The 70531-nt window shown below is 47.7% G+C and overlaps 3 protein-coding genes across 6 annotated transcripts; 1 reads left to right on the plus strand and 2 right to left on the minus strand.

The window, feature by feature from the left end:
• Positions 1 to 7094: 7094 nt before the first annotated feature.
• Positions 7095 to 45707, plus strand: LOC116740834 (serum basic protease inhibitor-like). 4 transcript variants are annotated; one of them, XM_032606819.1, is made up of 3 exons: positions 7095 to 7279; positions 10589 to 10781; positions 45277 to 45707. In XM_032606819.1, exons 1-3 carry the CDS (start codon positions 7186 to 7188, stop codon positions 45308 to 45310), a joined length of 321 nt encoding a protein of 106 aa, XP_032462710.1. In that variant the 5' UTR covers positions 7095 to 7185; the 3' UTR covers positions 45311 to 45707. The 4 variants fall into 4 exon arrangements, with proteins under 4 accessions (XP_032462710.1, XP_032462708.1, XP_032462707.1 ...); XM_032606817.1 differs by lacking the exons at positions 7095 to 7279; positions 10589 to 10781 and adding exons at positions 40358 to 40493; positions 44622 to 44814; XM_032606816.1 differs by lacking the exons at positions 7095 to 7279; positions 10589 to 10781; positions 45277 to 45707 and adding exons at positions 40358 to 40493; positions 44622 to 44814; positions 44904 to 45252.
• Positions 18575 to 22986, minus strand: LOC116740836 (pancreatic trypsin inhibitor-like). The gene is made up of 2 exons (XM_032606823.1): positions 22663 to 22986; positions 18575 to 18735 (listed from the first exon to the last, which is right to left on the minus strand). Exons 1-2 carry the CDS (start codon positions 22754 to 22756, stop codon positions 18575 to 18577), a joined length of 255 nt encoding a protein of 84 aa, XP_032462714.1. The 5' UTR covers positions 22757 to 22986.
• Positions 45708 to 59388: 13681 nt separating the features above from the next.
• LOC116740835 (pancreatic trypsin inhibitor-like) lies at positions 59389 to 64682 on the minus strand. The gene is made up of 3 exons (XM_032606822.1): positions 64349 to 64682; positions 60358 to 60549; positions 59389 to 59900 (listed from the first exon to the last, which is right to left on the minus strand). The coding sequence occupies exons 1-3, from the start codon at positions 64440 to 64442 to the stop codon at positions 59890 to 59892; spliced, it is 297 nt and encodes a 98-aa protein (XP_032462713.1). The 5' UTR covers positions 64443 to 64682; the 3' UTR covers positions 59389 to 59889.
• Between the last annotated feature and the right edge of the window lie 5849 nt (positions 64683 to 70531).

The following is a 70531-nucleotide window of genomic DNA, read 5'->3' on the forward strand; positions in this document are numbered from 1 at the left end:
TCTCACTCTTCTGCAGAGCAGTGGGCACCTCCCCATTTCCTGCCCTCAGACTGGGCCCTACCAGGTATAGGAAGCCAACCCCTTATGGTGACATCTACCTCTTAATGGCCACCCCAGTATACACAAAAAACTGGGTGACAGACACCCCAACATGAACGCTTTTGTCCTTTACTTCTTGGGCCATGTCAAACTTTGGGGCAGGAATTTTTCCTGGATTCTCAGAAGGAGAAAGGAAGGAGCTTGGGGCTCAAGGAACCCCCTTCCCTGTCGTCATGTGCGGGGAGGGGCTTCCTACTCCAGCTCAAGAAGATCAAGCTCACGTTTAGTGGGCAATGGCCATTTGTCAGGCTCTGTGCTTGTCATATTCCCCAAATTATATTCTTCCCCCTCCTTTCCACTTTGGTAACCATAAGTTTGTTTTCTATGTTGGTGAGTCCATTTCTTGTTTTGTTTTTTTTTGGTTTGTTTTGTTTCTCTGTTTGGCCACACCATGCAGCATGTGGGATCTTAGTTCCCTGACCAGGGATCGAACACAAGTTCCCCACCTTGGAAGCGCAGAGTCTTAAAAACTGGATGGTTAGGGAAATCCTGTGAATCCATTTCTATTTTCACACCACACTTCTTAAGCCAGTCCTCTGTTGATGGGCACTTGCATTGTTTACATGTCTTGGCTATTGTAAACAGGGATTCTATGAACATTGAGGTGCATGTATATTTTCAAATTAAAGTTTTCATTTTTCCAGATATATACGCAGGAGAGGAATTGCTGGATCATATAGTAGTTCTCTTTTTAGTTTTTTTTTTCTAGCATTATTTCTTTTATTTATTTTTAATTTATTTATTCATTTTTGGCTGCATTGGTTCTTTGTTGTTGTGCAAGGGCTTTCTCTAGTTGCGGTGAGCGGGGGTTACTCTTCGTTGCGGTGCGTGGGCTTCTCATGGCAGTGGCTTCTCTTGCTGTGGAGCATGGCTCTAGGCGTGCGGGCTTCAGTAGTTGTGGCATGTGGGTTCAATAGTTGTTACTCACGGACTCTAGAGCGCAGGCTCAGTAGTTGTGGCGCACGGGCTTAGTTGCTCTGCAGCATGTGGGATCTTCCCAGAACAGGGCTCGAACCCGTGTCCCCTGCATTGACAGGCAGATTCCTAACTACTGCGCCACCAGGGAAGCCCTCTTTTTAGTTTTTTTAAGGAACCTCCATACTGTTTTCCATGGGGGCTGCACCAGTTTACATTCACACCAGAGTGTACGAAGCTTCTCTTTTTCCACACTCTCTCCTGCATTTATTATTTGTAGACTTCTCAATGATAGCCATTTTGACTGCTGTGATGTGATACATCACTGTGGTTTTGATTTCCATTACTCCAATAATTAACAATGTTGACATCTTTTCATGTGCCTGAGGCCATCTGCACGTGTTCTTTGGAGAAATGTCTGTTTAGGTTTTCTGACCACTTTTTGATTGGATTTTTTGTTTTTTCAGTATTGAGTTGCATGAGTTGTTTGTATACTTTGGATATTAACCCCCTGTTGGTCTCATTTTTTGCAGATATTTTCTCTCATTCGGTAGGTTGCATTTTTATTTTGTCGATGGTTTCCTTTGCTGTGCAAGAGCTTTTAAGTTTGATGAGGTTCCATTTATTTATTTTTTGCTTTTATTTCTTTTGGCATGGGAGACTGATACATAAAAATATTGCTACGATTTATGTCCAAGAATGTTTTGCCTATGTTCTCTTCTAGTTTTATGGTGCATGTCTTATATTTAGGTCTTTAATCCATTTTGAGTTTATTTTTGCATACAGCGTGAGGGTGTATTCTAATTTAATTGATTTACACGTAGCTGTTCAGCTTTCCCAACATCATTTGCTTAAGAGACTGTCTTTTCTCCATTGTGTATTCTTGGACTGAATGAGTGGGGTTTATTACTCACTGGAGCAATGGACAATGAATGATACGGCATCTCATTAAGAGGATGTTGAAGGACTTACAGGATGTGGGTCTCCCTGAGGTTATTTGCAGGAGAGTTTCAGGAAGCTGGCTCTGCTCAGGATGGACGCTGTCAGGAAGTGGGGCAGTTCTAGGATCAGGTGTCTGCATCTTATTCTGAAGTGAACTTTCAGCTGAGAACTGAGGAGGTACAACCAACGGACTTTGCTATGAGACTGCTCACAGGGGGTGAGAGAAAGGTAGAATGAAGGACAGCACTCAGCCTTCTCGGGGAAGATAGGGGAAGCATGTCTTTAGAAGGAAGGACAATAAATTCAGTTTGGTCAACGTTGAGTCCATGGTGCTTCTAGAACACATAGGCAAAGAAGTTGAGTAGACGTTGATTCATTCATTCCCTTGTTCATGAAATGTTTATTAGGGATAAAATATGTGACGACTGAAACCTTTGATCAGACTCCATGGCTTCAGACTCTGGCTCTGCCAATTTACTAGCAGTGTGGCCTAATCAATTTGCTAGTGCTTTACATCTGTGAGTGCAGATAGATTTAGAATGGTATCCATAGAGATGGAGTCATCCTTCCATTTATATAGGAGGAACCTGAGGTTCAGAGAAGGTGGGGATTGCTAGTACCACAGAGGGTGAAAGTAGCAACGTGAATTCCCTGTCCTGATGTGCTGGTAAAATTCACTGAGTCAATGAGAATGTCTAAGTAACTCTGAGAGAGGTAGAATTAATAATGTAAAACACCCATCACCACTATTGAAAACCCACTATGTACCAAGCCCTGCACATACATCTTCATCTCTAAACATCGCAACAACCTTAATAGGTTTTTCTTCCATTTTAAAGTCATTCAAGCTGAAGCTCAGAGGTTTCAGCCCTTCTCCAAGGTCACATAACCAATACTGGCAGGTGCTGGGATTCAAACTCAACACTCTCTGTCTCCCATGATTTTCCTTGAAAGAGGCTTAAAAGCTGTGCCTTCAGAAGCCGTGACGATGCACCAGAGGAGACTCAAAATTCTTCAAATAGGAAGCTCTGCTTTTCATAATTATTTTATGCTGAGACCAAGTGGAAACCAATTTTGGTAAAGAATTTTGTTAGCATTTATGCCATGAGGGCCTTACCTGTGAGTTAGAGGAGGAGGATGGCTGAGAAAAGGCCACTGGATAGAAAAACGCAGAACTTGGTGGTGACCCTGGTAAAGGCAGCAGATATCGCTGGTTATGAACAACAGAAACTGACTCTGGCTATTGGAAGCAGAGAAGGAATTTGTGACGACGGTGTGGGGATGTAGTGGGCATCCATTCTCCCTTCCTGATTGTACCCTTAAGTGAGATCCTTTTGGACTCTTCTGTTGACACCCATAGCACTAATTGATTTAGTTCAGCCCACGGACTGAGGGGAGTGCTAAAAGATCTCAGCTTGGAAAGGATGGTAAGCAAGGAAGAACTAAGGTCTTCCCAGGCCACCTCTGAATGACCTCCATTTTTAGGTCTTTTGGGATTCATCGATCAAGGTTAAATTCCAGGGAGAGCATCTGATTGGCCACTCTTGGTCTGGGGGTAGGGCAGGCACTTTGATTGACAGGCGGCCCAATCCCACCAGTCCTGGGTGGAGGAAGAGTCATTCCTCAAGCAAAATCAGGCTACTGTATCAGGAAAAGGACAAAGAGACGCTAGGTGACAAAGCAACAAAAGAGCCCATATACTCAGAGAGAGAAGTTTCCTTGGAGAGAAGGGAGTTTGAATGGGTTCAACAGTCCAAGCGGAGAAAGCTCCATTGTATGGTGAAAGGCATCCTGTTTGCTCCTGGGAATTTCTCAGGTCTTCAATGTCACTTGTTTACAGTTACCTTAGAGTAAGCATGTTTGCAGCTGACTCATGTAACCTAACATTTTAACTTTTTCTTCTTCCCTTTCTTGATAAATATGATTTTACACTCATGAAGTTGTGTCCACAATCTTTGATGCCTCATCTATGTTAATATCAGATAGATTTGCCTGTGTGTTGTTTATGTGTTTGTGTATTTATACCATTGAAATTAGCGGGACCACATGACGTTTTTTGCAAGTTCTTCCTTGTGATTTTCAGCTGTTCTGCGTCCAGCAAGTCACTTTCCCTTAGATGAACTTCAGTTTCTTCATCTGTAAAATAAGAATAATAATACCTACTTCATAAGAGTGTCAAACAAGAACAAGCTACCTTTTACTGAACACTTATTGTGAGCCCACCCCACAGGTCACAATTTTAAATTCATTCCAGATCAGTTGAGTCTTGAGGATGGAGGTATTTGGAGCGGGGCTGGGGCGACATTAAGTAATGGTGGGGATTATGGAAACTGGAGAGAACACTCCCTTCGTGAGAAGAGAGCAGCTCTACTTAGCTTAGCTCATGGTTTTCAAACTGTGATCCCTTGAGCGGTACTGTCAGCAGCTCTGGAAACCTGTTAGAAGCAGATCTTAGGTCCCACCCCTGTCCTACTGATCAAAACTCTGGGGGTGGATCTCAAACGTGTGTTTGAACAACTGGCTGAGTGATCCTGACGCTCACTCAATTTTGAGACTCACTGCTGTTGTTGAATTGCAGGACTGTGTAGCCAGATGGTTTACTTTTCCCAACAATCTAGAAATTTACTTTTTTAAGAAATCCCCCACTGTTCAATCTTGGCAAATGTTTCAAATTGTGCTGTATGGGCTAACAATACTTATATTCTAGCCAGATTTGAACCTCTGGTTTATGCTTTTCCTTTTAATCCTTACAAAATCCTTAAAAAAAAACAGTATTCATGACACCACTATTAAGGAGGAAGACTATGTAGCTCCAAAGAGTGAGGTGCTGTTATATCACGTAGCCGGAAAGTGGCCACTCATGATTTAGATATGAAAGTACGTCTCACAGGGCACAGCATCACAAACAGATAAACATCTTCTGCCTGCCCCGGGTGCATTCCATCCATTTCACAAAGGGGCCCTAGATAGCATGGAGTCCAAGATTCTCATTTTTCAGAGGGAAAAACTGAGGATTAGAAGCAGAGATATGACTTGGTGTCCCACAGTGCTGGGATCATACATCTTTATCGAGAATACAACCCCTGTGATGTTCCCGCCTTGCAATTTCTCTGAAGATGCCCCCAGGGGCCGGGAAGGTTTGAAACTAGAGACTTCAGTCACTCATGAGCAGGGATGTGGGAGGTGGAGGGAAGACAGGCCCATCGGGGGCCCCTGGGTCTGGGGGCCTCTAACCTGGACCAGAGGGAGGAGGACCGGAGGAGAGGAGGACACTGGGAGAGAAAGACAGACACATGAGAGAGGAGGATGGAAAAAAGTGGAATCTCTGCTGTTAGGCGGGGTCTCTGCTGTTCCCTGGTCTCAGATGGACAGACTGAGGCAGGAAGAGGGGCAGGACCAGAGGGCCTCCTGAGCTAGAATCCTAGTTGTGCCGTCTGCTGGTTGTGGGTCCTGAGCAAGTCGCTTCACCTCTCTGAGCCTCTGCTTTCTCGCTGGCAAAATGGGATGAGAATCCCAGATGTTGTAGGGTCGACATGAGGCTAAATGAAATCATACATGTGAAATGTCTCAGGAGAGAGTAGACCCTCCACACACAGTGGCTTGTTTTGTGGGTACCCCGCTCCTGAAGCCCTTCTGTCCGGGGGCAGCTCGGTATTGAGAGCTCCTGCCCTTCTCAAGGGAAAGGGTGACTTTGTGCGAGGAAGACAGCCCCTCCTGTCCTCTGCAGCTCATCGCCCAGCTGTGTGCCCGTTTGACACTTGGCTGGGCTTGCTCCTGGGGCTTCTGGGCATTGAGCCAGCTCCCTTCTCCTTGACCCTGGAAGTGGAGCACAGGGTGTGTGTGTGTGTGTGTGTGTGGCAGATTGCTTGAGCATGTGTGGATGAGTGAGTTGAGGGGGCATTGGTGCTCCATGTGTGTAACTGGGAGTGAATGTATGGGAGTGAGTGAAGAGATTGGGGTGTGTAAGCCCTCACATGTGCCTAGAGTTTCAGCTTACAAAGCAGTAGAGTGCATGGTGCACAGACTCTGAAGCCGGATCCCTGGGTTCAGATACTCTCTCTACACTCTATATGTTTAGGCAAATTCTTTCTTGTTACCTCAGGTTCCTCCTCTGTAACATGAGGAAATATCAAAAATTCCTCACCACCTCTTTTAAGATTTTTGAGGATTAGATGAGTTAATATATGTCAAGTAGTTAGGATAATGTCTGACACATAGAAGCAGCTAAGTTTTATCTGCTGTAATGACATTATTATTATTATTACAAAGGACTTTGACTTCTCAGGGAGAAGAATATATGTCTATTGCCTCCACTTCTCCCACAGAAACGCATGATACTGACAGCATTGACCTCATGTGACACTTGAAAACACAGGGCTCTGGGAGATTTAAGTCTTCAGGGCACAGAGTTAGGAAAAGGCAGAGCTGGTACCCAAACTGAGGTCCTATGGTTCCAAAACCACTGGGGGAGAGACAGGAGGATGGAGGCTATTGCGGGCGATCTTCCAAGCTCCCCTGAGGTCCACTCAGGCAGGCAGCTCTCCTGTTTCTGAAACCCGGTGAGGGGAAATGGGAGGTCATGCTGTGGAGACGTGTTCAGCTCCCTGCTTCCCCTCTGCCCACACCCCTTACTCCTTTTTCTACTGAGAAAACAGGGTTGCTGCCTCAGGAGCGCTTCTGCCTGGGCCAGTGCCAGGTAAACAGCAAGTGTCCATCCAGCTGAGAAGCTGTGGCAATGGTTGCATGAAGGTGTCCTGTGTCACACCTGTCTTCTGAGTTAGGCAGTGGTAGGGGTGAGGGTGAAACACACAATTCCCATCTGTAATGAAACCCGCAGGAGTTGAAAAGGAGGACCTGAGCTAACACACTGTTGTTCACTTATCCATCCTTTGATTTGCTCTCATTCACTCATCACCTGCCATGCACTGCTCTAGGTGCTGGGATGCTCCCTGAGTCAACATATTGGACAAAATTCCACCTGTGGAATCACAATCTGTGTTTCCATGAGACCCACAGGCAGAGTCAAGTCTGAGAAGCGCTCTTACTGGGCATTTGGCCCCAGCAGGCAGAAGCAGGTTAGGTGGGGAGATTACGCAATAAACAGGACCCAGCCCAGCTCCACCCCTTCCTCACTCCCCTCCTCACTGCCTGTCCCACCCCTCAGCTGGGATATGAAAAGCTCTGTCAGCCCCCAGCTTTCCTCAGAAGCCCTCCTGCAAAGCCACGAACATGAGCCGGCTCTGCCTCTCCATCGCCCTCCTCGTCCTCCTGGGCACCCTGGTGGCCTGCACCCCGGGGGGTGAAACGAGCAACCAGGTCCAGGGTAAGTCCTGACCCACCTCTCCTCTACAGGCTGGGGGGAGGGGGAAGTGAGGGGAGTCCGTGGAAGGGGTTGGGGAGCAGGGGTGGGGTGGGTGCTGACAGCCTCTCTGGATTTCTCCTGGGAAGTTGGGCAGTTTTAACTCCAGGGACATTTCCTGACTCTCAATAGGAAAAAAAATTAAAATTAAAATTAAAAAATATATATGCCGCCTACCTCTACCAGATCAGGAATCCCATCTCTGAGACTCTCTATTCCTGGTCATTGCCATGTCCCTGAACTTCACTGTAGTGTAATAAAAAGATCAATATTTGATCCTTGCCCTGATCCTGGAACAGACCTCCAGAAACTCCTGGAATTTACTGAGGTTTTTTTTGGTAATGAGGTGAGAAAAGGAAGGCCATGGAGAGACCTGTAGGATGGGGCTGGTCTCCAAAACAACCCAGTCATGTGTTTAGAGGTTACAACTTTCAATAGCCCGCATCCCAGCATCTCTGGGGAGACGGGAGGGTATTGAGTCGGAGATCAATCACCAATGGCCGATGATTCAATCAATATGCCTATTATTGACACCTCAATAAAAAATCCATAAATATTGGGGTTCAGAGAGCTTTCGGGGTGGTGAACACATGGAGGTGCTGTGAGGGGTTGCACTCCACTAGGGCACGGGGCCTCCAAACACCTCTACTCCCCCTTTGCCCTGCGCATCTCCTCCATTTCGCTGTCCCTGCGCTTTACCCTTTATGATAACCTGGGAACGGTAAGTAAAGGGTTTTCCTGAGTTCTGTCTTCACTTCTATTGGTTAGTGAACATGGAGGTAGGGTCATGGAACCTCCGATTTTTAGCCAGTCGGTCACAAGCATGAGTGACTCCGGACCACATGGCTCGCATTTGAAGTGAGGACAGTCTTGAGCCCTCAACCTGCTGGATCTGCACTAACTCCATGGATTTAGTATCAGAAGTGAATTGCCTTCTGGGATGCCCAGTGGGTGTTTAGGGAATTGTTTGGTGTTGGTAGAGATGCCACCTATCTGGTGTCAGGGAAAAACCAGACTCAGTCTTCCCTGTGATCTGGGGGCTCCAGTGAGGCTTGGGACAGGGGAATAATGAAAGCTGGACACTGCAGCCAGAAACTCTTACCAGTTACCTGTATTTTCAGAATTCCTGGCAGAATCAGGTAGTTTATCTAATGGGTTGTGACATGACAGTATCTTGTCCTGACCCTACGACCCACATGCCGTGTGTCCTGGGGCGAGTCTTCTGCAGTTTCCTCACTGAACAGGGGAACCACGTTACATGGGTTTTTGAACAGCTTACCACTCATGAATTTAAAGAGTTTAAACACATTTCATGGCCAATTTTGTCCATTTTCCACCAAGATGTGTTAAATTGAAAAAATTTCTCTACATACCTCCTTCGGGAAATAAAAATATTTAGGTTTCAAATAATGATTATTCCTCTAGGATTAAAATTAATCAGAAAGACATGTGACCACTGAGCAGAGCAACTGCAGGGAAAGCAAGAAACACAGCGCTTGTGTGAGCTGCTCCTGGGACCAAGGCTGATACAGTCTTAGTAAAGGCTCAAGGCTCTTTCCCTTGTCCCCTTCTGACTATCATTTTATTACCCTCTCAGGATATAGAATGAGAGGTAGATTGATAATTACGTAGACCTGCCCCATCATCAAGGAGACTTTGCACTAACAGGAATTCCATTATCTCCATTCTATTCAATGACTGTGCGCTTGGCATGAGCATGAAATGGAAGATTCGTTCCCTGGCCATATATTTATTAAGTCCCTACAGGCTTGGCTTTCGGTGTGGGGAAAGAGCTGTAGACAGAATATGGAAAAATACCTTGCCTTCTCAGAGTGAGACCCACAATAGCAAAAGGGGAAATGCTCTGCTAGGTTATGAGTTTTTGAAGGTAGAGAGTGATGGGAATAAAAGAGGCTGTGCTCTTTCCATAGACTGATCAGCGAAACCCTCTGTGATAAGGGGGCGTTGGAGCAGAGGCTGCAGAAAGAACGTGCCTGCTGTGAACCAGCGGCAGCAATCACCAGGGTGGCTGGAGCTGAGCGGGTGGGAGGGGAGGAGGGCGGAAGGGATGAGACCAAAGAGGCCATGGGGACAGGTCCTGACCAGCCTGGTAGGATGAGAATCGGAATTTGACTGTGAGAGAGATGGGGAGTCACTGAGGGACTGGTCATGGGAGCAATGGGATAGGATCCTTGTGGCTGCTTTGCGGAGAGTGGCCTCTAGGGGACCAAGGGCAGAGACAGAGGCCCAGGGAGCAGGCTGCTGCAGGGGTCCAGGTGAGCAATGATGGAACCAGTACCTATGTTGTTCCCCGGGTCGATGCCAGATTCATGTTCACAACGTGAATCTCTTCCTCTGTTGAGGTTTCTATGGAGGCTTCATTATCTAGCCATGATGCATTAAATCATTAGCCACTGGTGACTGTTCAACCTCCAGCTCCTCTCCGATCCCTGAGGTTGGGCGGCGGGCTGAACTGTGGACGGGAGGCCACGAGGGAGAGGGTAGGAATGAAACTTGCAACCCTCCTGTCAGGCCGTGGTTTCCCCTGGCAACCAGAGCCCATTCTGGGGTTACTAGGGTCTTCCCAAAAGTCACCTAGTTCACATAACAAAAGACACTTTTATTGCTTTCAGCACTTAGGAAATAGCAAGGTTTGTAAGATCTCTGTGCCAGGATATTACAAAGAACAAATATATATATATATATATTACTTATTATAAGTCACAGTATCAATATAGCATCCATATTCAATTTAGAGAGTCCCTGTGCCGTAACAAAAGAGAACACACTGGTATGTTTTCTTCATGCCTTTTTCCATTACAGCATGATGTCTTCACATTTTTATTAATGGTGGAAACCTTTTACCATACACATAAGTGCAGACAATAGTATTATAAAACCCAGGTACCAGCTCCAATAATTATTGATATATGGAGAATATTTTTACCTGTGTTCTCCTTTTTTCTTTTCTTTTTTTTTTTTTTTTTGGTTAGAGTTTTTTAAAGCTAATCAAGAGCATCATACCAGTTAATCTTAAATACTTCATGAAGGAGATATAAACTTTTCCATGATTACCATATCATGGTCACGCCTAGCATCATTAATACTAATGTCTCAGAAAGCAGGTTGGCAAATGGCCTTTTCAATTTGACCAGCCCCCAGAACCCTACCATTCTCCATCGCAAACAAACCGGTGGTTTCAGCTGTGACCTTGTGGACTGACCTGTGATGCCAATCTTCCTAACTGACTCAGAGGCCCTCCCATCTCAGCAGGTTCTCAGCCTGCCTTCTGCCTGGAGCCTCAGTACACGGGTGTCTGCAGGGCCCGGAAGGTCAGGTACTTCTACAACGCCAAGTCCGGGCAGTGCGACATCTTTATATACGGTGGCTGCCGTGGGAAGAAGAACAACTTCCTGACGCCAGAGGACTGCATGAAGACCTGCGGTGGTCATGTGGGGACCCACGGGTAAGAAAGGGGGCAGGACACGGTGGGAGGGGAAGGGCTGGGGAGAGAGATGGCGCTCAGGGGGCCATCCATCCACCCACCATTCACAGCTGCACAGGGTCTTTCCTCCTCGCTGCCTCCCAGGACAAGTGGCTCAGTGTCCTGTGAAACCACACACTGAGCACATCCTCCACGGGCCAGCTTGGCAGAAGGTCACCCTAGAAGCCCCGTCATGAGAATCTGAGCTTCCTCACATGCTCCCCTTTTTCAGATGGGAACACTGAGTCAGCCACCCTACAGAGCATGTCCGAAGTTCTCCTGAGCTCCCCACCTAGGCTTGAAAAACTCACTTCCTTCTTCTTGGTCATTCTGGTCCTGGGTGGACTTTGGCTGCATATTTCTGGGAAAGTCTAGGATCTGTCAAGGTCAGCGGTGTCCAGGTCTGGGGCTTCAGAGATGTCAATCAGCAAGTTCCTTTCTCTTTGCAGAGGACCTTCGAACTGTACCACCCCGAAACTCTGAAGTCCAAGGAGGAGACACGCGGGGCTGGGCTGTGGCTGCTTCTGAAACAGCGTGGTCTCTTCTGAGTCCGTCTCAACCCCACCCTCCTCAGCAGAACCCTGCCTCTCTCCTTCCCAACATGGGTCTACTTGCCTTAGTTCTGTCTCATCCAGTAGATTCTAAGCACCATGAGAGCAAGTCTTCCCTTTATCCCTAGCACTTAGCACAGGTCCTGGCATAAAGGAGACGGTCCATAATTATTTAAGGAAGGAAGGAAGGAATGCAAGAGCACTTTCCTCATGTCAGGATTCTCTCCTCAAGCCACATCCTCACTGCGTCCTCACCTTCATCCCGCACCCCACCATCACTGCTCTCCTTGTGGGTGGCCAAGGTGGAAATTCTGGAATCCAGTTCTCAGCATCAGTGGTGGCAGAGGTCTTTTCAATAAAGAAGCCCCTTTCCCTCACAGTGATGTTGTACATTTTCCTCCTGTGGCTTCAAACAGTCTGGCTTATATTCCAATAAATTCAAATTAAACTAACTGGAGTGGATTCTGTGGTTTGCCCCTAAGAACCTTCATCACTAGGGTCCACGGAGATGCTGGTCCTTCGCAGTCTTCTGCAGAGCGGCGGGCACCTCCCCTTTTCCTGTGCTCACACTGGGCCCTGCCAGGTATAGGAAGCACACCCACTACAGCACCATCTACCTCTTAATGGCCACCCCAAGCTACACAAAAACCCGGGTGAGAGACACCTCAACATGAAAGCCTTCTTTCTTTACTTCTTGGGCCAGGTCAAATTTGGGTGTAGAGGTTGTTCTCCTGGACTCTCAGAAGGACAAAGAAAGGAGCATGAGACTCAGTTGTCCATTTGCAGTAGGAATCCCCTAGACTGAGGTCACGTGTGGGGAGGGGGCTTCTTACCTTCAGTGTGCCTGGCTCTGTGTTAACATTTTGCCTGCATTCTTCTATTAATCATCCTAAGAATCCTTCAAGGGAGGACGCGGTGACACGGAGATGTCACTTAGCTGCCGTATGAGTTTTGTAACACAGCAGGTCCCAGCTCCAAGTAGAGCGACTTTGACAGTGTTTTCACGCTCCTGCCTCTGGGAAGATGCGGGCTGGAGGCACCTTTGGAGAACCGAGAGTATCTGCTTCACTACAGCCGAGGACAGTGAGGCACGGGGACCACAGCAAGCATAGTATTCAAATAAACAAGGACGCAGATGGCGCCGATTCTGTTACTCACTTCCTTATAGTCTTGGGCAAATTTCCCAATATCTCTCCGCTTTACTTTCTTTAATTACAAAATAAGGATAATGCTTGTACTTTTTAACTAGCCAGAGACGTCTCTAGCTTGTACTTTTTTTTTTTGCGGTACGCGGGCCTCTCACTGTCGTGGCCTCTCCCGCTGCGGAGCACAGGCTCCGGACGCGCAGGCTCAGCGGCCATGGCTCACGGGTCCAGCCGCTCCGCGGCATGTGGGATCTTCCCGGACCGGGGCACGAACCCGTGTCCCCTGCATCGGCAGGCGGACTCTCAACCACTGCGCCACCAGGGAAGCCCTAGCTTGTACTTTTTAACTAGCCAGAGACACCTAGAAACACTCCCTTTCCTAGTTGAACTAGTTGGGTTTATTACTGCAGCAAGGAATAAGAATCACCTTGGAAGACAATATGATGTCTCATTAAGAGAATGTTAGATAGAACTTATAGGATGAGGGCTTGTGTTAGGTGATTTGGTTGGCGGGGGGGCGGGTGTGTTTCAGGAAGCTGGCTCTGCTCTGGGTGGATGCTCTCAGGACGTGGGGCATTTCTCTGAATGGGTATCTTAACTCTGAGAAGGGAAGACTAGGTAGAGGTTACAGCTGTACTTGGTAAAGACGCAGCAGTCACTCAATACAGGGGGATGCTTGGATATTTTGGTGGTTTGTATAATTTACCTCTTTTTGTCTGTGTTCAAACATCATTACCGAATGTCCTATTTTTGTCTTGATCCATCATGCACACAGAATGACCTTGTCCGATGTTGAAGGTTTCTGAAATATTTCTGTTGAGGAGGAGAACATAAGGTGCACTGTGATGTCAGGTCAGGTCTTAGAACTCAGAGGCTGCATTTCTCTTTCTCTATCAATCTCATAAAGTTGTGATGACAGTTAAAAAGATATGATATTTGTTAAATGCTTTGTACAAGTATTGGCAGAATAAACTTTTAGTGAATGTGTAATCAGATAACAGTAAGAGCACTACTATAAATATATGTTATTTAATAATTATTAATTTATAACAGTGAATGGGAAAATGACTTGGTATTCATGAAAAGAGATTGGCTTCAGTAACTCACTATGTTGCTGTGTGATCTTGGGCAAGTCACTTCATCTCTCTGAGCCACAGATTCTTTCTTTGTAAAAGAGGATGATGGTATGTGTCTTAAGAAATCCCCAGGTTTGGGCCCTTTTGAGGACCATGTTGATTAGGCTGCTAAAGTTCTCTGCACACCACTTACAAAAGCAAATTTTCTAGAAGCACATAGAGGTTTAGTTTCCTTGGTTCCTGACTGCTTTTTAAATGTGCTGTCGACTGTAGTAAAGGAACAAATAGCATTGATTGCTGAAATGTCGCCTTTTAGAAGTTCGCCCTCATGAAGTTCTCCCAGTGCCAGAGGACAGCCACAGTCTCTCTTCCAAATAGGTCTCCTTCTTCGTCAGAGGTAACCAAAAACCCTCTTGCTTCAGTGATTGACCTTACCCCGGTCCTGCCCTTTTCCCACCCCACCTTGCCTTTATTTTACCCCCTGATCAAAGGGGCTAAGTGTTAACTGTCATATAGCTCACTATTGTTCTTATTACAAGGACTTTGACGTTGCAGGGAGACAGAATATATGTCTGTTGCCTCCACTGCTTCCTCAGCAACCTCACGACGTGGGCAGCACGGGTCTCATGCGGTACCTGATGACACGGGGCTCTGGGAGATTTCTGGTCCCAGGTCACAGAGTGAGGAAAAGGGAGAGGTGGGATGCAAACTGAGGTCCTCCAATCCCAAAACCACTGGTGGAGAGACCAGAGTTGGGGGTGGTTTGCAGGGGATCATTGAGAAGTGCTGTTACCGGGCATTTGGGCCCAGCTGGCAGAAGCAGGAAGCCTGCTTATGTGGGGAGACAATAATTACACAATAAGGAAAAAGTCTTATACCTGTCAACGTTTCCAACCACAGACCACTAGAAACAGTCCACTTACAAACTGAGCAAGTTGGGTTTATTACTCACTGCAGCAATGGACAATGATTGATACGGCATCTCATTAAGAGGATGTTGAAGGACTTACAGGATGTGGGTCTCCCTGAGGTTATTTGCAGGAGAGTTTCAGGAAGCTGGCTCTGCTCAGGATGGACGCTGTCAGGAAGTGGGGCAGTTCTAGGATCAGGTGTCTGCATCTTATTCTGAAGTGAACTTTCAGCTGAGAACTGAGGAGGTACAACCAACGGACTTTGCTATGAGACTGCTCACAGGGGGTGAGAGAAAGGTAGAATGAAGGACAGCACTCAGCCTTCTCGGGGAAGGTAGGGGAAGCAAGTCTTTAGAAGGAAGGACAATAAATTCAGTTTGGTCAACGTTGAGTCCATGGTGCTTCTAGAACACTTAGGCAAAGAAGTTGAGTAGACGTTGATTCATTCATTCCCTTGTTCATGAAATGTTTATTAGGGATAAAATATGTGATGACTGAAACCTTTGATCAGAGTCCATGGCTTCAAACTCTGGCTCTGCCAATTTACTAGCAGTGTGGCCTATTCAATTTGCTAGCATTATACATTTGTGAGCACATATAGATCTTGAATTGTGTCCATAGAGAGGGAGTCATCCTTCCATTTACATAGAAGGAAACTGAGGCTCAGAGAAGGTGGAAGTATTGCTAGTACCTCAGAGGGTGAAAGTAGCAACGTGAGTTCCCTGTCCTGATGTGCTGGTAAAATTCACTGAGTCAATGAGAATGTCTAAGTAACTCTGAGAGAGGTAGAATTAATAATATAAAACACCCTTTACCACTTATTGACAACCTACTATGTGCCAAGCCCTGCACATACATCCTAATCTCTCAATATTGCAATAATTTTAATAAGTTTTGCTTCTGTTTTAGAGTGATACAAGCTGAAGCTCAGAGGTTTCAGCCCTTCTCCAAGGTCACATAACCAACACTGGCAGGGGCTGATATTCAAGCTTATCACTCTCTGTCTCCCATGATTTTCCTTGAAAGACGTTGGAGATCTGTGCGTTCCAAAGCCCCGGAGGTTCACCAGAAGATACTCAAAGTTCTTCAAATGGAAACCTCTGCTTTTCATTATTATTTTTTTGTGTGTGCTGAGACCAAGTGGAAACCAATTTTGGTAAAGAATTTTGTTCGCATTTATGCCATGAGGGCCTTACCTGTGAGTTAGAGGAGGAGGATGGCTGAGAAAAGGCCACTGGACAGAAAAACGCGGAACTTGGTGGTGACTCTGGTAAAGGCAGCAGATCTCGCTGGTTATGAGCAACAGAAACTGACTCTGGCTATTGGAAGCAGAGAAGGAATTTGTGACGACGGTGTGGGGATGTAGTGGGCATCCATTCTCCCTTCCTGATTGTACCCTTAAGTGAGATCCTTTTGGACTCTTCTGTTGACACCCATAGCACTAATTGATTTAGTTCAGCCCACGGACTGAGGGGAGTGCTAAAAGATCTCAGCTTGGAAAGGATGGTAAGCAAGGAAGAACTAAGGTCTTCCCAGGCCACCTCTGAATGACCTCCATTTTTAGGTCTTTTGGGATTCATCGATCAAGGTTAAATTCCAGGGAGAGCACCTGATTGGCCACTCTTGGTCTGGGGGTAAGGCAGGCACTTTGATTGACAGGCGGCCCAATCCCACCAGTCCTGGGTGGAGGAAGAGTCATTCCTCAAGCAAAATCAGGCTACTGTATCAGGAAAAGGACAAAGAGACGCTAGGTGACAAAGCAACAAAAGAGCCCATATACTCAGAGAGAGAAGTTTCCTTGGAGAGAAGGGAGTTTGAATGGGTTCAACAGTCCAAGCGGAGAAAGCTCCATTGTATGGTGAAAGGCATCCTGTTTGCTCCTGGGAATTTCTCAGGTCTTCAATGTCACTTGTTTACAGTTACCTTAAGGTGGGCATGTCTACAACTGACTCATGGAACCTCCTCTTTTAACCTTTCCTTCTTCTGTTTTCTATTTCCCCTCTTCCTTTTCTTGATAAAAATGATTTTACTCTCATGAAGTCACGTCTGCAATCTTTGATGCTTCATCTATGTTAATATCAGATACATTTGCCTGTGTGTTGTTTGTGTGTTTGTGTATTTGTAATATTGGAATAACTGGGGCCACATGACTAACAGTTTTTGTCAAGTGTCTTCTTTCTATTTTCTGCTGTTTTTGCTTCAGCAAGTCATTTCCCCTTAGCTGAATTTCAGTTGCTTCATCTGTGAAATAGGAATAATAACACTTCATAAGACTGTTAAATAAGAAAAAGCTACCCTTTACTGAACACTTACGGTAAGCCCACCCCAGAGGTCACAATTTTGAATTCCTTCCACGTCAGGTGAGTGATGTGGATGGAAGTAGGTGAAATGGGGGTGAGGAAGGGGGAACAATAAGGCATGGTGAGGATTATGGAAACTGGAGAGACTGTTCCCCTCATGAGAAGAGAGCAGCTCTACTTAGCTTAGTTCATGGTTTTCAAAGTGTGGTCCCTTGAGCGGCACCAACAGCAAACCCAGAAACCTGTTTGATGCAGAAACTCAGGTCCCGCCCCTGTCCTACTGACCAAAACTCTGCGGGTGGAGATCTCAAATCTGTGTCTGAACGCCTGGCTCAGTGATTCTGATTTTCACTCAAGTTTGAGACTCACGGCTCTTGTTAAATTGCAGGACTGTGTTGCCAAATCATTTACCTTCCCAACAGTGCCAGAAATTCACTTTTATACGAAATCTCCCACTGTTAAATCTTGGCAAATGTTTCAAAATTATAAAATGTACTCTGTGGGCTAAAAATGCTCATATTCTAGCCAGATTGCAAGCTCTGGTTTATGCTTCTCTTTTTAATCCTTAAAATAATCCTAAAAAACCCAGTACTCATGGCACCTCTTTTAAAGAGGAAGACTAAGGGACTCCCCTGGCGGTCCAGTGGTTAAGTCTCTGCGCTTCCAATGCAGGGGGTGCGGGTTTGATCCCTGATTGGGGAACTGTATCCCATGTGATGCGCGGCACGGCCCAATAAATAAATTTCAAAATATTAAAACAAGGAAGGAGGAAGACTGTGTAGCTCCAAAGAGTGAGGTGCTGTTATATCACGTAGCCAGAAATTGGCCACTCATGTCTTTTATGAAGGTACCTCTCACAGGGCACAGCATCACAAACAGATAAACATCTTCTGCCTGCCCCGGGTGCATTCCATCCATTTCACAAAGGGGCCCTAGATAGCATGGAATCCAAGATTCTCATTTTTCAGAGGGAAAAACTGAGGACTGGAAGCAGAGATATGACTGGGGTCCCACAGTGTTGGGATCCGTGGTCTTTATCCAGAATAAACCCCTGTGATGTTCCCACCTTGTGATTTCTCTGAAGATGCCCCCAAGGGTCTGAAAGGTTTGAAACTAGAGACTCAGTCACTTGAGCAGGGAGGTGGGAGGTGGAGGGTCGACAGGCCCCTTGGGGGCTTCTGGGTCTGGGGGCCTCTATCCTGGACCAGAGGGAGGAGGACACTGGGAGAGAAAGACAGACACGTGAGAGAGGAGGGGGGAGAAAAGAGGAGTCTCTGCTGTTGGGAGGAGTCTCTGCTGTTCCCTGGTCTCAGATGGACAGACTGAGGCAGGAAGAGGGGCAGGACACACTTGGACACCATCCATCTTGACAGATCCTCGACTCTCCCAGAAATGAGCAACCGCAATCCTCCCAGGACCAGAATGGCCAGCAAGAAGGAAGTGAGTTTCCAAGCCTAGGTGGGGAGCTGAGGAGCTCTGCAGACCTGCTCTGTAGGGTGGCTGACTCAGTGTTCCCATCTGAAAAAGGGGAGCATGTGAGGAAGCTCAGATTCTCATGACGGGGCTTCTAGGGGTGACCTTCTGCCAAGCTGGCCCGTGGAGGATGTGCTCAGTGTGTGGTTTCACAGGACACTGAGCCACTTGTCCCGGGAGGCAGCGAGGAGGAAAGACCCTGTGCAGCTGTGAATGGTGGGTGGCCCCCTGAGCTCCACCTCTTTCCCCAGCCCTTCCCCTCACACCCTGCCCTGCCGCCTTTCTTACTCCTGGATTCCCGCGAGACCACCGCAGGTCTTCACGCAGTCCTTGCAGCCAGGAAGTTGGTCTTCTTCCCTCGGCAGCTGCCGTGTATAAAGATGTCGCACTGCCCGGACTTGGCGTTGTAGAAGTACCTGACCTTCCGGGCCCTGCAGACACCCGTGTACTGAGGCTCCAGGCAGAAGGCAGGCTGAGAACCTGCTGAGATGGGAGGGCCTCTGAGTCAGTTAGGAGGATTGGCATCACAGGTCAGTCTACAAGGTCACAGCTGAAACCACCGGTTTGTTTGCGATAGAGAATGTTAGGGTTCTGGGGGCTGGTCAAATTGAAAAGGCCATTTGCCAACCTGCTTTCTGAGACATTAGTATTAATGATGCTAGGCGTGACCATGATATGGTAATCATGGAAAAGTTTATATCTCCTTCATGAAGTATTTAAGATTAATTGGTATGATGCTCTTGATTAGCTTCAAAAAACTCTAACCAAAAAAAAAAAGAAAAGAAAAAAGGAGAACACAGGTAAAAATATTCTCCATATATCAATAATTATTGGAGCTGGTACCTGGGTTTTATAATACTATTGTCTGCACTTATGTGTATGGTAAAAGGTTTCCACCATTAATAAAAATGTGGGGCTTCCCTGGTGGCGCAGTGGTTGAGAGTCCGCCTGCCGATGCAGGGGACACGGGTTCATGACCCGGTCCGGGAAGATCCCACATGCTGCGGAGCAGCTGGGCCCGTGAGCCATGGCCGCTGAGCCTGTGCGTCCAGAGCCTGTGCTCCGCAACGGGAGAGGCCACAGCAGTGAGAGGCCCACGTACCACAAAAAAAAAACCAAAAAAACCAACAAAAAAAAAAATGTGAAGACATCATGCTGTAATGGAAAAAGGCATGAAGAAAACATACCAGTGTGTTCTCTTTTGTTACGGCACAGGGACTCTCTAAATTGAATATGGACGCTATATTGATACTGTGACTTATAATAAGTAATATATATATATATATATATATATATTTGTTCTTTGTAATATCCTGGCACAGAGATCTTACAAACCTTGCTATTTCCTAAGTGCTGAAAGCAATAAAAGTGTCTTTTGTTATGTGAACTAGGTGACTTTTGGGAAGACCCTAGTAACCCCAGAATGGGCTCTGGTTGCCAGGGGAAACCACGGCCTGACAGGAGGGTTGCAAGTTTCATTCCTACCCTCTCCCTCGTGGCCTCCCGTCCACAGTTCAGCCCGCCGCCCAACCTCAGGGATCGGAGAGGAGCTGGAGGTTGAACAGTCACCAGTGGCTAATGATTTAATGCATCATGGCTAGATAATGAAGCCTCCATAGAAACCTCAACAGAGGAAGAGATTCACGTTGTGAACATGAATCTGGCATCGACCCGGGGAACAACATAGGTACTGGTTCCATCATTGCTCACCTGGACCCCTGCAGCAGCCTGCTCCCTGGGCCTCTGTCTCTGCCCTTGGTCCCCTAGAGGCCACTCTCCGCACTGCAGCCACAGGGATCCTATCCCATTGCTCCCATGACCAGTCCCTCAGTGACTCCCCATCTCTCTCACAGTCAAATTCCGATTCTCATCCTACCAGGCTGGTCAGGACCTGTCCCCATGGCCTCTTTGGTCTCATCCCTTCCGCCCTCCTCCCCTCCCACCCACTCAGCTCCAGCCACCCTGGTGATTGCTGCCGCTGGTTCACAGCAGGCATGTTCTTTCTGCAGCCTCTGCTCCAACGCCCCCTTATCACAGAGGGTTTCGCTGATCAGTCTATGGAAAGAGCACAGCCTCTTTTATCCCCATCACTCTCTACCTTCAAAAACTCATAACCTAGCAGAGCATTTCCCCTTTTGCTATTGTGGGTCTCACTCTGAGAAGGCAAGGTATTTTTCCATATTCTGTCTACAGCTCTTTCCCCACACCGAAAGCCAAGCCTGTAGGGACTTAATAAATATATGGCCAGGGAACGAATCTTCCATTTCATGCTCATGCCAAGCGCACAGTCATTGAATAGAATGGAGATAATGGAATTCCTGTTAGTGCAAAGTCTCCTTGATGATGGGGCAGGTCTACGTAATTATCAATCTACCTCTCATTCTATATCCTGAGAGGGTAATAAAATGATAGTCAGAAGGGGACAAGGGAAAGAGCCTTGAGCCTTTACTAAGACTGTATCAGCCTTGGTCCCAGGAGCAACTCACACAAGTGTTGTGTTTCTTGCTTTCCCTGCAGTTGCTCTGCTCAATGGTCCCACGTCTTTCTGATTAATTTTAATCCTAGAGGAGTAATTATTTGACACCTAAATATTTTTTCTTGCCCAAAGGAAGTAGATAGAGAAGTTTTTTCAGATTAACACATCTTGGCGGAAAATGGACAAAGTTGGCCATGAAATGTGAGTAAACTCTTTAAATGCATGACTGGTAAGCTGTTCAAACAACCCATGTAATATGTATCCCCTTTCAGGTGAGGAAACTGCAAATGACTTGTCCCAGGACACACAGCATGTGGGTGATAGGGTCAGGACAACGTACTATCATGTCACAACCCATTTGATATACTACCTGATTCTGCCAGGAAATCTTAAAATACAGGTAACTTGGTAAGTGTTTTCTGGGTGCAGTGTCCCACGTTCATTACTCCCCCATCCCCAAGCCTCTCCTGAGCCCCAAAATTACAGGGAAGAGGGAGTCTGGGTTTTTCCCTGACACCAAGTATGTGGTGTCTCCACCATCATTAACCAATTCCCCAATAACCAGTAGCCATCCCACAAGTCAATTTAGTTCTTTTTTTTTTTTTTTAATATGTGTGTATGTATGTATGTATTTGGCTGTGGCAAGTCTTAGTTGGAGCTCACGGGATCTTCGTGGCCATGTGTGGGATCTTAGTTGCCCGGTGTGGGATGTTTGTTGCCACGTGCAAGGTCTTGGTTGAGGCATTTGGGATCTTTGTGGAGGCATGCGGAATCTTTGTTGCAGCTTGCTGGATCTTCGTTACGCACGCGGGATCTTTGTTGCGGCAGGCAAAATCTTTAGTTGCGATATGGGGAACTTTAGGTGGGGCATGGGAACTCTTATTTCTGGCGTGTAGGATCTGATTCTATGACGAAGGATCGAACCCAGGAGCCCTGCGTTGGAAGGGGGGAGTGTTACCCAGTGGACCAGGGAAGTCCCTCAATTTACTTCTGATACTAAATTGGTGGAGTTACTGCAGATCCCACAGGTTGAGGACTCAAGACTGTCCTCACTTCAAATGCGAGCCATGTGGTCCAGAGTCACTCATGCTTGTGACCGACTGGCTAAAAATCGGAGGCTCCATGACCCCACGTCTGTGTTCAATAACTCAACGAAGCGGTGACCGAAATCAGGAAAACCCTTTACTTACCGTTCCCAGGTTATCATAAAGGGTAAAGCTCAGGGACAGCGAAATGGAGGAGATGCGCAGGGCAAAGGGGGAGTAGAGGTGTGTGGAGGCCCCGTGCCCAAGTGGAGCGCACCCCCTCACAGCACCTCCATGTGCTCACCACCCCGAAAGCTCTCTTAACCCCAATATTTATGGATTTTTATTGAGGTGTCAATAATAGGCATATTGATTGAATCATCGGTCATTGGTGATTGATCTCCATCTCAATACCCTCCCCTCTCCCCAGAGGTGCTGGGATGCGGGCTGTTGAAAGTTCTAACCTCTAAACACATGTCTGAGTGTTTTTGAAGGCCAGACTGAAGGTCTCTCGGATCGCCTTCCTTGACTCACCTTGTGACCTATGAAAGAGAGTAAATCCAAGCGTTTCAGGAGGTCTGTTCCAGGATCAGGGCAAGGATCAAATATTGATCTTTTTATCACACTACATAGAGGTTCAGGGACACGGCACTGACCAGGAATAGAGAGTGTCAGAGATGGGGGTCCCTGATCCAGTAAATTTGGTGGGATATATATATTTTTAATTTTAATTTTAATTTTTTTCCTATTGAGAGTCATGAAATGTCCCCGGAGTTAAAACTGCCCAACTTCCCAGGAGAAATCCAGAGAGGCTGTCAGCACCCACCCCAACCCTGCTCCCCAGCCCCTCCATGGACTCCCCTCATCCCTCCCCAGCCTGTGGAGGAGAAGTGAGCCGGAACTTACCTCTGGCATGGCTCTTGTGTTTACCCCCCGGGGTGCCGGCCACCAGGGTGCCCAGGAGGACGAGGAGGGCGATGGAGAGGCAGAGCCGGCTCATGTTTGTGGCCTTGCAGGAGGGCTTCTGAGGAAAGCTGGGGGCTGACAGAGCTTTTCATATCCCAGCTGAGGGGTGGGACAGGCAGTGAGGAGGGGAGTGAGGAAAGGGTGGAGCTGGGCTGGGTCCTGTTTATTGTGTAATCTCCCCACCTAACCTGCTTCTGCCTGCTGGGGCCAAATGCCCAGTAAGAGCGCTTCTCAGACTTGACTCTGCCTGTGGGTCTCGTGGAAACACAGACTGTGATTCCACAGGTGGAATTTTGTCCAATATGTTGACTCAGGGAGCGTCCCAGCACCTAGAGCAGTGCATGGCAGGTGATGGACGGTCAGTGGGTGGATAAGAGCAAATCAAAGGACAGATAAGTGATCAGAAGTATGTTCGCTCAGGTCCTTCTTTTCAGCTCCTGCAGGTGTCATCCCATCTCAGCATCAGTACCAGTCACCCGCACCCCTACCACTACCTAACTCAGAAGAAAGGTGTGACGCAGGACACCATCCTGTAGCCACTGCCACAGCTTCTCAACTGGATGGACCCGTGCTGTTTACTTGGCACTGCGGTGCAGGCTGAAGCTGAACTGGAAGAAGGCGTGTCCTCTGGGGAAGCAACCGTGTTTTCTGGGTAGAAAAAGGAGTAAGGGGTGTGGGCAGAGGGGAAGCAGGGAGCTGAACACGTCTCCACAGCATGACCTCCCACCGCCCCTCACCTGGTTTCAGAAACAGGAGAGCTGCCTGCCTGCGTGGACCTCAGGGGAGCTTGGAAGATCGCCTGCAAGAGCCCCCCTCCTGCTGTCTCTCCGCCAGTGGTTTTGGCATTCTTGGACCTCAGTTTGGGTACCAGCTCTGTCTTTTCCTAACTTTGTGCCCGGGGACTTAAACCTCCCAGAGCCCCAGTGTCATCAGGTGTCACCTGAGATCCGTGCTGCCCACATCGCAGGGTTGCTGTGGAAGCAGTGGAGGCAGCAGACATAAATTCCTTCTCCCTGCAAAGTCAAAGTCCTTGTAATGAAAATAATAGTGAGTAATGACAGCAGAAAAAACTTAGCTTCTGCTATGTGTCAGGCATTACCCTAAGCACTTGACACATATTAACTCATCTAATCCTCAAAAATCCTGAAAGAGGGCAGAGCAACTGTTGGTATTTCCTCATGTTACAGAGGAGGAACCTGAGGTAACGAGAAATAAAGCACTTTGCCTAAAGTCGTAGAGTGTAGAGAGGGGAATCTGGTTCAGTTGAACTAGTTGGGTTTATTACTCGCTGCAGCAAGGAACGGGAATCACCTTGGAAAACAATATGATGTCTCATTAAAAGAATGTTAGAAAGAGCTTATAGGATGTGGGCTTGTGTTAGGTGATTTGGGGGTGTTTCAGGAATCTGGCTCTGCTCTGGATGGATGCTGTCAGGAAGTGGGGTGGCTCTCTGAATGGGTATCTTTTTTTTTTTTTTTTTGTGGTATGTGGGACTCTCACTGCTGTGACCTCTCCCATCGTGGAGCACAGGCTCCGGACGCACAGGCTTAGCGACCATGGCTCACGGGCCCAGCCGCTCTGCGGCACGCGGGATCCTCCCGGACCGGGGCACGAACCCGCATTCCCTGCATCGGCAGGTGGACTCTCAACCACTGCGCCAACAGGGAAGCCCTGAATGGGTATCTTTATCTTAACTCTAAGAAGGGAAGACTAGATAGAAGTTAGAGCTGTACTTGGTAAAGACGTAGCAGTCACTCAGTATAGGGGGATGCTTGGATGTTTTGGTGGTTTGTACAATTTACCTCACATTGTCAGTGTTCAAACATCATTACTGAATGTCCTATTTTTGTCTTGATCCGGCAGGGACACAGAATGGCCTTGTCTGATGTTGAAGGTTTCTGAAATATTTCTGTTGAGGAGGAGACCACAAGGCGTGCTGTGATGCCAGGTCAGGTCTTGGAACTCAGAGGCTGCATTTCTCTTTCTCTATCAATCTCATAACGTTGTGGTGAGAATTAGAAAGATATATTTGTTAAATGCTTTGTGCATGTATTGGCCGAGTAAGCTTTTAATGAATATCAGATCTGATAACAGTAAGAGTAATACTATAAATATGTAAGTTATTTAATTATTATTAATAATTATTAATTTATAACAGTGTAATGGGGAAATGACTTGGTATTCATGAAAAGAGATTGGCTTCAGTAACTCACTATGTTGCTGTGTGATCTTGGGCAAGTCACTTCACCTCTCTGAGCCACAGATTCTTTCTTTGTAAAATAGGATAATGGTATCTGCCTTAAGAAATCTCCAGGTTTGGACCCTTTTGAGGACCATGTTGATTAGGCTGCTAAAGTTCTTTGCACACCATTGACCAAAGCAAATTTTCTAGAAGCACATAGAGTTTTAGTTTCCTTAGCTCCGGACTACTTTTTAAATGTGTTGTCTACTGTAGAAAAGAAAGGAACAAACAGCATTGATGAAGTGTCCCCTTCTAGAAGTCCACCCTCAGAAAGTTCCCCCAGTGCCAGAGGAGAGTCACAGTCTCCTTCCAAATAGGTCTCCTTCTTCGTCAGAGGTAACCGAAAGCCCTCTTGCTTCAGTGATTGACTTTACCCCGGTCCTGCCCTTTTCCCACCCCACGTTGCCATTATTTGACTCCCTGGTCAAAGAAGCTAAGTGTTAACTGTCATATAGCTCACTATTATTCTTATTACAAGGACTGACTTTGCAGGGCGAAGGAATATGTCTGTTGCCTCCACTGCTTCCACAGCAACCTCACGACGTGGGCAGCACGGGTCTCATATGGCACCTGATGAAACCGGGCTCTTGGAGATTTCTGGCCCCAGATCACAAAGTTAGGAAAAGGGAGATGTGAGATGCAAACTTAGGTCCTCCAATCTCAAAACCACTGGTGGAGAGACCAGAATGGGAAGAGGAATGTTGCAGGCGATCTTCCAAGTTCCCCTGAGATCCACTCAGGCAGGCAGCTCTCCTGTTGGTGAAGCCAGGTGAGCGTCGGTGAGTGGTCGTGCTGTGAAGACGTGTTCAGCTCCCTGCTTCCCCTCTGACCACGTCCCTTACATTTTTTCTACCCAGAAAATCAGGATGTGTCCCCCAGATGGAGATATTCTTCACCCAGCTCACCATTCTCATGGACCAGTGCCAGGTAAAGAGCTTGTGTCCATAGAGTTGAGATGCTCTTCAAGGGATGCAGGAAGTGGCCCTGTGTTACACCTGTCTTCTGAGGTAGGTGGGAGTGGAAGGGAGTGAAGGGCATTGATCCCCTGATGTGATGTCCCCTGCAGGAGGCTGAAAATGAGGACCTGAGCTAACACACTGCTGTTCATTTCTGTCCTTTGATTTGCTCTTATCCACCCACTGACCGGCCATCATGTGCCATGCACTGCTCTAGGTGCTGGGATGCTCCGTGAGGAAAAAATCAGACAAATATTCCACTTGTGGAATCACAATCTGTGTTTCAACAAGACCCACAGGCAGAGTCAAGTCTGAGAAGCGCTGTTACTGGGCATTTGGCCCCAGCAGGCAGAGGCAGGAAGCCTGGTTATGTGGGAAGATTTCTAGGAACAGCACTCACCCCAGATCATCTCCTCCTCACTTACCACCTTATCGCCTGTTCCCACCCCTCAGGTGGGGTGTCAGAAGCTGTGTCAGCCCCCTGCTCTCCTCAGAAGCCCTCCTGCAAGGCCACGAAGATGAGTCAGCTCCGCCTCTCTGCAGCCCTTCTCGTCCTCCTGGGCACCCTTTTGGCTGGCACCCCGGGGAGTGAAACCAGCAAACAGGCCCAGGGTAAGTCCTGGCTCACGTCTCCTTTACAGGCTGAGGGGTTGGGGGGATGAGGGGAGTCCATGGGAGGGGCTGGGGAGCAGGGGTGGGGTGGGTGCTGACAGCCTCTCTGGATTTCTCCTGGGAAGTTGGGCAGTTTTAACTCCAGGGACATTTCATGACTCTCAAAAGAAATCATTATGTTTCAGCTTTCAAAAAAAGGAACCCACCGAACCGTACCAAAACAGGGACCCCATCTTTGAGACTCTCTGTTCCTGGTCACTGCCTGTCCCTGAACCTCACTTTAATGTAAAGAAAAGATTCACATTTGATCCTTGTCCTGGTTCCTAAAACAGGCCTCCTGAAAGTCTTGGAATTTACTGTCTTCGTAGGTCAAGAGAGGAGTCAGGGATGGGACCCTAGATAGCTTCTGGATGGGACTGGACTCCGGAAGATCCCACCTGGTGATTAGAGGGTTAGAACCTTCAACCCCCAACCCCTCTGGGGAGAGGAGAGTGTACTGAGGTAGAGTTCAGTCACCAATGGCCAATGATTCAATCAAATTGCTTACCTCAAACCCTCAATTAAAACCCATAAACACTGGGTTCAGAGGGCTTCGGGGGAGGTGAACACATCAAGGGATTGTGAGGGGGGTGTTCTGAGAGGGCATGGAGGCTCGGCACCCCCAGCTCCCCCTTTACCCTACACATCTCCTCCATAGAGCTGTCCCTGAGTCTTATCTTTTATAATAACTTGGGACATTGAGTAAAAGTCTTTCCTTAGTTTTGTGAGTGGTTCTAATAAATTATTGAATATGGGAGGTGGGGTCATGGAAGCCCTGAATTTATAATTTATAGCCAGTTGGTCACGTGTATGGGTGACCCCGGGACTTGTGATTGGCACTTGAAGTAGGGGCCGTCCTCAGGGACTGAGCCCTCAACCTTTGGGGTGTGGGCTCCCTCCGCAGATTTAGTGTCAGAAGTGAATTGACTTGTGGGCCGCCCAGTGGGTGTTAGTAGGGACACCACATATTTGCAGTCAGGGAAAAACCCCGGACACACTCTTCTCTATAATGTGTGGCTGGGGTGAGATCTGGGGACAGGGGACTATTGTATGTGGGTGGGAAAGTGTACTCAGAAGTCCTTACTGGTTATCTGCTTTTCAGAATTCCTGGCAGAATCAGGTACTTTATTAAATGGGTTGTGATATGATAGTATCTTTTCCTGATCCTACCACCCGCATGTCATGTGTCCTGGGACAAGTCTTCTGCAGTTTCCTTACCTGAACAGCGGGACCATGTTACATGAGTTTTTTGAAAGGATAACCAATCTTGAGTATAAAGAGTCTCCCCATTTCATGGTCGGTGATGTCCATTTTCCACCTAAATATCTTAGTTGGAAAGATTGTCTGCTTGCATTTCTTCACCACCCTCCCCAAAAGAAACTTATGTCAAATAATTATCATTTCTTTTTTATGAAATTAATCAGAAAGTTGAGTGACACCTAACTTCTTCCCTTTCTGAGGCAACTACAGGGAGAGCAAGAAATGCAGTACTTTTGTGTTTTTGCAGGTGGGGCCCAGACTTTTTTCCAGGCTGGTACCATATTAGTCAAAACTCTAGACCCTTCCCCTTGCCCCCCAACAGACTACTATTTTATTTTCCTTTTAGGATATACAATGTTAGAGGTTGTCTCATAATTATATAGACATGCCCCATCACCAAATAGACATTTCACTAACAAGAAGGTTACTATTTCCAGTTTCTTCAATGACTATGCACTTGGCATGAGTATGAAATGGGAAATTCATTTCTTAGACAAATATTTATCAAATATTTATGCTTGGGCTTCCCTGGTGGCGCAGTGGTTGAGAGTCCGCCTGCCGATGCAGGGGACACGGGTTCGTGCCCCGGTCTGGGAAGATCCCACATGCCGCGGAGCGGCTGGGCCCGTGAGCCATGGCCGCTGAGCCTGCGCGTCCGGAGCCTGTCCTCCGCAACGGGAGAGGCCACAACAGTGAGAGGCCCGCGTAACGCATAAAAAAAAAAAAAAAAAAAATTTATGCTTTTTGTTCCTAAAATGCATCATTCTTAGTGTAGGGAAACAGCTGTAAACAAAATATAGTAAAATAATCTGACTTCTAAGAGGGAGACAGACAATAAAGAAAGGGAAAAAGTCCTATGCCAGGTTGAGATGAGTGTTTTGAAGAGAGCGATGGGGATAAAGCAGGCTGTGCTCCTTCTGTAGACTGGTCAGTGAAACCCTCTGTGATAAGGAGGCATTGAGAAGAGGCTGCAACAAAAAAAAAACGTGCCTCCTGTGTTTGAGAAGCAGCCAGGACCAGGGTGGCTGGAGCTGAGTGGCTGAAGGGGAGGGGAGAGGAAGGGGATGAGGCAGGCCATGGGGGTAAGTCGTGAGGAGCCTTGTAGGACTTTATAAGGATCCAACTTTGATTGTGAGACAGCTGGGGAGTCACTGAGGGATTGGTGTTGGGAGCAATGGGATAGGACTCAGGGTTCTATCAGGGTCTCTGTGGCTGCAGTGCAGAGAGTGGCCTCTAGGGGGCGAAGGGCAGAGACAGAGGCTCATGGGCAGGCTGCTGCTGTGGTCCAGGTGAGCCATGATGGAGTGTGTACCTATGTTGTTCCCTGGGTCCACCCCAGTTCTCTTGAATAATATGAATGACTTGCTCTCTTGAGATTTCTATGGAGGCTTCATCACAAATCATGATTCATTAAATCTTTACCCGTTTGTGATTGATTCAACCTTCAACCCCTCTCCTGCACCTGAGGTGTGGGGACAGAAAAAGGTGGAAGGGTGGGTATGAAAATTCCCATTCCCTAATGAGACAGTTGGTTCCCCTGGCAACCAGTCCCCATTTTTGGTTTAGGTTGGGGCTTTACGAAAGTCAACCCCCTCACATGATAAAAGACTCCTTTTTCATTCTCATCTCTTAGGAAATTCCAACAGTTTTAGGAGCTCTGTGCCAGGAATAGGATGAAGACAAAATTCAAATTTTTATATGTCACAATCTTCCCTCAATATTCCATTATTCCAGCCCGCATGAGTTAATCAATGTAAACACACTGGTGTGTTTTCTTCCATGCCTTTCTCCATCAGATCATGATTCCTTCACACCTTTTTCTTAAATAAATTTATTTATTTATTTTTGGCTGCATTGGGTCTTTGTTGCTGTGTGGGCTTTCTCTAGTTGCGGTGAGTGGGGGCTACTCTTCTTTGTGGTGTGCGGGCTTCTCATTGCGGTGGCTTCTCTCTTTGTGGAGCATGGGCTCTAGGCACGTGGGTTTCAGTACTTGTGGCACACGGGCTCAGTAGTTGTGGCACACGGGCTCAGTAGTTGTGGCTCGCGGGATCTAGAACGCAGGCTCAGTAGGTGGTGCACGGGCTTAGCTGCTCCACGGCCTGTGGGAACTTCCTGGACCAGGGATCGAACCCATATCCCCTGCAGTGTCAGGCAGATTCTTAACTACTGTGCCACCAGGGAAGTCCTCAACACTTTCTTTTTAATGGTGGCAACTTTCAACCACACACACAAGTATGAGAATAGTATTATAAAACCCATGGGCCCATTGCCCAGCTCCAATAACTGACCACACATGGAGAATTTTCTTAATATACATCCTCCATTTTTGTTGTTCTTTGAACCTAATCAGTGGCCTCATGCCAACTAATCTATAATATTCATTAACGGTATGTAATTATTTACAATATTACCCTGTCATTGTCATGCCTAAAAACATTAAAGATAATGTCCTGGAAAGCAGGGCATCAAATAGCCTTTTCACATTTCACATTCTGGCACCCTTACTACTCTCTACGGCAAACAAACTGGTGGTTTCAGTTGTTGACCTTGTAGAGCAAGCGGTGATGACCCTCCTCCTCTCTGACCCAGAGGCCCTCCCATCCCTGCAGCCTGTCTTCTGCCTAGAGCCTCCATACACAGATCCCTGCAAGGTCAAAATCATCAGGTACTTCCTGTACTTCAGGTACTTCCACGACACCAAGTCCTGGTTCTGCGAGACCTTTGTATATGGTGGCCGCAATGCTGAGAACAACAACTTCAAGATGGGGGAGGACTGCGTGAGGACCTGCGGTGGGACCATCGGGCCCTGGGGTAAGACAGGGGACAGGGCACGTGGGAGGGGAAGGGCTGGGGAGAGAGGTGGAGCTCAGGGGGTCCCACACCCCTCACACCCCCACAGTGACTTTTTTCCTCTCTGCCTCCCAGGAGAAGTGGCAGCAATGTCCTTTGAAACCGTGGACTGAGCAAGTCCTCCATGGCCCAGCTTGGCAGAAGGTCACCCCTAGAAGCCCCGTCTTCATAATCTGAGCCTCCTTCCCTTTTCTCAGAAGGGAACGCTGAGTCAGCCACTCTACAGAGCAGGTCTGCAGTGTTCCTGCACATCCCAGCTAGGCTTGGAAAACTCACCTCCTTCTTTTTGTTCATTCTGGTCCTGAGAGGACCTACCAACAAGTTCTAGGATGGTCTAGGACCTATCAGGGTGTACAGTGCCCAGATCTGGGGCTTCAGAGAGGTCAAGCAGCAAGTTTATTTCCTTTTGCAGAGGACCTGTAAACCGCTGCTGAATTCTGAGGAGGACCCACCCAGGGCTGGACTGTGGCTGCTTCTGAAGCAGTTCACCTCCTCCTCTTCCGTCTCATCCCCACCCTCCTCAGCAGAAATCTGCCTCTTTCCTTCCCCCATGGGTCAACTTGCTTTAGCTGTGTCTCATCAAGTTGGCTCTAAGCACCATGAGAGCAAGTCTTCTCTTCATCCCTCGCACTTCGCACACAGCCTGACACAAAAGAGACAGTCCATAAATATTTGAGGAAGGAAGGAATGAATGCAGGAGCAAAGGTCCTCACGACTGGAGTGACTGTAGAGCCTGGGATCTGAATTCACGATTCTTGTCCTAATTTTCTTCCTCACTGCATCCTCACCTTCATCCTCCACCCCACCATCTCTGCTCTCCTTATGCCTGCAAAAGTAAAATTTGTGGCATCCTGTTCTCAGCATTGGTGGTGGGAGAGGTCTTTCCTCTAAGGAAGCCCCTCTGCCACATTGATGTTGAACATCTGTGGCTTCAAACAGTCTGGCCTTATATTTTTAAAAATTCATATTCTAATTCAACTAACTGGAGTGGGTCCTGTTGTTGCAACTAAGAACCTTAACCCATAGGTTCCATGGAAATGGTGGTCCTTCTCATTCTTCTGCAGAGCAGCCGGTGCCTCCCCGTTTTCTGCCCTCAGACATACAAGGAATAAGAAGCCAGCCCCTTATCGTGGCATCTGTCTCTTAATGGCCACCCCAATATACACCAAAAAATGGTTACAGACACCTCAACAAGATTGCTTTTGTCCTTTACTTCTTGGGCCATGAGAAACTTTGGGGCAGGTTATTTTCCTGGATTCTCAGAAAAGAAAGGAAGGAACATGAGGCTCAATTGTCCACTAGTCCAAGGAAACCCCTTCTCCGTCATCTTGTGTGGGAAGGTGGCTTCCTAATCCAGCTAATGAGGAACAAGCTCACCTTTAATGAGCACATGCCATTTGTCAGGCTCTGTGCTTGTCATTTTCCCAAATCCTCCCCCCTCCTTCCCTCTTTGATAACCATAAGTTTGTTTTCTATGACTGTGAGTCCATTTCTATTTTCATACCACATTTCTTAAACCAGTCGTCTGTTAATGGGCACTTACAGTGCCCACGTCTTGGCTATAGTGAACAGGGCTTCTGTGAACATTGAGGTGGAGGTATCTTTTCAAACTAAAGTTATCTTTTCTCCAGATATATACCCACAAGTGGGCTTGCTGGATCATGCTGTAGTTCTGTTTTAAGTTTTGTAAGCAACCTCCATACTGTTTTCAATGGACAGTGCACTAATTTACATTCACACCATCAGTGTACAAGGGTTCCCTTTTGTCCGCACTCTCTCCAGCATTTATTATTTGTAGACTTCTCAATGATAGCCTTTTTGACAGGTGTGATATGATACCTCACTGTGGTTTTGATTTTCACTGCTGTACTCTAATATTTAACGATGTTGACATCTCTTTTTGTGCCTCTGGCATCTGTAGGTCTTCTTTGGAGAATTGTCTATTTAGGTCTTCTGCCCATTTTTCGATTGGATTTTCTGTTTTTTCAATATTGAGTTGCATGAATTATTTGTATACTTTGATATTAAGCCCTTGTTCCTTGCATGTTTTGCAAATATTTTCTCTCATTCAGTAGGTTGTCTTGCTGTTCCATTGATGGTTTCCTTTGTTGGGCAAGAGCTTTTAAGTTTGATGAGGTTCCATTTATTTATATTTGCTTTTATTTCTTTTGGCATGGGAGACTGATCCATAAAAATATTGCTGTGATTTATGTCCAAAAATGTTTTGCCCTTGTTCTTTTCTAGGAGTTTTATGGTGTCATGTCTTATATTTAGGTCTTTAATCCACTTTGAGTTTATTTTTGTACATGGTGTGAGGGAGTGTTCTAATTTCATTGATTTACATGTAGCTGTTCAGCTTTCCCAACACCATTTCCTGAAGACACTGTCTTTTCTCCATTGTATATTCTTGCCTCCTTTGTTGTACATAAATTGACCTTAGGGCATGTGTTTATGTCAGGGCTCTCTATTCTGTTGCATTGGTCTATATATCTGTTTTCTGGCACTATCACACTGTTTTGATTACTATAGCTTTGTAGTGTACTCTATGGTCTGCATGGGTGATGACTCAAGCTTTGTTTTTTTCCCTCAAGAGTAGTTTGGCAATTCTGGGTCTTTTGTGCGTTCTATATAAATTTTAGGGTTATTTGTGCTAGATCTGTGAAAACTGTCTTGAGTATTTTGATAGGATTTGTCCTTTTAATCCTTGTTTTCCAGTTGTTTTTGTAGTTCTTCTCTGTTCATTCCTTCTTTTGGTTTATCTGTTCATGGTTTGATGATTTTCTTTCAGTATGCTTGAGTTCCTTTGTTTTTAGTTTTTGTGACTCTACTGTATGTGTTTGATTTGTGGTAACCATGGAGTTCAAGTAGGTTGAACCATAACAATACCTCCTTGCTTTAAACTGAAAGTCATTCAAGTTCAAACACATTGTAAAACATCTACATTTTTACACTCCCATTCTCCACATTTTGTGATTGTGATGCCCTACTTTACATTTTCATGCTGATCCTTTTACCGTTTATTTCTTATCATTGCTTTTGCAATTTTTTGTTTTTTAATCTATTTACAGGTTTATCTAAATGATCTTTAATTCTTTGATATATTTGTCATTTTTATTGTGATTTTCCCTTTCCTATAGATTCTTCTAGCCTCAGTTTTTTGTTGTTTTTTTTTTTGTGGTATGCGGGCCTCTCCCTGCTGCGGCCTCTCCCGCTGCGGAGCACAGGCTCCGGACGCGCATAGCCTCAGTTTTCATACCACCTCGAGCACTGGTTTGTTCCATTGAACCAGAAGGATTCCCTCTCCCCTCTGGCTCTGCCATTCAAAACTGGTCTAGTCTCCGCTCCCAAGAAACCTGGTGGCCAATTCTGCTGCCTTTGTCCTAAAACAGTCCTACAGACACTGGGAGATGGGAATCAAGGAAGGACCCCTCTCTCCCACCAAGTGTCTTTTAGGTTCTTGGAAAACATTTGCTAAGTTTCCACCACCAGCTTCAGATACTCAAAGCTGAATGTTGGGGGAAGCCCTTGTTTGCAGCTCACTAGATTTTGTGCTCAGGCTGCTGGAGTTGTTGGCACCCTCACAAGGTGCCCTCTAATATGGTTGGAGGAAAGAATTTAGCTCAAAAAGAGGAGGATGGTCACTAGGATCAGGGCTCCCAGGTCACCCTCCCAACTTGCTTCCCCCAGTTGGGCAAGAGCTGTGGCAATCAGATAGTGTGGACATTTAAACAACTGAATGAGGGTGGCTGAAAGGAGGGGTAGGAGGTAGGTGGTGGGCAGGAATCCAAGACTCTCTGAGGTATTTCCCAAGACGTACCACAGGTCATTATTAGACCGTCCCAGCTGCAAGGCATTGTGGGAATGACTTATGCATAATCTAGTGGTCCCGAGTCAAAGGGATGTCACAACTTCCTTATTAGAGCAACTTTAACGCTGTTTTCATGCTCCTGGCTCAGGGAAGAAGTGAGCTGGAGGAACCTTAGGACAGCAGAGCCTAACTGCCTCAATACAGATGAGGAAATTGAGGCAGAGAAAACTCAAAAAAACAGAGGTAGTGTAATAAACCAGAACACAGATAGAGCTGGTTCTGTTGCCCAATACCTTGTAGTCTTGGGCAAATATCTCAATGTCTCTGACTTTTACATTCCTTAATTATACAATAAGGAAAAAGGCTTATACCTGTCGATGTTTCCAACCACAGACCACTAGAAACTGTCCCCTTCCAAGCTGAGCGAGTTGGGTTTATTACTCACTGCAGAAAGGGACAATGAATGATAAGGCATCTCATTAAGAGGAAGTTGAAGGACTTACAGGATGTGGGTTTCCCTGAGGTTATTTGCAGGAGAGTTTCAGGAAGCTGGCTTTGCTCAGGATGGACGCTGTCAGGAAGTGGGGCAGTTCTAGGATCAGGTGTCTGCATCTTATTCTGAAGTGAACTTTCAGCTGAGAACTGAGGAGGTACAACCAACGGACTTTGCTATGAGATTGCTCACGGGGGTTGAGAAAAAGGTAGAATGAAGGACAGCACTCAGCCTTCTGGGGGAAGATAGGGGAAGGAAGTCTTTAGAAGGAAGGACAATAAATTCACTTTGGTCAACGTTGAGTCTATGGTGCTGGCAGAACACATAGGCAAATAGGTTGAGTAGACGTTGATTTGTTCATTCACTTGTTCACGAAATGTTTATTAGGGATAAAATATGTGATGACTGAAACCTTTGATCAGAGTCCATGGCTTCAAACTCTGGCTCTGCCAGTTTACTAGGTGTGTGACCTAATCAATTTGCTAGTGCTTTACATCTGTGAGTGCAGATAGATTTAGAACGGTATCCACAGAGATGGAGTCATCCTTCCATTTACATAGGAGGAACCTGAGGTTCAGAGAAAGTGGGGTTGCTAGTACCTCAGAGGGTGAAAGTAGCAACGTGAGTTCCCTGTCCTGATGTGCTGGTAAAAGTCACTGAGTCGATGAGAATGTCTAAGTAACTGAGAGAGGTAAATTAATAATGTAAAACACCCATCACCACTATTGACAACCTACTATGTACCAAGCCCTGTGCATACATCTTCATCTATAAACATCAAAACAATCTTAATACTTTTTTTCTTCCATTTTAAAGACATTCAAGCTGAAGCTCAGAGGTTTCAGCCCTTCTCCAAGGTCACATAACCAATACTGGCAGGTGCTGGGATTCAAACTCAACACTCTCTGTCTCCCATGATTTTCCTTGAAAGAGGTTTAAAAGCTGTGCCTTCAAAAGCCCCGATGATTCACCAGAGGAGACTCAAAGTTCTTCAAATAGAAAGCTCTGCTTTTCATCATTTTTTTATGCTGCGACCAAGTGGAAACCAATTTTGGTAAAGAATTTTGTTCGCATTTATGCCATGAGGGCCTTACCTGTGAGTTAGAGGAGGAGGATGGCTGAGAAAAGGCCACTGGATAGAAAAATGCGGAACTTGGTGGTGACTCTGGTAAAGGCAGCAGATCTCGCTGGTTATGAGCAACAGAAACTGACTTTGGCTATTGGAAGCAGAGAAGGAATTTGTGACAACGGTGTGGCGAGGTAGTGGGCATCCATTCTCCCTTCCTGATTTTACCCGTAAGTGAGATCCTTTTGGACTCTTCTGTTGGCACCCAAAGCACTAATTGATTTAGTTCAGCTCAAGGACTTAAGGGAGTGCTAAAAGGTCCCAACTTGGAAAGGATGGTAAGCAAGGAAGAACTAAGGTCTTCCCAGGCCACCATTTTTAGGTCTTTTGCCATTTATCGATCAAGGTTAAATTCCAGGGAGAGCATCTGATTGGCCACTCTTGGTCTGGGGGTAGGGCAGGCACTTTGATTGACAGGCGGCCCAATCCCACCAGTCCTGGGTGGAGGAAGAGTCATTCCTCAAGCAAAATCAGGCTACTGTATCAGGAAAAGGACAAAGAGACGCTAGGTGACAAAGCAACAAAAGAGCCCATATACTCAGAGAGAGAAGTTTCCATGGAGAGAAGGGAGTTCGAATGGGTCCAACAGTCCAAGAGGGAAATGCTCCATTGTATGTTGAAAGGCATAATCCTTGTTCCTGGGAATTTCTCATATCTTCAATGTTCACTGGTTTACAGTCATCTTAGAGTGGGCATGTCTACAGCTGACTCATGTCTCCTGCTATTTTAACTTTTCCTTTTCCCTTTCTATTTCTTTTCTTCCTTTTTTGATAAATATAATTTTACTCTCATGAAGTCGTGTCCACAATCTTTGATGCATCATCTATGTTAATAGCAGATACATTTGCCTGTGTGTCGTTTGTGTATTTGTAACATTGAAATAACCGGGGCCACATGACTTATAGTTTTTGGCAAGTGTCTTCTTTCTGATTTTCTGCTGTTTTAAACTCCAGCAAGTCACTTTCCCTTAGCTGAATTTCAGTTGCTTCAACTGTAAAATAGGAATAATAATACTTAGTTCGGAAGATTGTTAAATAAGAACAAGCTACCTTTTACTGAACACTTACTGTGAGCCCACCCCAGGGGTCACAATTTTGAGTTCCTTCCAGGCCAGGTGATTGAAGTGGATGGAAATATTTGGAGTGGGAGTGGGGCTGGGGGGACAATAAGGCATGGTGGGGATTATGGAAACTGGACAGAACGCTCCCCTCGTGAGAAGAGAGCAGCTCTACTTAGCTTAGTTCATGGTTTTCAAAGTGTGGTCCCTTGAGCGGTACCATCAGCAGCCCCAGAAACCTGTTTGATGCAGAAACTCAGGTCCCGCCCCTGTCCTACTGAAGCAAAACTCTGCGGGTGGGGATCTCAAATCTGTGTCTGAACGCCTGGCTAAGTGATTCTGATTTTCACTCAAGTTTGAGACTCATGGCTCTTGTTAAATTGCAGGACTGTGTTGCCAAATCATTTACCTTCCCAACAGTGCCAGAAATTCACTTTTATACGAAATCTCCCACTGTTAAATCTTGGCAAATGTTTCAAAATTATAAAATGTACTCTGTGGGCTAAAAATACTTATATTCTAGCCAGATTGCAAGCTCTGGTTTATGCCTTTCTTTTTAATCCTTAAAATAATCCTAAAAATCCCAGTACTCATGGCACCTCTTTTAAAGAGGAAGACTAAGGGACTCCCCTGGCGGTCCAGTGGTTAAGTCTCTGCGCTTCCAATGCAGGGGGTGCGGGTTTGATCCCTGATTGGGGAACTGTATCCCATGTGATGCGCGGCACGGCCCAATAAATAAATTTCAAAATATTAAAACAAGGAAGGAGGAAGACTATGTAGCTCCAAAGAGTGAGGTGCTGTTATATCACGTAGCCAGAAATTGGCCACTCATGTCTTGGATATGAATGTACCTCTCACAGGGCACAGCATCACAAACAGATAAACATCTTCTGCCTGCCCCGGGTGCATTCCATCCATTTCACAAAGGGGCCCTAGATAGCATGGAGTCCAATATTCTCATTTTTCAGAGGGAAAAACTGAGGATTAGAAGCAGAGATATGACCTGGTGTCCCACAGTGCTGGGATCATACATCTTTATCCAGAATACAACCCCTGTGATGTTCCCGCTTTGTTATTTCTCTGAAGATGCCCCCAGGGGCCGGGAAGGTTTGAAACTAGAGACCTCAGTCACTCATGAGCAGGGAGGTGGGAGGTGGAGGGAGGACAGACCCATCAGGGGGCCCCTGGGTCTGGGGGCCTCTAACCTGGACCAGAGGGAGGAGGACATTGGGAGAGAAAGACAGACACATGAGAGAGGAGGGGGCAGAAAAGAGGAGTCTCTGCTGTTAGGCGGGGTCTGTGCTGTTCCCTGGTCTCAGATGGACAGACTGAGGCAGGAAGAGGGGCAGGACCAGAGGGACTCCTGAGCTAGAATACTAGTTGTGCCATCAGCTGGCTGTGGGTCCTGAGCAAGTCGCTTCACCTCTCTGAGCCTCTGCTTTCTCGCTGGCAAAATGGGATGAGAATCCCAGATGTTGTAGGGTCGACATGAGGCTAAATGAAATCATACATGTGAAATGTCTCAGGAGAGAGTAGACCCTCCACACACAGTGGCTTGTTTTGTGAGTACCCCGCTCCTGAAGCCCTTCTGTCCGGGGGCAGCTCGGTATTGAGAGCTCCTGCCCTTCTCAAGGGAAAGGGTGACTTTGTGCGAGGAAGACAGCCCCTCCTGTCCTCTGCAGCTCATCACCCAGCTGTGTGCCCGTTTGACACTTGGCTGGGCTTGCTCCTGGGGCTTCTGGCCATTGAGCCAGCTCCCTTCCACTTGACCCTGCAAGTGGAGCACAGGGTGTGTGTGTGTGTGTGTGTGTGTCTGTGTGTGTGTGTTTGTGGAAGAATGCATGTCTGTAGGTGAGTGAGGGGGTGTGCCGCTTGGTGCTCCATGTGTGTAACTGGGAGTGAATGTATGGGAGTGAGTGAAGAGATTGGGGTGTGTAAGCCCTCACATGTGCCTAGAGTTTCAGCTTACAAAGCAGTAGAGTGCATGGTGCACAGACTCTGAAGCCGGATCCCTGGGTTCAGATACTCTCTCTACACTCTATATGTTTAGGCAAATTCTTTCTTGTTACCTCAGGTTCCTCCTCTGTAACATGAGGAAATATCAAAAATTCCTCACCACCTCTTTTAAGATTTTTGAGGATTAGATGAGTTAATATATGTCAAGTAGTTAGGATAATGTCTGACACATAGAAGCAGCTAAGTTTTATCTGCTGTAATGACATTATTATTATTATTACAAAGGACTTTGACTTCTCAGGGAGAAGAATATATGTCTATTGCCTCCACTTCTCCCACAGAAACGCATGATACTGACAGCATTGACCTCATGTGACACTTGAAAACACAGGGCTCTGGGAGATTTAAGTCTTCAGGGCACAGAGTTAGGAAAAGGCAGAGCTGGTACCCAAACTGAGGTCCTATGGTTCCAAAACCACTGGGGGAGAGACAGGAGGATGGAGGCTATTGCGGGCGATCTTCCAAGCTCCCCTGAGGTCCACTCAGGCAGGCAGCTCTCCTGTTTCTGAAACCCGGTGAGGGGAAATGGGAGGTCATGCTGTGGAGACGTGTTCAGCTCCCTGCTTCCCCTCTGCCCACACCCCTTACTCCTTTTTCTACCCAGAAAAGAGGGTTGCAGCCCCAGGAGGACAGGGTCTTTCCCTAGCTTAGCTTCTGCCTGGACCAATGCCTGGTAAACAGCAACCATATACCCAGTTGAGAAGCTGTGGCAATGGTTGCATGAAGGTTTCCTGTGTCACATCTGTCTTCTGAGGTAGGTAGGGGTAGTCCTTGTGGGGGCCGGACATTGACGCCCAGATGTGATGACACCTGCAGGAGGCTGAGTAGAAGGACCTGAGCTAACGTGCAGCTGATCACTTATCTGTCCTTTGATTTGCTCTCATCCACCCACTGACCGTCCATCACCTGCCATGCACTGCTCTAGGTGCTGCGACGCTCCCTGAGTCAACATATTGGACAAAATTCCACCTGTGGAATCACAGTCTGTGTTTCCACGAGACCCACAGGCAGAGTCAAGTCTGAGAAACGCTCTTACTGGGCATTTGGCCCCAGCAGGCAGAAGCAGGTTAGGTGGGGAGATTACGCAATAAACAGGACCCAGCCCAGCTCCACCCTTTCCTCACTCCCCTCCTCACTGCCTGTCCCACCCCTCAGCTGGGATATGAAAAGCTGTCAGCCCCCAGCTTTCCTCAGAAGCCCTCCTGCAAAGCCACGAACATGAGCCGGCTCTGCCTCTCCATCGCCCTCCTCGTCCTCCTGGGCACCCTGGTGGCCTGCACCCCGGGGGGTAAACACAAGAGCCGTGCCAGAGGTAAGTCCCGGCTCACCTCTCCTCCACAGGCTGGGGAGGGATGAGGGGAGTCCATGGAGGGGCTGGGGAGCAGGGTTGGGGTGGGCGCTGACAGCCTCTCTGGATTTCTCCTGGGAAGTTGGGCAGTTTTAACTCCAGGGACATTTCATGACTCTCAACAGGAAAAAAATTAAAAGTCAAAAATTTTAAATATATATCCCGCCTACCTCTACCAGATCAGGAATGCCATCTCTGACACTCTCTATTCCTGGTCAGTGCCGTGTCCCTGAACTTCACTGTAGTGTAATAAAAGGATCAATATTTGATCCTTGCCCTGGTTCCTGGAACAGACCTCCTGAAACTCCTGGAATTTACTGTCTTTTTTATGGCAATGAGGTGAGTAAAGGAATGGGACCCGAGAGACCTTCAGGGTGGGGCTTATCTCCAGAAAAACCCAATCGTGTTTAGAGGCTAGAATTTTCATCACCCCGCATCCCAGCACCTCTGGGGAGACGGGAGGGTATTGAGATGGAGATCAATCACCAATGGCCAATGATTCAATCAATATGCCTATTATTGACATCTCAATAGAAATCCATAAATATTGGGGTTCAGAGAGCTTTCGGGGTGGTGAGCACAGAGAGGTGCTATGAGGGAGTGCACTCCACTAGGGCACGGGGCCTCCAAACACCTCTACTCCCCCTTTGCCCTGCGCATCTCCTCCATTTTTCTGTCCCTGGGCTTTACCCTTTATAATAACATGAGAACGGTAAGTAAAGGGTTTTCCTGATTTTGGTCACCACCTCTATTGGTTATTGAACATGGAGGTGGGGTCATGGAACCTCTGATTTTTAGCCAGTGGGTTACAAGTGTAACTTGGGATCACGTGGCTGGCGTTTGAAGTAAGGACAGTCTTGATCCCTCAACCTGTGGGATCTGCACTAACTCCACAGATTTAGTGTCAGAAGTGAATTGACTTGTGGGATGCCCAGTGGATGTTTGGGGAATTGGTTAATGTTGGTAGAGTCACCACATATTTTGTGTCAGGGAAAAACCCAGACTCACTCTTCCCCTGTGATTCGGGGGCTTAGGTGAGACTCAGCGATAGGGGAGTAATGAACATGGGACACTGCACCCAGAAACTCTTACCAGTTTTCTGTATTTTCAGAATTCCTGGCAGAATCACATAGTTTATCAAATGGGTTGTGACATGATAGTATCTTGTCCTGACCCTACGACTCACATGCTGTGTGTCCTGGGGCAAGTCTTCTGCAGTTTCCTCACTGAACAGGGGAACCATGTTACATGGGTTCTTTGAACAGCTTACCAGTCACGAATTTAAAGAGTTTAATCACATTTCACGGCCAATTTTATCCGTTTTCCACCAAGATGTGTTAATCTGAAAAAATTTCTCTACCCACCTCCTTTGGGCAAGAAAAAATATTTAGGTGTCAAATAATGATTATTCCTTTAGTATTAAAATTAATCAGAAAGACGTGGGACCACTGAGCTGAGCAACTGCAGGGAAAGCAAGAAACACAACACTTGTGTGAGTTGCTCCTGGGACCAAGGCTGATATAATCTTAGTAAAGGCTCAAGTCCCTTTCCCTTGTCCCGCCAACCTTTAAAAAAAATATTTATTTGGCTGTACCAGGTCTTAGTGGCAGCATGCAGGATCTTTTAGTTGCAGCATGCAGAATCTTTAGTTGTGGCATTCAAACTCTTAGTTGAAGCATGTGGGATCTAGTTCCCTGACCAGGGATTGAACCCGGACCCCGGCATTGGGAGCACAGAGTCTTAACCACTGGACTACCAAGGAAGTCCCTCCTTTGTCCCCTTTTGACTATTATTTTATTATCCTTTTAAGATACAGCATGTTAAAGGTAGATTGATAATTATGTAGACCTTCCCCATCACCAAGTAGACTTTGCACTAACAGGAATTCAGTTATATCCATTCTATTCAGTGATTGTGTACTTGGCGTGAGCATGAAATGGAAGATTTATTTCCTTGCCATATATTTATTAAGTCCCTACAAAGCATGGTTCTTGGTGTGGGGAAAGAACTGTTGACAAAATATGGCAAAATACCTTGCCTTCTAGGAGGGAGACAGACAATAGCAAAAGGGGGGAATACTCTGCTAGGTTATGAGTGTTTTGAAGGTAGAGAGTGATGGGGATACAGGAGGCTGTGCTCTTTCTGTAGACTGATCAGCGAAACCCTCTGTGATAAGGGGGCGTTGGAGCAGAGGCTGCAGAAAGAACGTGCCTGGTGTGTTTGAGCAGCAACAATTACCAGGGTGGCTGGAGCTGAGTGGGTGCGGGGGGGGCGCGACGTGGAAGGAGATGAGGCAGAGAGGCCATGGGGGCAAGTAGGACTTTATAAGAATCAGAATTTGACTCATGGAGATGGGGAGTCACTGATTGGTCGTGGGAGCAATGGGGTAGGACTCAAGTTGTAACAGGATCCCTGCGGCTGCAGTGTGCAGAATGGCCTCTGGGGGGCGAAGGGCAGCGACAGAGAGGCCCAGGGAGCAGGCTGCTGCAGGGGTCCAGGTGAGCAATGATGGAACTTGCACCTATGTTGTTCCCTGGGTCGATGCCAGTCCTTTTGAATAACATGAATGTCTTGCTGTGTTTAGGTTTCTATGGAGGCTTCACTACCTAGTCATGATGCATTAAATCATTAGCCATTGGTGACTATTCAACCTCCAGCTCCTCTCCAGTCTCTGAGGTTTGGGGTTGGGGAACTGTGGATGGAAGGCCTTGGAGGAGAGTAGGAATGAAAGTTGCAACTTTCCTGTCAGGCAGTGGTTTCCCCTGGCAGCCAGAGCCTATTCTGGGGTTACTAGGTTCTTCCCAAAAGTCACCTAAAAGACAAAAGACACCGTTATTGCTCTCAGCATTTAAGAAATACCAAGGTTTTTAGGAACTTCCCTGGTGGTCCAGTGCGTAAGACGGCTTGCTCCCAATGCAGGAGGCCCAGGTTCGATCCCTTGTTGGGGAACTAGATCCCGCATGCATGCCACACCTAAGAGTTCGCATACCACAGCTAAGAAGCCCACATGCTGCAACTAAAAGATCCTGCATGCTGCAACTAAGATCTGGTGCAGCCAAAATAAATAAATATAAAACAAAACAAACAAACAAAAAAATTCCTTAAAAAGAAAAAGAAATACCAAGGCTTTTAGGAACTCCGTGCCAGGAAAATGACAAAGAACAAATGTATATATTTCTTATTATAAATCACAATATCAATATAGTGTCAATATTCAATTTATACAGTCCCCATGAGGTAACAAAGTGAACACACTGGTATGTTTTCTTCATGCCTTTCTCCATTACAGCCTGATTCCTTCACACTTTTTTATTAATGGTGGAAACCTTTTACCATACAAGTAATGCAGAGAATAGTATTATAAAACCCAGGTACCAGCTCCAATAATTATTGATATATGGAGAATATTTTTTACCTGTGTCCTCCTTTCCTTTGGTAGAGTTTTCTTTTTCCCAACTTTATTGAGATATAATTGACATGGGTAGAGTTTTTTGTTTGTTTGTTTTTGGCTGTGTTGGGTCTGCATTGCTGCGCGTGGGCTTTCTCTAGTTGTGGTGAGCGGGGCTACTCTTCGCCGCGGTGCACGGGCTTCTCACTGCGGTGGCTTCTCTTGTTGCGGAGCACAGGCTCTAGGCGCACGGGCTTCAGTAGCTGTGGCTGGCGGACTCTAGATCTCAGGCTCAGTAGTTGTGGCGCACGGGCTTAGCTGCTCCGCCCCATGTGGGATCTTCCCAGACCAGGGCTTGAACCCATGCCCCCTGCATTGGCAGGCTGGCTCTTAACCACTGCGCCACCAGGGAAGCCCCAACATGGGTAGTTTTTTGAAGCTAATCAAGGGCATCATACCAGTTAATCTTAAATACTTCATGAAGGAGATATAAACTTTTCCATGATTACCATATCATGGTCACGCCTAGCATCATTAATACTAATGTCCCAGAAAGCAGGTTGGCAAATGGCCTTTTCAATTTGACCAGCTCCCAAAACGCTAACATTCTCTATCGCAAACTGGTGGTGTCAGTTGTTGACTTTGTAGACCAACCTGTGATGGCCGCCCTCATAAATGACCCAGAGCCCCTCCCATTCCAATAGATTCCCGGCCTGCCTTCTGCCTGGAACCTCATCACATGGGTCCCTGCAGGGCCCGGAAGATCAGGTACTTCTACAATGCCAGGTCCGGGCACTGCGACATCTTTGTATATGGCGGCTGCTTTGCAAAGAAGAACAACTTCCCAACAGCACAGGACTGCATGAAGACCTGCGGTGGTCATGTGGGGACCCACAGGTAAGAAAGGGGGCAGGACACGGTGGGAGGGGAAGGGCTGGGGAAAGAGATGGCGCTCAGGGGGCCACCCACCATTCACACCTGCACAGTGTCTTTCCTCCTCGCTGCCTCCCAGGACAAGTGGCTGCAGTGTCCTGTGAAACCACACACTGAGCACATCCTCCACGGGCCAGCTTGGCAGAAGGTCACCCCTAGAAGCCCCGTCATGAGAATCTGAGCCTCCTCACATGCTCCCCTTTTCTCAGATGGGAACACTGAGTCAGCCACCCTACAGAGCAGGTCTGCAGAGCTCCTGAGCTCCCCACCTAGGCTTGGAAACTCACTTCCTTCTTGTTGGTCATTCCGGTTCTGGAGTGGACTTTGGCTGCATATTTCTGGGAAAGTCTAGGATCTGTCAAGGTCAGCGGTGTCCAGGTCTGGGGCTTCAGAGATGTCAATCAGCAAGTTCCTTTCTTTTTGCAGAGAACCTGCGAACTGTGCTCTCCCGAAACTCTGAAGTCAAGGAGGACACACACAGGGCTGGGCTGTGGCTGCTTCTGAAACAGTGTGATCTCCTCTGAGTCTGTCTCAACCCCACCCACCTCAGCAGAACCCTGGCTCTCTGCTTCCCCCATGGGTCTACTTGCTTTAGCTCTGTCTCATCCAGTCGGCTCTCAGCACCATGAGAACAAGTCTTCCCTTTATCCTTAGCACTTAGCACAGTTCCTGGCACGAAGGAGACGGTCCATAACTACTTGAGGAAGGAAAGAATGAATGCAGGGGCACATTCCTCACAGTGGCTGAGGTCTTTTCAATAAAGAAGCCCCTTTGCCTCACAGTGATGTCGCTCATTTTCCTATCTGTGGCTTCAAGCTGTCTGTCTTATATTCCAATAAATTCATATTCAAATTAAACTAACTGGAGTGGATTCTGTTGTTTGCAACTAAGAACCTTAACCGATAGTGTCCATGGAAATGGTGGTCCGTCTCACTATTCTGCAGAGCAGTTGTCACCTCCCTTTTTCCTGTCCTCAGACTGGGCCCTACCAGGTACGGGAAGTAAATCCATTACAGCACCATCTACCTCTTAATGGCCACCCCACGCTACACAAAAACCCGTGGGACAGACACCTCAACATGAAAGCTTTTGTTCCTTACTTCTTGGGCCGGGTCAAATCTGGGTGCACGTTGCTCTCCTGGACTCTCAGAAGGAGAAAAGAAGAAGCATGGGGTTTAATTGTCCGTTTTTCCGAGGCATCCCCTGGCCTGAGGTCACATGTGGGGAGGGGGCTTCTTACTACAGTTAAGGAAGGGCAACTACCCTTTTTGTGCACCAGGCTCTGTGCTAGCATTTTGCCTGCATTCTTCGATTAACCATCCTGAGAATCCTTCAAGGGAGGAAATGGCGACATAGTGATGTCACTTAACTGCTGTATGAGTTTCCTAACACAGGAGGTCCCAGCTCTCCCAAGTAGAGTGACTTTGACAATGTTTTCCTATTCCTGACTCTGGGAAGATGTGGGATGAAGGCACCTTTGGAGAACAGAGAGTATCTGCTTCACTACAGACGAGGAAAGTGAGTCACGGGGACCACAGCAAGTGTAGTATTTAAATAAAAAAGGATACAGATTGGTGCTGGTTCTGTTACTTCTTTGTAGTCTTGGGCAAATTTCTCAACATCTCTGAGCTTTACATTCTTTAATTATAAAACAAGGGTAATGCTTGTACTTGCTAATGTCTCTAGCCAGAGACCACTAAAATCACTCCCGTTCCTAGTTGAACTAGTCGGGTTTATTACTCACTGCAGCAAGGAATAGGAATCACCTTGGAAAACAATATGGTATCTTATTAAGAGAATGTTAGAAAGAACTTACAGGACGTGGGCTTGTGTTGGTTGATTTTGGGGAGGATTTCAGGAAGCTGGCTTTCCTCTGGATGAATGCTGTCAGGAAGTGGGGCAGTTCTCCGAATGGGTATCTTTATCTTAACTCTAAGAAGGGAAGGCCAGATAGCAGTTAGAGCTGTATTTGGTAAAGCAGCATCAGTCACTTATATGAGGCAGAATAGGGGGATGCTTGGTCATTTGGGTGGCTTGTATGATTTAGCTGGTTTTGTCTGTGTTTAAACATGATTACAGAGTGTCCTATTTTTGTCATGATATATCATGGTCCCAGGATGGCCTTGTTTGATGTTGATGTCTTGTGAAATGTTTACATTCATCAGGAGAATTTAAGGCCAGTGATGGTGCCAAGTCAGCCCCCGAATCAGAGGTTGCTTTTCTCCTTCTCTATCAATCTCAGAGAATTATGGTGAGAATTAAGAGGATGTGATATTTGTAAAATGCTTTGCACAAGTGTTGAGACTAAGCTCTCAATGAATGACTGTTCTGATTACCATAATGGTAGTAAATAAGTTGCAAATTGTAACAAATAATTTAATATATTAATAATTATTAGTTTATAACAGTGTAATGGAAGAGGACTTATTACTAATTAGAAGAATTTGACTTCAGTAGGTATGGATATTGCTGTGTGATCTTGGGCAAGTCCCTTCACCTCTCTGAGCCAGTTTCTTTCTTTGCAAAATAGGATTCTGGTACCTGCCTTAAGAAAAACATGGGTACTTTGGGAACTACATGGATTATGGTGCAGAAGTTCTTTGAATACTTCTGACCAACCCACTTTTTAAAAAAATTTATATATAGTTGATTTACAGTGTTGTGCCAGTCTCTGCTGTGCAGAAAAGTGACTCAGTTATACACACATAGACGTTCTTTTTTTAATATTCTTTTCCATTATGGTGTATCACAGGATATAATATAGTTCCCTGTGCTATACAGTAGGACCTTGTTGTTTATCCATTCCAAATGTAATAGTTTGCATCTACCAACCCCAAACTCCCAGTCTATCCCTCTCCTTCCCTGCCAACCCCTTGGCAACTACAAGTCTGTTCTATGAGTCTGTTTCTGTTTTGTAGATAAGTTCATTTGTGTCGTATTTTAGATTCCACATATAAGTGATATCATATGGCATTTGTCTTTCTCTTTCTGACTCACTTCACTTAGTATGATAATCTCTAGGTCCATCCATGTTGTTGCAAATGCCATTATTTCATTCTTTTTATGGCTGAGTAATATTCCATTGTATATATGTATCACATTTTTTTATCCATTCATTTGTCAATGGACATTTAGGTTGTTTCCATGCTTTTTGTTTTTTTTTTAAAGAAGATGTTGGGGGTAGGAGTTTATTTATTTATTCATTTTTGCTGTGTTGGGTCTTCGTTTCTGTGCGAGGGCTTTCTCTATTTGTGGCAAGTGGGGGCCACTCTTCATCTCAGTGCACAAGCCTCTAACTATCGCGGCCTTTCCTTTTGCAGAGCACAGGCTCCAGATGCGCAGGCTCAGCGGCCATGGCTCACGGGCCCAGCCGCTCCGCGGCATGTGGGATCTTCCGAGACCGGGCACGAACCCGTGTCCCCTGCATCGGCAGGCGGACTCTCAACTGCTGCGCCACCAGGGAAGCCCGTAGACTTTTTAATGAAGGCCATTCTGACCGGTGTGAGGTGGTACCTCATTGTAGTTTTTATTTGCGTTTACAAAGATGCAAGCCTTTGTTTGTTGCATCATTAGCAAATATTTTCTCCCACTCCGTAGGTTGTCTTTTCATTTTTTTTTTTTATGGTTTCTTTTGCTGTGCAAAAACGTGTAAGTTTGATCAGGTCCCATTTGTTTATTTTTGTTTTGATTTCTATTGCCTTGGGAGACTGACCTAAGAAAACATTTGTACGATTTATGTCAGAATGTTTTGCCTACGCTCTCTTCTAGGAGTTTTATGGTATCATGTCTTATGTTTAAGTCTTTAAGCCATTTTGAGTTTATTTTTGTGTGTGCAGGCCAACCCACTTTTTTTTTTTTTTAACATCTTCATTGGAGTATAATTGCTTTACAATGCTGTGTTACTTTCTGCTGTATAACAAAGTGAATCAGCTATATGTATACATATATCCCCATATCCCTTCCCTCTTGCATCTCCCTCCCACCCTCCCTATCCCACCCCTCTGGGACGAAGTGAGAGAGTGGCATGGACATATATACACTACCAAATGTAAAATAGGTAGCTAGTGGGAAGCAGCTGCATAGCACAGGGAGATCAGCTCAGTGCTTTGTGACCACCCCATTTTTAAAAGCACATGGGGTGTTAGTTTCCTTTGTTTCCGGCTGCTTTTAGATTTCTTTTTTCTTTTTTATTATGCAGACTTTTTAAAGTCTTTATTGAATTTGTTACAGTATTGCTTCTGTTTTATGTTTTGGTTTTTTGGCCCCGAGGCATGTGGGATGTTAGCTTCCCAACCAGGGGTCAAACCCAACCCCCTGCATTGGAAGGCAAAGTCTTAACCACTGGACCACCAGGGAAGCCCCCTTGGCTGCTTTTAAAGTGTGCCGTCCACTGCATTTTAAAAAAAAGAACAAATAGAATTTGGGGGGGATGTCACCTTTCATAAGCCCCCTCAGGAAATTCCTCAGTGCCCAAGGAGTGTCACTGTTTCCTGAAATGGTCCCTTTCTTCCTCAGAGGTCACCTAAAGCCCTTTTGCTTCAGTGATAGGTCTCACCCAGTTCCAGTTCCTTGCCCACCCCATCCCACCCTTTATTTGACGCTCTGGTGTCTCAGAAATGTAGGTGGGATTGGGGGCTTCTGCTGATTTTCTTTGGGATCAGGTCACTTGTTCCTCAGCCATTAGGAACCACACTTTAAGGAAGGCCCTGCCTGCCCCCTGGAGGCAGCATGAGGAAGTGCGTCCTCCACCTGAAGCTGCGCACACCCCCTTCCCTGTGAGGCAGGAATATTGAAGTCTTTTGGTAGCTGCCTTTAAAAGCTGTTGTTGTACACAATGTAGGTTTATAAATCACAGGTTAACATGAATAATTAATTTAAAATATTTATTCAGCTACTGAAGTACACAAAGCTGACTCAGTCTCTTCTCTCCTGTAGTCCATTTTCCAGCAAGAAATTCTGAGATAATGTACAAATAAGAAATGTGGTCACAGGACTTCCCTGGTGGTGCAGTGGTTAAGAATCCGCCTGCCACTAGAAAAATGGTACAGATGAAGCGGTTTGCAGGGCAGAAATAGAGACACAGATGTAGAGAACAAACGTACAGACACCAAGGGGGGAAAGCGGCGGGGTGGGGGTGGTGGTGGGATGAATTGGGATTGACATATATACACTAATATGTATAAAATAGATAACTAATAAGAACCTGTTGTATAAAAAATAAATAAAGTTAAATTTAAAAATTAAAAAAAAAAAACTTGGGTTCGAGCCCTGGTCTGGGAACTAAGACCCCACATGCTGCGGAGCAACTAAGCCCGTGCACCACAACTACTGAGCCTGCGCTCTAGAGCCCGCGAGCCACAACTACTGAAGCCCGCGTGCCTAGAGCCCGTGCTCCACAGCAAGAGAAGCCACCGCAATGAGAAACCCGTGCACCGCAACGAAGAGTAGCCCCCGCACGCCGCAACTAGAGGAAGCCCGCATGCAGCAACGAAGACCCAACACAGACAAAAATAAATTAATTAATTTTTAGAAAAGAAAGAAATGTGATCACTTTACTGAGAAGGAAGCACAGGGCATGAAGGGAGGGTTAGCAGGGGGCTGGACAAGTGTGGAGGTGGTGGGAGTTGCATGGAGGGATGCCCTGAGGAAGTGAACTTTCAGCTGAGGCCTGAGGGATGAGCAAGAGTCCTGAGAGGAAGGTGGGGAAAGTTCTCAGCACATGGAAAAGCAAGAGAGGAACGAGGAGGAGAAGGTGTGTGAGAATGTGTGGGAGGACGGGACGACATGGCACTGGGTGTAGACTTGAAGGACCAGGCCTGAGGAGCCCTGTGAGATGAGCTAAGAGTTTGGGGCTTTACCCGAGGCCACAGGAAGGACCTGGACATCTTGGGAGGCCCTGGTGGAGGATGGAGAGGAGGGGCGGGGCCGAGGCAGTGGGGTCGTGATGAAACCGTGTGACCCAGATTGGGACTTGAACCCATGGTCTTTTAATTGAAATCACACACCTGGTCTCAGGGCTTAATGAAGCTCAGTTTCTTTAAGTCTCATCACAGAAAGAATTCAGTGAGAGACAAAGTGATAGATAAGAAATGGATTTATTTAGAGAGACACACATTCCATAGACAGAATTCGGTCTATCCCAAAATGCGAGAACGGCCTTGGGAGAAGCACAGTCTACAGACAGAGTGTGGGTCATCTCAGGAGGCAAAAGGCCCCGAAATATGGTGTGGTTAGTTTTTATGGGCTGGGTAGTTTCAAAGTGGGAGGATTATTCCAACTATTTGGGGGAAGGGACAGAGATTTCCAGGAATTGGGCCACAGCCCACTTTTTGACCTTTGGTGGTCGGCCTTGGAACTGTCATGGCGCTGGTGGGTGTGTCATTTGGCATATGCTAATGTATTACAATGAGCGTATAATGAGGCTCAAGGTCTACTCGGAGTCGAATCTTCTGTCATCTTGGACCTAACCAGTTTTTGTCATGTCCTATGACTATGTACACTGCCCCCTTTCCTCCTGTTTCAGTGACAAGTGTCCAGAGGGGAGACAGGAGTGGCCTGGACTCAGCAGAGAGCAGAGGCTGCAGAGGAGGCAGTGAGGAGGAACAACCAACAGGCTTTGCTACGAGATTGCTCCCCGGGGGCGAGGAAAGGGAAGAAGCACGGACAGCAGGGAGCTTCCTGGGAGAAGGGAGGCGAAGCAAGTCCTTGCGGGAAGGGCAAAGAGTTCAGTTTGGTCAATGTTGAGTCCACAGCGCCGGTAAAACATTTAGGCAAAAACTTTCTCCTCCATCCGTGTGCCCCGCCCCATCCCCTTGGCTTCAGAAAATCCACATTCTTGTAAAAGAGATCAAGTCAACAGGGTGGCCCAAGAGTGCTGGGGAGGGGTAAGGCCAAGCAGTTTCCTGGCCTGGGGAGCTGGCTAGGTGCCAGAAGAAATCCGTGGGCAGCAGTGTCCAAAGCTGAAGGTCCAGTAGGCAGCTGGGTCCACAGGCTAAGACCATTTGCTCATCAAAGTGTCTTCTGCTGCCCTAGACTGAGTTCCAGGAGCCGCCCTGGGCTGTGCCCCTACCTGGCTCCTGCATCATGGCTGTGGACTGTTCCCTGTGCTCAGAGTAAACAGCCCTGGCCCCTCCCAACCAGCACCTGTCTCCAGTCCCCAGGCTGAACATGGGAACTGGGGAGGCATTCTCACCTCTTTCCCCCAGGACCCATCTGTGGGGACAGTGGCTGGATGTGCTTCTGTCACCAGCTCTGACTCACCTGTCATCCCAATGGTCACTGCCCCCCTTCTGCCCTCCAGCAGCAAAGACCTCCTGGGGCTTAAGGACCTTGGATTTTGTCTGTTTGTAATCTTTTTTTATTTATTTAGGCTGAGCCGGGTCTTAGTTGCAGCATTCAAACTCTTAGTTGCGGCATGCGGGCTTCTTAGCTGTGGCTCGCCAGCCCCTTAGTTACGGCATATGAATTCTTAGTTGTGGCGTGAGTGTGGGATCCAGTTCCCTGACCAAGGATTGAACCCGGGCCCCTTGCATTGGGAGCTCAGAGTCTTAACCGCTGCACCATCCAGGGAAATCCACCACTCACCAATCTTTGGAGATGACAACGTGACAGCTCAGAACAAGGAAGTGATTCATTCAAGGTTCCTCAGCTGGGAGGTGGTGGAGGTGGGAGACAAACCCAGACCCTTCACCCCAAGGCTAGTGTCGAGGGCTCCTTTCGTTACTTTCTCTACACCAACTGTGCACCCTAGATGTGTCACGAAGGAGACACCTGGGCAATATATATGATGGAAGGGAAAAAACAAGGGCTTGGTGGGATAGAGACCTGGGATCAAACCTTTTCTCTACAGCTTCAAATGGGACTTGGGTAGGACCTTCCCATGGGACCTCTCAGTTTCAGAATGGGAACCCCTGAGTCTAGCTCTTGGCCTCCTGCTGCCCTGCCCACGGGCCCCAGGAAGGAGGTGGGGAAGCAGGAGTGGACAAGGGTCCATCCAGCTGCAGCTGGTCGAGCTGCACCCGGCTTGGAAGCAGCTTAGGTTTCTGGTTCCCACTGGGGCCAGGGTGACACCTGATCCCCGGGGACTGGGAAATGGCAAAGGTGGCAGCCGACCCACCTGCCTTGTCTGCTGAGCCCTCAACTCCAGCTGCCTCAGATCTGCCCCCCCAAGGCTACTCCCCCACCACCTACCCCCGAGGCACACCGTTAAAACCTCCACCTGGGCAGCACCTCGCTCCTGCGCCCGCCACAAGCAAGCACCATGCCTACGTGCAGCCCTGGTCCCCTCGCGGCCGCCTCCTCCTTGGCCTGCTGCTGAGCCTGCCCCCAGCTCCCAGGTGGGTGGGGCGGGCAGAGGCCTGGCACAGTCTGGCAAAGGCTTAGTTCTGGGAACAGAGAACCGAAATCCCCAGGGCCAGAGTGGGGAGACCCATGGTGAATAAAATTTGGGGGTCTCTGGTGCCTAAAAACTGGTGACCCTTGGAGCTTCAGGTGTAGGGTTCAATGTGCTGGAGGTGGGGAGACACTGAAGGCTGACATTTGAGAGCAGGCTCTGTGCTAAGGGTTGAGACTCAGTGGCCAGAGAGGGGACCTCCTGCTTAAAGATCAGAAGCTCCTAGACACTCAGCTGTGCGGGGTCACCTAAGGATTGAGGGCTCTGAGGCCAAGGGCTAGGTCACTCCTGTGTGGGGTGCAGGGGCCCTATGCCTGGAGGTGGGGCTCTCTGAAGGCCCATAGGGGGCGCCAGGGCCAGAGATGGAGAATCCCTCAGAGGGAGGGGGGTACTTGGAAAACAAGCCACTGTGTGTGGAGCGTCTACTCTCTCCTGAGACATTTCACATGTATGATTTCATTTAGCCTCATGTCAACCCTACAGCATCTGGGATTCTCATCCCATTTTGCCAACCAGGAAGCAGAGGCTCGGAGAGGTGAAGCGACTTGCTCAGGACCCACAACCAGCAGACGGCACAACTAGGATTCTAGCTCAGGAGGCCCTCTGGTCCTGCCTCCCTTCCTGCCTCAGTCTGTCCATCTGAGACCAGGGAACAGCAGAGACTCCCCCTAACAGCAGAGGCTCCTCTTTTCTGCCCCCTCCTCTCTCATGTGTCTGTCTTTCTCTCCCAATGTCCTCCTCCCTCTGGTCCAGGTTAGAGGCCCCCAGACACAGGGGTCCCCGACGGGCCTGTCCTCCCTCCACCTCCCATCTCCCTGCTCAAGTGACTGAGTCTCTAATTACAAACCTTCCCATCCCCTGGGGGACATCTTCAGACAAATAACAAGCAGGGAGCATCACAGGGGCTAGATTCTGGGTAAAGACCAGTGACCCCAGCACTTTGGGACCCAGGCCATATCCCTGCTTCTGGTCCTCAGTTTTTGCCTCTGAAAAATGAAAAGCTTGGATTCCACGCTTCCTTCCCTGATGGGAGCTCCCATGGCCTGCTGGCCAGTCTTAAACTCCAGCAAGTGCTTTTTATGACAGGCAAGCTTCACATGCTTTCTCTCACTCAAACCTTAGAGTGGAAGAGAGGGTGTTAAAGAGGAGGAAGGGGGAGGGGTGCTCAGGGAGGCATCCCAACTTTCTTCAAACCACTCAGGCAAAAGCTGAACCCTCTTGCTGGGACTGCTGCCCAGCCAGGGATGGCGGTGTGACCTTGGGCAAGAACCCGTCTCTCTCAGATGCTCACTCCACATCTTTAATATGGCCTGGGTGGTCTCCGAAATCTGTAAAGTCTCTTTCTGTCTGAATGGAGGAATTCGGGGTGCCAGGTCAGGTGCTGGGAGTGGGGGAGGCCCGGGAGGGGGACTCGGAGTGGGACGAGTGTCCTAGGCCTTGGGAGTCAGTCCCCTCAGCAGCCTCCGGCTGCCCTGTGACTCTGGCCCACAGGGAGGAATCTTCAGACCAGGTCCCCAGACCTCAGGCAACAAAGTCCCCACATTGTGTCCCAGAAGCAAAGACATGCACTAGAGCACTGAATCCAGCCAGGTGCAGGGGTCTCCCTTCCCCCCGCTGCACTTCAGATGCCTTGTCTCCCCAAGGTCCCTGGAGGGAGTGCCTCAGCTGAACTGCTTCCGTCTCCTTCCACCCAGCCAGATGTCCCAGAGTTGGGAGCACCCCACTTCCCCGAACCAGATGCTCCTACCTCCTACCAGTACCGTCTCCCGTCCTGCCTGGTGGAGGCCCCCGGGGTTACCACTGGGCATCTGGCAGACGGTGGCGCAGCCGGCCCGGCAGCACTTGAGGTCGGCCACGCATTCCCCACCCGAGAGGCACTCCTGCGTGCAGTTCAGGTCCACCTCTAGCGCGGGGCACACGCCTGATTTCTCTGCTCCTGTGCCTGGGAGGCGGACGCGCAGTGAGGAACCAAAGTCCTAGTCTCAGAGGATGCCCATCTCCTGTCCTAGGACCACAAATCTCAGTCTCCCTGGATATGTCCGATTCTGGCCCTGGGGGCCTCCCTACAGCCTTCAGAGAATCCCACCAGGCCCCACTGCTGCCACCAGGGGGCAGGAAGGGCCTTCCTTAAAATGTGGTTCCTAATGGTTGAGGTACTGGTGACTTGAGCCCAAAGAGAACCAGCAGAAGTCCCCAACCCCACCTACATTTTGGGGGAACCGGAGGGTCAAATAAAGGGCAGGATGGGGTGGGCAAGGGACTTGACCTGGATGAGACCTATCACTGAAGCAAGAGGGCTTTAGGTTACCTCTGAGGAAGAAAGGGACCGTTTCAGGAAACAGACAGTGACGCCCCTTGGACACTGAGGGACTCCCTGAGGGGCTTATGAAAGGTGGGTGACACTACAAACCAAAGGCTATTTATTCCTTTCTTTAATGCAGTAGGCGGCACGTTTAAAAAGGAGTCAGGAATCAAGAAAACTAAAAGTCTATGTGCTTTTAGGCAAGTACTTTGGTCTATGGTATTCAAAACACTTTAGCACCATAACCAACATGGTCCTCACAAATATACAAACCCATGGGACTTCCCTGGTGGCACAGTGATTAAGAATCTGCCTGCCAATGCAGGGGACACGGGTTTGAACCCTGGTCCAGGAAGATCGCACATGCCGCAGAGCAACTAAGCCCGTGCGCCATGACTACCGAGCCTGTGCTCTAAACCCCGCGAGCTACAACTCTGAGCCCTGATTTCCAGGAGCTGACCGGGCACCACAGTTGGCCTTATGTCTCCTGCTGAACATAAACTATTTTATAGGATGTCAGTATCAGACAAAGTCATTCTGTGCCCATGATGGGTTAAGACAAAAAGTGGGACTTGCCTGGTGGCACAGTGGTTAAGAATCCGCCTGCCAATGCAGGGGACACGGGTTCGAGCCCTGGTCTGGGAAGATCCCACATGCCGTGGAGCAACTAAGTCTGTGCTCCACAACTACTGAGCCTGCACTCTAGAGTCCGTGAGCCACAGCTACTGAACCCGCGCGCCTAGAGCCCGTGCTCTGCAACAAGAGAAGCCACCGCAATGAGAAGCCCGCGCACCACAACGAAGAGTAGCCCCTGCTCACCTCAACTAGAGAAAGCCCGCATGCCGCAATGAAGACCCAACACAGCTATAACTAACTAACTAACTAACTAACTAAATAAATAAATGGACACCCTGTAATCATGGTTGAACACAGGCAAAACAAGTTAAGTTAACAAGCCACCAAAATGACAAAGCTTCTCCCTATTCTGCCTCATATGAGCGACTGATGCTGCTTTACCAAATACAGCTCTAAACTCTATCTTGTCCTCTCTTCTTAGAGTTAAGATTAAGATACATAGTCAGAGAACTGCCCCACTTCCTGACAGCATCCATCCAGAGCAGAGCCAGCTTCCTGAAACCTTCCCCAAATCACCCAACCATAGCACATTTCTTTAGGTCTTCTCTAACATCCTCTTAATGAGATGCTAGGTGGTTCCCCAAGGTGTGTGTTCTCCTTGCTGTAGTGAGTAATAAACCCAACTGGTTCAACCAGGAACAGGAGTGTTTCTGGAGGTGTGTGGCTAGAGACGTTGACAGGTAGAATCATTAGCCTTATTTTGTAAAAAAGGAAAGAGAAACTCAGAGATTTGGAGAGATATTCCCAAGACTATAAGGTAGTAAGTGACAGAACCAGCTCTTTCTATTTTCTCATATTTAAAGACCCTGCTATGTGAGTCTCTATGCATCAGTTTCCTTATCTGTAGTGATGCAGTCAGACACTGTTCTCCAAAGGTCTCTCCAGCTCACGTCTTCCTAGAGGCAGAGGCATGAAAACATTGTCAAAGTGGCTTGGCTTGGGAGAGCTGGGACCTCCTTTTGACTGAGAACCCAGTGGATTCTAAACAAGTCATTCCCACAACGCCTTGCAGCGGGGAAGGTCTAATAATGAACTTGAAGTGGGGTGCATCCTGGGAGATACCTCCATAAGCCTTGGATTCCTGCCCCACCTACATCCTACCTGCTCCTCTCAGCCACCCTCACTTAGCTGTTCATATTTCTACAGTATCTGATTGCCGCAGCTCTTGACCTACTGGGAAAAGCAAGACTGGAGGGTGGGGCTTCCCTGGTGGCGCAGTGGTTAAGAACCCGCCTGTCAATGCAGGGGACGCGGGTTCGCGCCCTGGTCCGGGAAGATCACACATGCCGCGGAGCGACTAAGCCCGTGCACCACAACTACTGAGCCTGCGCTCTAGAGCCCGTGCTCTGCAACAAGAGAAGCCACCGCAATGAGTAGCCCCCGCCCGCTAACCGCAACTAGAGAAAGCCCGCGTGCAGCAACAGAGACCCAACGCGGACAAAAATAAATTAATTAAATAAATTACAAAATAAAGACTGGAGGGTGACCCGGGAGCTGTGATCCTACTGACCATCCTCTTATTCTTCCACTAACCTCATCTCCAGCCCGGTGAGGGAGCATCTCAGGAAGGTGCCAACCATCCTAGCACCATAAATTGTAGGGAGCTCTAAAGAGTCATTCCCTTAACTCTGAGTCCTGAGGATCTGAAAGATGGTGAAAGGGACTTAGCAAATGTTAAGAAACTAAAAGAGACTTGGGTGGTGGTGGAGGGGTACTTCCCTGACGGCCATCTCCCAATGTCTGTAGAACTAACGAAGAGCAGAATTTGTCTGTAGGGTTCTTGGGAGCAGAGTCAGGACCAATGCGGAAACACAGGGCCAGAGAGGAGGGGGACTCTTACAGGCTCAATAGGACAGAAGAGTGTTTATTCACCAATACTACCAGCTGGTACCTGCTGCCCAAGAGAAAGTGAGCTCCCCCTAGCAGGAGGTAAAAAACACTGAGGCTGGTTGACTAGCTACCTTCTATGAAAATTTAACATTTAATCATTCAGAAGCCTTCTCCAGTGTTTTTCCAAAACCTAATTTCTCTTCCACTGGTACTTCTACACACCCACATGGCTCAGCTCTAATGGGTCTGTTTCTTAGAGATGACAAAAGCGGCTGCCTCACTCCCCTCAGGAGCTGGGACTAGCAGGAGGGAGCGGAAAACTCAAGCTGTGGAACCAGGGCTCTCATGCAAATACGGCGGTTCCCGCACCCCTCCTAGGGAACTTCTGTTCCCCTACTCTGTACAGGGGGACTCCCAGGTCCATCGTGTTCAGGGCTGGGTGGACTTCGAGGAACAAGTTGGGGTCTCCTCGTGATGCTCAAAGGCTACCTGGAAATTGATACAGACTCCAACCTGGGACATGGACGGATGTAGAATCTCTGTTCTCATCTCTGCCTCTTTGTCTTGCCCCAAAGCTCCTGTTTGCCCTCTTCTCTCTACCTGACAGAATCCAACTCACCCTTCCAAACTCAGCTCAGACATCGTCTCTTCAGGGAAGCTGGCCTTGACCTCTTCTGGGAGGCTGGCCTTGACCTCTTCTGGGAGGCTGGCCTTGACCTCTTCAGGTGACAGCCAGAGCCTCCACCTTGGCTCCCACTGTAGCCCCAGGAAACTAATCCTCCAGCTAACTGACATCTCCATGCTCCCATTTCCTCCCTCTCAGTATCATTAGGAAAATACAAACAAATAATTTGGGGAAAATGACAAGCACAGAGCCTGGCACATGGCCAGTCTCACAAAAAAGGGTAGCTGTCCTTCTTTAACAGAAGAAGCCCCCTCTCCATACAGATGACCTTGCGGAAGGGTGTTCCTTGAAAAAATGGACAATTGAACCCCATGCTTCTTCTTTTGTCCTTCTAAGAGTCCAGGAGATCAACTTGCCCTAAAATTTGACCTGGCCCAAGAAGTAAAGAAAGAAAGTTTTCATGTTGAGGTGTCTCCCAGATATTTTTGTAGCTTGGGGTGTCCATTAAGAGGTAGATGGCATTGCAATAGGTTTTCTTCCAATACTTGGTAGGGCCCAGTCTAAGGGCAGAAAAAGGGGAGGAGTCCACTGCTCTGTAGAATAATGAGAAGGGCCACCATCTCCGTGGACAGTGTTGGATAAGGTTATTAGGTGCAAAAATCAGATTCCACGCAAGTTAGCTCAATTAGGAAATTAATTTATTGATTATAAGGATGTAGAATTTTAAATGACAGGAAAATGTTCAACATCGCGGTGGGGGAAAGGGACTTCTTTAATGAAAAGACCTCTGCCATCACTGATTCTCAGAGCTAGATTCCAGAAATTCTACCAACGATACCCACAAGGAGAGCCGTGATGGTGGGGTGGGGGATGAAGGTGAGGATGCAGTGAGGATGAGGGTTAGGGTTAGAATACTTGCTTCAAATCCCAGGCCTTGCAGTCACTCCAGTCATGAGGAATGTGCTCCTGCATTCCTTCCTTCCTTCCTCAAATATTTATGGACCGTCTCCTTTGTGCCAGGAACCATGCTAAGCGCTAGGGATAAAGGGAAGACTTTCTCTCATGGCGCTTAGAGCCGACTGGATGAGACAGAGCTAAAGCAAGTAGACCCATGGGGGGAAGGAAAGAGGCAGGGTTCTGTTGAGGAGGGTAGGGTTGAGAAGGAAGCCGGGGAGGCTGAACTGTTTCAGAAGCAGCCACAGCTCAGCCCTGCGTGGGTCCTCCTTGGACTTCAGCATGTTGGGGGAGCACGGTTCACAGGTCCTCTGCAAAGAGAAAGGGACTGGCTGAATGACATCTCTGAAGCCCCAGACTTGGACACGGTACACTCTGTTGGGTCCTAGACCATCCCAGAAATGAGCAACCACAATCCTCCCAGGACCAGGATGACCAACAAGAAGGAGGTGAGTTTTCCAAGCCTAGGTGGGGAGCTCAGGAGCTCTGCAGACCTGCTCTGTAGGGTGGCTGACTCAGTGTTCCCATCTGAAAAAGGGGAGCATGTGAGGAGGCTCAGATTCTCATGACGGGGCTTCTAGGGTGACCTTCTGCCAAGCTGGCCCGTGGAGGATGTGCTCAGTGTGTGGTTTCACAGGACACTGAGCCACTTGTCCTGGGAGGCAGCGAGGAGGAAAGACCCTGTGCAGCTGTGAATGGTGGGTGGCCCCCTGAGCTCCTCCTCTTTCCCCAGCCCTTCCCCACCCACCCTGCCTGCCCCTGTCTTACTCCAGGGCCTTTCAGCACCACCACAGGTCCTCATGCAGTCCTCTGATGTCAAGAAGTTGTTTTGCATGGCGTCACACCCGCCATATATGAAGGTGTCGCAGAGCCCGGAGCTGGCGTTGTAGAAGTACCTGATAAAGATGGCCTTGCAGAGACCCTGGTAGGGAGGCTCCAGGCAGAAGGCAGGCGGTGGGTCTGCAAGGATGGGAGGGACTCTAGGTCAGTTATGAGGATGGTCATCAAAGCTTGGTCTATAAGGTCAACAACAGCAACACCCAGCTTGTTTGCAATAGAGAATGTTGGGGTGCAGGGGTGTGAAATGTGAAAAGGCCAGTCGAGGGCCTGTGCTCCAACACGTTACTATTAATGTTGTGGTGTGACCGCGATATGGTAATCATCTTAAAAAATTATATCTTCTGGGCTTCCCTGGTGGCGCAGTTGTTGAGAGTCTGCCTGCCGATGCAGGGGACACGGGTTCGTGCTCCAGTCTGGGAAGATCCCACATGGCCGCTGAGCCTGAGTGTCCGGAGCCTGTGCTCTGCAACGGGAGAGGCCACAGCAGTGAGAGGCCCGCGTACAGCAAAAAAAAAAAAAAATTATATCTTCCTCATGAAGTATTTATGGATTAATTGCCATAATACCTTAGATTAATTTTGAAACAGTCTACAAAGAAAAGAGGACCCACGTCAATAATATTCTCCACATGTTGGTAATTGTTGAAGCTGGATAAATGGGGTTTATAATACTATTCTCTGTACTTAATGGAATGGTTGAAAGTTTCCACTATTAAAAAAAAAATAAGTGTGAAGAGAATCCCCTGGTGGTCCAGTGGTTAGGACTCCATTTTTCCACTGCAGGGGGCCCAGGTTCGATCCCCGGTCAGGGAACTAAGATCCCACAAGCTGAGTGATGCAGCCAAAAAAAGAAAAAAAAAAAAAAAAAGTGTGAAGGAATCACGATGTAACAGAGAAAGGCATGAAAGAAAACACAACGGTGTGTTAGCTTTGGTTACCTCATAGGGACTGGAATAATGGCATATTGAGGGAATATTGATATTGTGACTTATAATAAATATATATTTGTCCTTCATCCCATTTCTGGTAACAGACTCCTAAAACCCCTGGAACTGCCAAAGTGAAGAGAGCTATAAGTTGTCTTTTGTTATGGGACGGAGGTGACTGACTATTGGGAAGCCCCTAGTAACCCGAGGATGGGCGCTGGTTGCCACAGGAGCTAACTGCCTGACCAGAGGGTTGGAACTTACATTCCCACCCTCCTCTATGGCCTCCCCCAGCCCCGCTCAGGGAGGGGAAAGGGGCTGGAGGCTGAACAATCACCAGGGGCCAATGATTTCATGAATCATGACTAGGTAGTAAAACCTGCATAAAACCCTCAACAGACCAAGGCATTCATGTTATTCAGAAGAATTGGCATCGACCCAGGGAACAACATAGGTACACACTCCATCGTGGCTCACCTGCACCCCTGCAGCAGCCTGCCCGTGGGCTTCTGTCTCTGCCCTTTGCCCCCTAGAGGCCACTCTCCACACTGCAGCCGCAGGGACCCTGTTACAACTTGAATCCTATCCCATTGCTCCCATGACCAAGCCCTCATCTCTCTCAGTCAAATTCTGACTCTTATCTTACACGACCTGCCCCATGGCCCCTCTGCCTCATCCCCTTCCGCTCCCCACCCGCCCCCCACTCAGCTCCAGCCACCCTGGTCCCGGCTGCTGCTCAAACACACCAGGCACGTTTCACTGAAGCCTCTGCCCCAGCACCTGCTTATCGTAGAAGGTTTGCCGACCAGTCTGCGGAAAGAGCACAGCCTCCTTTGTCCCCATCACTCTCTTTCTTCAAAATATTCATCACGACCTGGCATAGTAGGTTCCCCTTTCTCTGTGATCTGTCTCCCTCTTAGGAGGCAAGTTAGTTTGCTATTTTGTGTACAGCTGTTTCCCCACATCAAGAACTATGCTTGTAAGGACTTGAGAAATATTGTTAGTGGAACTGACCTCCCATTTCACGCTAAGCGTACGTTCATCGAATAGAATGGATATCATTGAATTGCTGTTAGTGAAAAGTCTATTTAATGATGAGGCAAGTCTATATAACTATGAATCTAGCTCTAACATTCTATATATATATATATATATATTTTTTTTTTTTTTTTTTTTTTTTTGTGGTACACGGGCCTCTCACTGTTGTGGCCCCTCCCGCGGCGGAGCACAGGCTCCAGACGCGCAGGCCCAGCGGCCATGGCTCACGGGCCCAGCCGCTCCGCGGCATGTGGGATCCTCCCGGACCGGGGCACGAACCCGTGTCCCCTGCATCGGTAGGCGGGCTCTCAACCACTGCGCCACCAGGGAAGCCCTAACATTCTATATTTTGAGAGGATAGTAAAGTGATAGACAGGGGGGCAAGGGGAAGGGCATTGAGTTTTGAGTAATATTGTTCCAGCCTGGAAAAAAAAACAGCCTTAGGCCCACGAACAAACTCACAGCAGTGCTAGATGTCTTGCCCTCCCTGTAGTTGCCTCAGACAGAGCAGAAGCTCAGCTGCCCCACACTTTTCTGATGAATTTTAATAATAGAGAAATAATCATTATTTGACACCTAAATATTTTGGGCTGGGAAGGGAAAGATAAGCAGACTAAGTCTTCCAGATAAATACATCTTGGGGGAAAATGGACATCACTGGTTATGAAATTCATGATTGGTTGGTTATCCCTTCAGACAACCTGTGCAACAGGTGTCCCTAGTCAGGTGAGGAAACCACAGACGACTTGCCCCAGCACACACAGCACGTAAGTATTTAGGTCACCACGATACTATCATGTCACAACCCATTTGATAAACTACCTGATTCTGCCAGGAATTCTGAAAATACAGATAACTTGTAAGAGTTTCTGGGAGCACCGACGCATACTAAACACAACCCTGCCCCCGAGCCACAGTCACCAAATTAAAGGGGAGAGTGACTCCGGGTTTTGTCCCTGAGAGCAAATATGTGGTGGCCCTACTGACACCAACCAATTCTGCAACGCCAACTGGGCGTCCCACGAGTCAATTCACTTCTGACACTAAAACCGCAGAGCTAGTGCAGATTCAACAATATGAGGGCTCAGTCCCACATTTCAAATGCTAGTCACAAGTCCCGGGGTCACCCATACGTGTGACAAACTTGCTATAAATTCGGAGGTTCCATGACCCCACTTCCCATTTTCAGGGATTCATTAGAACCACCCACAGAACTCAGGGAAGCCCCTTACTTACTGCGGAGGAGACGCATAGGGCAAAGGGGGGTTGAGGGGTGCAAAGCCTCCATGCCCTCTCAGGACACTCTCCCCTCACATCACCTTGAATGCTCACCACTCTGGACGTTCTCCAAAACCCCAAAGTTTAGGGGTTTTTATTGAGGTTTCAATAGGTCAGCAAATTGATTGAATCATTGGTCACTGATGATTGAACTCAGCCTCAGTACTTACCCTCTCCTCTCCCCAGAAGTACTACAGGTTGAAAGTTCTAATTCTCTAATCACCTGATGAGACTTTTTGGAGGCCGGCCCCATCCTTAAGTTATCCTGGGTCGCCTTCCTTGACTCATCGCATTACCGTACAGAAGACAGTAAATTCCAAGGGTTGCAGGACATCTGGGCCAGGAACCAGGACAAGGATCAAATATGGATCTTTTCATTACACTACAGTGAGGTTCAGGGACAGGCAGTGACCAGGAACAGAGAGTCTCAGAGATAGAGTCCCTGGTCTGGTACGGTTTGGTGGGCTCCTTTTTTAAAAAGCTGAAACATAATGATTCCTATTGAGAGTCATGAAATGTCCCTGGAGTTAAAACTGCCCAACTTCCCAGGAGAAATCCAGAGAGGCTGTCAGCACCAACCCCACCCCTGCTCCCCAGCCCCTCCCATGGACTCGCCTCATTCCCACTCCACCCCACCCCCCAGCCCAGCCTGTGGAGGGGAGGTGAGCCGGGACTTACCCTGGACCTGGTTGCTCGTTTCACCCCCCGGGGTGCAGGCCACCAGGGTGCCCAGGAGGACGAGGAGGGCGATGGAGAGGCAGAGCCGGCTCATGTTCGTGGCTTTGCAGGAGGGCTTCTGAGGAAAGCTGGGGGCTGACAGAGCTTTTCATATCCCAGCTGAGGGGTGGGACAGGCAGTGAGGAGGGGAGTGAGGAAAGGGTGGAGCTGGGCTGGGTCCTGTTTATTGTGTAATCTCCCCACCTAACCTGCTTCTGCCTGCTGGGGCCAAATGCCCAGTAAGAGCGCTTCTCAGACTTGACTCTGCCTGTGGGTCTCGTGGAAACACAGACTGTGATTCCACAGGTGGAATTTTGTCCAATATGTTGACTCAGGGAGCGTCCCAGCACCTAGAGCAGTGCATGGCAGGTGATGGACGGTCAGTGGGTGGATGAGAGCAAATCAAAGGACAGATGAGTGAATGGGAGTGTGTTAGCTCAGGTCCTCCTTTTCAGTCTCCTGCTGATGTCATCACATCTGGGCATCAATGCCTTTCACCCCCCACCCCAAATTCACTAACCTCAGAAGACAGGTGTGGCACAGGACACCTTCCTGCAACCATTGCCACAGCTTTTCAGCTGTATGGAACTTGCTCTTTACCTGGCACTGGTCCAAGCAGAAGCTGAGCGGGGGTGGGGGGGGGGTGGGGGGGGGGTGGGGGGGGAGGGGGGGGAGGGGGGGGGGGGAGGCAATGTTTCTCCTGGGAGACAAACCCTGATTTTCTGGGTAGAAAAAAGAGTAAGGGGCATGGGCAGAGGGGAAGCAGGGAACTGAACACGTCTCCACAGCATGACCACTTACCACCCCTCACCTGGTTACACCAGCAGGAGAGCTGCCTGCCTGAGCAGACCTCAGGGGCTGGCGTGATCTGCGGGAGGCTGGAAAGATCGCCTGCAACATCTCCCGTTCTCGGGTCTCTCCACCTGTGGTTTTGGGGTCAGAGGATGTCAATTTGCATCCCAGCTCTCCCTTTCCCTAACTTTGTGACCTGTGGCCAGAAATCTCCCACAGCCCTGTGTCATCAGGGGTCATCTGAGATCCATGCTGCCCACGTCGTGGGGTTGCTATGGAAGCAGTGGAGTCAACAGACATATATTCCTTCTCCCTGCAAAGTCAGTCCTTGTAGTAAGAATAATAGGGATTTCCCTGGGCGCAGTGGTTAAGAATCCGCCTGCCAATGCAGAGGACACGGATACGAGCCCTGGTCCGGACTCGAACATGCCACGGAGCAACTAAGCCCGTGCACCACAACTATTGAGCCTGCGTGCTGCAACTACTGAAGCCTGCACGCCTAGAGCCCATGCTCTGTAACAAGAGAAGCCACCGCAATGAGAAGCCTGCGTGCAGCAACGAAGACCCAACACAGCTGAAAATTAATTATTTTTTAAAAAATAATAATAATAATGAGTAATGACAGCAGTAAACACTTAGCTCCTTCCATGTGCCAGGCATTACCCTAAGCATTTAACTCATCTAATCCTCACGATAATCCTAAAAGAGGGTGAGCAAATCTTAATATTTCCTAACAATACAGAGGAGAAAATTGAGGCAACAGGAAATCTGTAATTTGCCCAAGGTCATGCTGGGTAGGAACAGGACCTGAACCCAGGAAACCGGCTTCAGAGTCCGCGGACCATGCACTCGGCTGCTTTGTAAGGTATAAAGTGCAGGCACATGTGAAGGCTTACATACCCTCCCCTCTTCACTTGTCCCATCTATTCACTCCCAATTACAGCCATGTACAGCAAGGCCCCCCCATACACACTCACTCATCCACACACAGACAAGTATCCTCCCACTGACACACACACACACACACACTAACAGCTAACACTGCCGAGATGTGCTGATTACAATTCCCTCTGTGTAAATCTTTTATCTCCTTTAATGATCACATCAAATCTAGGGTATATATACCCTCCTCTCTAGGGTATATTTCTACCTTACCACCTATCACAGAGGAGAAAAAATGCAGCACAGAGAGGTGAAGGCATCACCCATCACCAAACTGCTGATCAGCAGTAAAAACAAGCCCACAGCCCAGCCTTGTAGGCAATCACTCACACACACACACACACACACACACACACACCCTGTGCTCCACTTCCAGAGTCAAGGAGAAGGGAGCTGGCTCAATGCCCAGAAGCCCCAGAAGCAAGCCCAGCCAAGTGTCAAACGGGCACACAGCTGGGTGATGAGCTGCAGAGGGCGGGACGGGTTTGTGGCTGGCCCTTGAAGTGGGGCAGTTTTGTGGCACAGAGTCTTCCGCCTGTGAGCTCTAGTCTAACTCTGGGGATTTAATGTCAGAAGGGAATCGACTTGGGGGATGCCCAGTGGGTGTCGGAGAGTTGGTTGGTGTTGGTAGAGATACCATGGATTTGGTGTCTGGGGGAAAAAAACCCAGACCCACTCGTCGCTGGGCTTTGGTGGCTGAGGATGCGGCTTCGGAACAGGGGAGTAATGAGTGTGGGGCAGTGCATCCAGAACTATTACCCATTATCTGCATTTGAACAATTCCCTGCAGATGTCAGATGCTTCACTGACTGGATTTTGACATAATAGTATTTTGACTTGAACTTACCACTCACCACGAAGTGACAAGAGGCCACTCACATATCTGCAGTTTCCCCATGTAGACAGGTGACACCTGCCACGCAGGTTCTAGGAAGGGATTACCCATCGTCACATAAAGAGTTTTTTCATATTCCACGGCCGATGCTATCCATTTCCAGCATGATGTCTTAGTCTGGGGAGTTCACTGGTGGCACAGTGGTTATGAATCTGCCTGCCAGGGTCCGAGGATGGCACAGGGCCACCCACACCTTACCCGCATCGAAACAGGCCTGGCTCTACCCGAAGGCCCTGTCTGGGTCAGACCCTGAAGCCACCCTTGGCCTGCCACCCGTGAAACAAGAGCCACCTGACCCTGAGGAAGACAAGGATGACTGCACCTCTGACTTGGCCCCAGACGAGGAGGTAGGAGGGGCTGGCACGCCCGTGATCATGGAGATTTTCAGCCTGGGTGGAACCCGCCTCCGGGACACAGCAGTATGGTTGCCAAGGACAGGCAATCGGAAAAGGGAAAGATGGATGTAAAAGAGTGGGAGACCGAGGACACACTGGCACCCACGAGTACAAGCTGGAAACCACGCGGATGGCCCAAGACCCATGTCAGCCTCTCACCACCCCTAACTTCGATGATGTGGGTTTCCCTGCAGAAGAAGCTGGTGCCCTTCATCACAGGAGTTAATACCATCTGGGCCAGGAATTAGAGAAGCCGAAGGAAGATCCTGGGGAAGGTGAAGCAGCTGCAGGCCTGACTGCTGCCCCACACCAACTAGGTGAGCCAGCAGATAAATGACATGTGTGAACTGCAAACAGTGCCTGGTGCCCCTGCACCAACCTTCCGAGTGCACTGCTGCTTCACTTCTGCCCTCCAGTTATCACGCAAAATGTCTCTTGTGGCCCATCCTAACCGGAAGCGTACGAGGAAGGGAGTACTGGGAGACGTAGCCTAGTCAAGGTGACACGTTACAAAGCCACCCTGCCATGAATCAGCTCCCAAGGGTCCTCACTACTCACCTGAGGATAACTTGATAAAGCTGCGTTGCTGAAAATGCAAAGCTGATGACCATGGGATTTCACGGTGACCCCAGCAAGGTACGGAAATTCTGTCAAGCCCACCCAGAAAACACTTGCTGGTCTCGGCTATTTATGTGTCATTCAAGTAGTGAGAACCTGGCCCATGGTAGCACCATATTGAACGCTGGGATTCAGGAATGAAAAAGATATAGTCCATGCCGTTCTAATTAAATACATCAGTATGTATTTAAAAACAGTGAATGGATTTCCAACTTTATTGTGGAATTTAATGGTGAAAATACAGAATTCAGGAAACTGTTGGGGAGGACAGCCCTTGCATGAACCTTGCTGAGGCACAATAGGCATTGGAAAAATATATAAATAGTTTCTATCTCTATGCTGTTCTATTTTTAAATTATGTTTAAAACGAAAAAAAAAAAAAAAAGAATCTGCCTGCCATGCAGGCAACATAGGTTTGAGTCCTGGTCTGGGAAGATCCCACATGCCGCGGAGCAACTAAGCCCGTGCGCCACATTACTGAGCCTCTGCTCTAGAGCCCACGAGCCACAACTACTGAGCCCACATGCCACAACTACTGAAGCCCGCATGCCTAGAACCTGTGCTCTGCAACGAGAAGCCACCACAATGAGAAGCCTGCACACCGTAACAAAGATAACCCCCACTCGCCGCAACTAGAGAAAGCCCACATGCAGCAATGCAGCCAAAAAATAAATAAATTAATTAAAAATAAAAAATAGGGCAGACAGCAGAAGCAAGATGACAGCTCTACAGCCTGTGGAACAAAAAAACCACATTCACAGAAGATAGACAAAATGAAAAGGCAGAGGACTATGTACCAGATGAAGGAACAAGATAAAATCCCAGAAAAACAACTAAAGGAAGTGGACATAGGCAACCTTCCAGAAAAAGAATTCAGAATAATGATAGTGAAGATGACCCAGGACCTTGGAAAAAGAAATGGAGGCAAAGATCAAGAAGATGCAAGAAATGTTTAACAAAGACCTAGAAGTTCAAACAAAATGAACAATACAATAACTGAAATGAAAACTACACTAGAAGGAATCAATAGCAGAATAACTGAGGCAGAAGAACAGATAAGTGACCTGGAAGACAGAATGGTGGAATTCACTGCCATGGAAATAGAATAAAGAGAAAAAAGAATGAAAAAAAAATGAAGACAGCCTAAGAGACCTCTGGGACAACATTAAACACACCAACATTAACGTTATAGGGGTGCCAGGAGGAGAAGAGAGAGAGAGAAAGGACCTGAGAAAAATATTTGAAGAGATTATAGTTGAAAACTTCCCTAACATGGGAAAGGAAATAGCCACCCAAGTCCAGGAAGCGCAGAGAGTCCCAGGCAGGATAAACCCAAGGAGAAACATGCCAAGGCACACAGTAATCAAACTGACAAAAATTAAAGACAAAGAAAAATTATTAAAAAGCAACAAGGGAAAATGACAACATACAGGGGAACTCCCATAAGGTTAACAGCTGATTTCTCAGCAGAAATTCTACAAGCCAGAAGGGAGTGGCATGACATATTTAAAGTGATGAAAGGGGAAGAACCTACAACCTAGATTACTCTACCTGGCAAGGATCTCATTCAGATTTGAGTGGAGAACTCAAAAGCTTTACAGACAAGCAAAAGCTAAGAGAATTCAAAAAAAAAAATAAATAAAAGCTAAGAGAATTCAGCACCACCAAATCAGCTCTACAACAAATGCTAAAGGAACTTTTCTAACTTTTCTAAGTGGGGAAACACAAAAGAAGAAAAGGACCTACAAAAACAAACCCCAAATGATTAAGAAAATGGTCATAGGAACATACATATCGATAATTACCTTAAATGTGAATGGATTACATGCTCCAACCAAAAGACACAGGCTCGCTGAGTGGATACAAAAACAAGACCCATATATATGCTGTCTACAAGAGACCCACTTCAGGCCTAGGGACACATACAGACTGAAAGTGAGGGGATGGAAAAAGATATTCCATGCAAATGGAAATCAAGAGAAAGCTGGAGTAGCAATACTCATATCAGGTAGAATAGACTTTATTTATTTTTTTATTTTTGGATAATATTGTTCTAGCTTTTTTTAACATCTTTATTGGAGTATAATTGCTTTACAATGTTGTGTTAGTTTCTGCTGTATAACAAAGTGAATCCGCTATACATATATATATATATCCCCATATCCCCTCCCTCTTGTGTCTCCCTCCCACCCTCCCTGTCTCACCCCTCTAGGTGGTCACAGAGCACCGAGCTGATCTCCCGGTGTTATGCAGCTGCTTCCCACTAGTTATCTATTTTACATTTGGGTAGTGTATATATGTCCATGCCACTCTCTCACTTCGTCCCAGCTTACCCTTCCCCCTCCCCGTGTCCTCAAGTCCATTCTCTATGCCTGCGTCTTTATTCCTGTCCTGACCCTAGGTTCTTCAGAAACATAAAATAGTCTTTAAAATAAAGAATGTTACAAGAGACAAGGAAGTACACTACATAATGATCAAGGGATCAATCCAGAAAGATATACC

Source organism: Phocoena sinus, chromosome 15 (genome assembly GCF_008692025.1).
Source record: "Phocoena sinus isolate mPhoSin1 chromosome 15, mPhoSin1.pri, whole genome shotgun sequence".
In the NCBI taxonomy this organism is placed as follows: Eukaryota; Metazoa; Chordata; class Mammalia; order Artiodactyla; family Phocoenidae; genus Phocoena; species Phocoena sinus.

Excerpts from the sequence above, each read along its gene's own strand:
- LOC116740836 (XM_032606823.1), bottom strand. The coding sequence starts at position 22,756 with ATGAGCCGGCTCTGCCTCTCCATCGCCCTCCTCGTCCTCCTGGGCACC. Across the intron at positions 18,736-22,662 it reads ACACAAGAGCCATGCCAGAG|GTTCTCAGCCTGCCTTCTGC; the intron begins GTAAGTTCCGGC and ends CCATCTCAGCAG.
- LOC116740834 (XM_032606816.1), top strand. The coding sequence starts at position 40,400 with ATGAGCCGGCTCTGCCTCTCCATCGCCCTCCTCGTCCTCCTGGGCACC. Across the intron at positions 40,494-44,621 it reads ACACAAGAGCCGTGCCAGAG|ATTCCCGGCCTGCCTTCTGC; the intron begins GTAAGTCCCGGC and ends CCATTCCAATAG. Across the intron at positions 44,815-44,903 it reads GGTCATGTGGGGACCCACAG|TGTCTTTCCTCCTCGCTGCC; the intron begins GTAAGAAAGGGG and ends ACACCTGCACAG.
- LOC116740835 (XM_032606822.1), bottom strand. The coding sequence starts at position 64,442 with ATGAGCCGGCTCTGCCTCTCCATCGCCCTCCTCGTCCTCCTGGGCACC. Across the intron at positions 60,550-64,348 it reads AACGAGCAACCAGGTCCAGG|ACCCACCGCCTGCCTTCTGC; the intron begins GTAAGTCCCGGC and ends CCATCCTTGCAG.